Source organism: Haliotis rubra, unplaced genomic scaffold, assembly GCF_003918875.1.
Source record: "Haliotis rubra isolate DU_JTF1 unplaced genomic scaffold, ASM391887v1 Scf992, whole genome shotgun sequence".
Lineage (NCBI taxonomy): Eukaryota > Metazoa > Mollusca > Gastropoda > Lepetellida > Haliotidae > Haliotis > Haliotis rubra.
In genome coordinates, this window is record NW_025767737.1 from 99,808 (window position 1) to 171,896 (window position 72,089).

General features: G+C 42.5%; 1 protein-coding gene, 1 long non-coding RNA gene and 1 pseudogene across 2 annotated transcripts; 2 read left to right on the plus strand and 1 right to left on the minus strand.

Annotated features, from left to right (window-relative positions):
• Positions 1-11,264: 11,264 nt before the first annotated feature.
• Positions 11,265-12,483, plus strand: LOC124265757. The gene is made up of 2 exons (XM_046700576.1): positions 11,265-11,681; positions 12,254-12,483. Exons 1-2 carry the CDS (start codon positions 11,558-11,560, stop codon positions 12,481-12,483), a joined length of 354 nt encoding a protein of 117 aa, XP_046556532.1. The 5' UTR covers positions 11,265-11,557.
• A 182-nt stretch (positions 12,484-12,665) lies between these two features.
• LOC124265758 lies at positions 12,666-42,543 on the minus strand (annotated as a pseudogene).
• A 26,788-nt stretch (positions 42,544-69,331) lies between these two features.
• On the plus strand, positions 69,332-70,714 carry LOC124265760. The gene is made up of 3 exons (XR_006895529.1): positions 69,332-69,477; positions 69,762-69,923; positions 70,450-70,714. It is a non-coding gene; the product is annotated as an uncharacterized LOC124265760 (long non-coding RNA).
• The last annotated feature ends 1,375 nt before the right edge of the window (positions 70,715-72,089 follow it).

Genomic DNA, 72,089 nt, shown 5'->3' on the forward strand with positions numbered 1-72,089 from the left:
TGTGGTGTCATCAGCAAATTGGGCAAGTAAACTTTGAATATTTCCTATTTTCATTCCCTTAATTTTTCTATTTTTCCTAATTAGTAAAGCTAGTACTAATGGATGTTATTAATGCTCCAGTTGATCTACAGAGTGCAATCAATTGCTACCAGAACGTGTTGGAATACACCCGGTCGAAAGTCGACTACATGTTCAACGCGGGATTCTATATGGCTCCGAGCGACAAGCAACTGAGGATCCATGTTGAAGTCGTGGGCTACAACAACGAAATCATCATCACCACCGCCAATTAAAAGTTGGGTATCAACCCAGATATCAACGTCTTAACCATCACGCCTACGATGAGCGGTGAAACTGGCATAGTGGCATCATCCCCGAAACCTAGGGGTGTTTGACCACAACCACAACCACCACAGCCCCTTTCACCGGTGGTTGAAAATAAAGAACACTTCGATAGTAAAACAGTGCTGGTGATCGAGGGGATCGCGGTTGGATTGTGCGTCATTTGTTTAAAAATTCCTTAGCCGCGACGTACACAAGACCCGCCATGGTGACGATGGCTGCCCACAGGTTTTGGCCGAGCCACGTGACAGTTTTGGACAGCGTACTAAGTAGCAACGAGAAGATGCTACCCGGGATTCAGGGAAGCGCTTCAGGGGCTTTACCCGCAAGTTTAGCCAGGGCTTCGCCGAGCGATTTGAGATGGTTTTTTATCCAGTCTCTGACGTCGCCACCTTGCGTTGGTGGTGGTGTTGGTATGCCACTGCCACCCGTCAGCGATACGACCAGGGGCGATATGATGAAGCCCAATGCCGTCAGAATGCTGCACGCGGTTGATCTGCGAAGTTGTTTTGGAAGTTGTTTTGGTCATGCGCCAGCATAATCTCGCATGTTTACTTAATTGTGAACGAATTGGGCACCGTGTTTTCCGACCAGCGTTGACAGAGGGAGCGGTTTTCTTATGCGCATGTTCGTTAGATCGATCTTTGGATCGGCTATCAATCGCAGCATGCACTTGTTATCGATAACAAACTTGGAATAGTTTGGGTACAGTGGCTCGACGTAAGTTTTATCGCGTTTTTTAAATCGCCGTAATAATCGTTGATGGTTGAGGAGTTCATTGTAGCTTGCAAACGAGGTAAACGAGGTGTCTTCAACGTAATCCCCATCATCGAGCGCATTACCTCCCAAATCATCCATCGGAATATCATCCATTATATTAATTATATTAAACTTTTATATTTTACGTATATAACAATGTCACAATATGGAAGAAAGTTAGATCCTTTCCGAAGATTAAGAGAGCCTCTGGGCGCCAAAGCCGTGCATCAGTTGGTGACTATCACCAATAGTCCGAGCAAGATAGATCAAAACCAAACACTGTTGGTTCGATTTCCCAACCTGGGTGGGAATGACCTTATCATTCCCGGCATGGTTCGACTGGAGTTTAACATCACATTGACTTCTGACAACGACAAATGTGAACTCGTGCGGAATATCGTCCGTGCCATCGTCAAGAAAAACCACCATCAAAATGACCGGCAACGAGGTATTGAGTATAGACGGCAGCGATGTGTTTTACTGTTATATAGATCTACGGAAAAGCCAGGGTGAACGTAATAATGATGTGTATAAAGGGATCAGTAAATTGGCTCGGATGTGCATCGGGTACGCTTTCATGCAAGATCAGCTCAGCAAAATCTTGGCGGACGAAAAAGCCATCGTCGAAGCGTATGGGAACCGGTTTTGCGTGCTGCTCGACTGCCGTTTTACCAGGCCGCGTTAGGCGATCGGTTTGAATACCAACTTACGTTTATTCGTTTGGAATACAAACTCACGTTACGCCATCTCGCTGGAGTCGACATGGTAACAAGCCTGGAGCTGACAGGTTCGAAACCAGTACTCGGGAAAGCTGTCCATCCTGTACGACAGAATCCTGCGGTACCGGATGATTGTATGGGACAAGAGCGACAAGCTGTGGAACATCAACTTGAACGTGCCGGCGCGATCGATGAAAGGCATCTTGATCATTCCTGTGGAGGGTTACGAACCATTTCAAACAAACAGCAAAATGTATTTCAACCCCGAAATCATGAAAGTGGAAGTAACCATCGAGGACGTGCCCAACCAACTGTTCAGCTAAGGTATGAGGGCACACCAGCAGTGGGATTAGATGAAAAAGCTATCCAACGTGAAAGAACGCGTGCAGATTGGGGATTACCTGACCACCAAGTACGCGCTGTGGTTCGACATGCCATTCACGGACGACGACACGGACGACGATTGGTTGCACGGCAGCGGACACTGTGTCGACAACAGCAGAGAGGGGATAACCATCCAAATCACCAAAACGTCTCAATGAAGGATGAAGGATCTCTTGAAAGCTTATCACAACAATTTTAAAGGGGAGTCGACGCTGTTCATCCTGGACTACTGCAGCGCTAATAAAGAGATAACAAAACAGGGAAACATGCTGTCGTATTTAGCGTTTTCTGGTGGGCACGCAAAACACAGAAATTCAACTCAGTGGAACAGACGCGATGGGTGGCCTTATTTCACCAAGGGCAGGGAATCGTTCGAGGAATGATTGAGAGAAAACGACGTGATTCCTAGCAAACTAGAACGGGAACGAGTGAAAAAAACAGCTTGCCGAAAGGAAACACGTCAAACTCGTGTTGAAAGCCGACCAACCCGTGGCTTATCGAGTGTTTTAGCTTAGCAAATTCTAGGAAATGCTTAGTAAATTCTTGCAAATTCTAGCAAATGCTTACCAATTTCAAGCAAATTCTAGGAAATGCTTAGCAAATGAAAGTTTGTAGTTTTATATTAAATGTCGACTTGGAAATTCTCATCTTGTGTAACTTAACTTTCATCTCGCTATGTTTCACGTGCATTGGATATTATTTTATTAGAATTAAAAATCGTTTGTTACATTATAAAATGGATAGCAACGAACTGCTTGAACAAATGTTGGTGGCGGATGATAAAAGTGACGACAAGCGAGATAGACTGGTGGCGCTGGCAGTCGGCGGCAAAGCCAAACAATATTTTCGTGGGGACCACACTCCAAAAAGTAATAATAGTATACAAGATGGATGCTGCCCAGCAGGAAATGACCTCGACTCCAACACAGGAAGCAGATCTGTTCATCGGAGGAAATACCTACACAAGTCAACAAGAAGCAAAAATCCTAAAAGATGGTCCTGCCAGCAGGTAGACTCAAACACAAAGGTGGTTACATTAAGCAAGAAGAAAAAATCCTAAAAGAAGCAGGTGGTTTAGCTAAGCACCACGAAAAGAATGATACTCTGTGGATAGCTGCAGCAGCTGTTGCTGTGGTAACATTATTTATGTTATATAATAAACGAAAACCAACACGAAAACCCACACTGCAACCACAATTAGAGGTAAACCCGCATACTATGTTATAAAATAAATATATTTTTTATCAGACCTCTGTTACCAATTCCTACAGCAAATCAGCCATTTCGGACCACATCAAAGCAAGCCCCAATAATCAAATAGAGTGGTCTGACATCACCATTCTCTCTAACAAACAAGCAGACTTCACTAAACGCAAGCTCACCGAAGCCATCTACATCAAACGTCAAAAGCTCACCATCAACCGAGACCAAGGATACTTCATTCCATCCGCTTATGATGCACTCATCCACCAAGCCCAATCTACTGTATTAACTCTGCTGTATAAACATCTCATTATTATTTGTACATCACTGGCTTCCACGCCTGTCCTTTGTCTACTCACTGGTTTCATCAGCTTTCGGCTTAGCCAATTATGTTAATTATGTTGTTTTCTTTGTTACATTGTTACATCCAGTATATATACACTTTCCCCCTTCTGCATGCTCCATTATGCTTGACAACGGCTTTTTGGCTTGGTCGTCGTCGAGTGAGGACGTGTTTTTTAGAGCTCTGCTAATTGAATCCAAGCTGGGTATGTTATGACACAGAAAGGGCAAAAGAAACCTGTGAGGCAGAAGCGCAAGAAAAGCGATGGGAGCCCCAATAATTCTGTGAAGGTCCCCAAACAAGCAGACAGTAATTTTTCGATAGTCCCTATCGAGAAAATTCAAGAAATGGCGGTAAATCAAGGGTATGGAAATTCAAATCATGTACTTAATGCTTATAGTCATGTACCTGTGCTGTGCCGGTGATCTCCCCTGACTCAATGAGACCACAGTGGGCCACAGAGCTGTTCCACCGTATCGGTATGATGGACAATAAACTCCTCAAACTGGACTCCAAACAACGATATACCAGGACAAGAGGCTTGACGACATTGAGGTGAGACTCGAGAATCAGAGTAAGAAGTTCGAAGCTCTTGACAGAAAACTAGAAGCGTTTCAAAATGAGTCCGTATCTGTTGAGGTCAAGGAATTACATGAAAAGATCTTGGATATACAAGCAAGGTCTATGAGAGACAATCTAGTCTTCATAGGTATATCTGAATCCAAGAACGAGAACTGTGAGACAGAGCTAACGAAGTTCATCACTGAAAGCCTACATATAGAGAAACCCATTGAATTCGACTGAGTTCATGGACTCGGGGCACCGCGGAATGAGCAAGCGATGAAGGAGCGACCTCGACCAATTGTAGCAAAATTTCAACTGCTACAAGGACAGAGAGCTGACCAGACAAGCCGCCTTCGACAACTTGAAAGGTACAAAGTTCTATGTGAATGAACAATTTCCCAAAGAAATCGAAAACCGTAGGAAATCGTTGTACCCGGTGAGACGTGCTGCAAATGCTGCCGGAGATCGGGCAGTATTAATGGCGGACCGGCTCTTCATCAACGAAGAGTGCTACAGGCCAGGGAGAGCCATGAGGAGCTCCAGACATGAACTTATTAGAAGGAACCAGACACTGGAGGAACTATCCCACAGTGGCCGGCAACACCGTGGGAATACGACAACGCCATCGACAACATCACAGAAACGAGCTATGGATACCCATACGACAGCGGAGAGCATACTTCGAATCCTGGTAAGCTCCGGATCCTGTCTCTTAATGTATGTGGTTTACGCACTAGACTCTGAAACCCTGATTTCGTTCACCACATAAACCAATATGATGTCCTGTGCCTCACTGGAACAAAGCTCTGTGACTTTGATGATGTTGAAATCGAGAATTTTAATATATTCTCTAACAACATAGGAAATGCCGGAGTTAAACGTGCGTCTGGAGGAATTCTCATTGCCGTGAAAGACAGTATGCAACAACATGTGTCGTTTGAACAGGCGACAAATGAATATGTATCATGGTGCACAATTGAAAGCAAATTTCTCAAACTTGAGGAAGATTTCATTCTAGGCTGTGTGTATATACCACCAGAAGGAAGCAAGTTCTATAACAACGACGTGTTTACTGCATTGGAGTCTGATATCATTGACAGGTGTAGAAAAAGTAAACTTGTATGTGTTTCTGGTGACTTTAACTCGCGTACTAAAACACTAAATGACCATATAGAAATTGATGACTTCATTGCCGAGCACACGATGGATGTTGATTTAAGAATAGACACTTCCCGAGCCAGGGATATTCCTATGCAGCGAGTTTCATTGGACGGTACAGTAAACGCGCACGGGTACAAACTGTTAGAAGTTTGTAAGAACACGGGCGTCTGTATAGTTAAGGGTTGAGTTGGTTCAGACCGGGAGACAGGTAGCCTCACCTGTAAGAACGCTAGTGTTGTCGACTACTGTCTGTCGACAGCTGAATTATTTCCCATTATAGGCAACTTTGTAGTATCAAAGTATGATAAAACATTCTCTGACATTCACTGTGCCCTAAATCTAACGCTTAATGTGACCCCTACTACGACCAATCCAACCACAAGGCGGTCTACTGAACACCCGCACAGTGAAGGTTAACAAATGGGACAATGAAAAAAGTTCTCAATATATACATTGTATAGACTCTATATATGTTGAAAACCTGTGTGATGAAATCAACAATTTGACGAAGGATGATTTCCAAGAATCTATTGATAAATTTACCAACTCTATTTGCGACAAATTAACATCTGCTGCTAAATCCACTTTTGGTTGTAAACGCACGTTTTATAAAACAAAACCAAGGTTCAATTATAAATGTAAATCGGCCAAAAAACAATACTACAAAAGTATAAGGGCATTTGGGAAACAGCCTTCCAAAGCAAACCACGACCTTTTTATATCGGCTTGTAAAAAATACAACAAAACCCTCAAAATCTCTAGCGCGGCTTACAAAAAGCAGTGTGCCGACAAACTTCGATTGGCTAAAAAACAGACCCCAAGTCGTTCTGGGGTATCCTAAAATCTTTCTCAAAAAAACGTAAAAATAACAATATTGAGTTGGATAAACTTTTCAATCATTTTAAGTGCATGAATGAAGTGGATGTAGTTGATGATGTAACTCTTGACACGAGCGAGCTTGGTGATTGTGAAATGTTAGATAAACCTATTACTGAGAATGAAATTGCGTGTGCTGTGAAAGCCCTTAAACGACAAGGCTTGTGGGCTTGATTGTGTTTACAACGAATACATAAAATCTTCGCTTGGTGTAATGATGCCTGCATACGTAAATATTTTTAATTGTGTTTTAAACAATGGTGTTGTACCTGAAGCTTGGGTAACAGGTTATATAAGACCAATTTTCAAAGGCAAGGGGGACCCATCAAAATCCTGATAACTACAGGGGTATTACCATTGTAAGCTGCTTGGGCAAATTATTCACCTCAATTATTTCGGACAGGCTTCAAAATTACTCAGAGTCCATTCAGTTGATAAATAAATCGCAGGCAGGCTTCCGTAAATCCTTTTCAACTATAGATCACGTTTATGTTCTTAAATCACTCATCGACATATACAAAAAATCTTAACAAGAAATTATACTGCACCTTCATTGATTTTAGCAAAGCTTTTGGCAGTGTTTGGAGAAATTGGTTATGGATGAAATTGATCAAATCTGATGTAAGTAATAAATGTTTTATAGTTATTCATAATATGTATCAGCAAATCAAATCATGTGTTAAACTCAACAATGTCATGTCACCCCTATTCTCATGTAACACTGGTGTTAGACAGGGGGAGAATTTATCACCGTTTTCATTTGCGTTGTACATAAATGATTTTGAATCCTTCCTGTGTGAAAACAATGTACAAGGCCTTACTATTGTAAATAGCTTAATTAATGAACAACTTGGTATGTATATTAAGCTACTGGTTTTATTATTTTCGGATGATACTGTTCTACTAGCAGCAAACGCAGAAGATTTGCAGTTAACTTTGGATAGATTCTCAGAATACTGTGTTTTATGGAAACTTAAAGTTAACATTAACAAAACTTAAGATTATGATATTTTCAAAAGGATATGTTAGGAATAAGCATAAGTTTCTAATTTGTAATGATGAAATTGAGGTTGTTCGAGAATATCTATATTTGGGAATATTGTTTAATGCTAATGGTAAATTCACAAAGGCAATTAAGAGACTTTCGGAACAAACATCAAGAGCCCTGTTTTCCATCTTTAAATTATCCGAAAACTACAAATACCAATTGATTGTCAACTAAAACTTTTGGATCAATGCATCTTGCCAATCCTACTTTACAGTTCGGAAGTGTGGGGCTATGAAAATTCAATCATCTTGGAAAGAACGCACTTAAAGTTTTGTAAATTTATTCTTAAAGTAAAACAATCATCCCCAAATTTTATGGTATATGGTGAATTAGGCAGATATCCTATTGATGTTCTTATAAAAGTAAAAATCATCAGCTTCTGGTGTAAAGTTACAACTGAAACTAGTAAATTTCCCCACATTCTTCATAACATTATGAAATTGAGATCATCTCTCCAGAATGCTGATTTCGACCAACTAAAGCAGTCCAAAATATTCTTCAAAACGTCGGGCTCTCCTATATTTGGCAATCTCAAAAGTTCCCTAGCATCGACTGGTTGAAACATGATGTCAAAAATTCATTAATTGACCAGTTCAAACAATCATGGTATGCTGATGCCCAAAATTCATCTAAAGGAAAATATTATCATCTATATAAAACCTCACTTACTTTAGAACCTTATCGTCTAGATCTACCATCAAAATTTCGTATCTGGTTAACAAAATTAAGAACTTCTAATCATAGATTACCCATTGAAACGGGACGATGGTTTAATATTAATCTAGGAAACAGAACATGTACAATTTGTAAAAATAATATTATTTGTGACGAGTATCATGCTATTTTATCCTGTACACAGCTTAATGTTGAACGTAAGAAGATACTTCCCTCTTATTTCTGTAATAATCCACATATGGACAAATTTATCTTACTTATGAAATCAAACTATACCCCACTCCTATTGAAACTTTCACTTTTTGCTAAAACTGTGCTTAGACGCTTCTAAATCAAAATACCTACCCATATGATATTGTATTTAAACGACTGTATGTTCTCTATATCATTCTGTATGATTTTCGAGAATAAACAATTCTGTACAACGGTACAAGAATCTGTATCGAAACGTCGCACTCACTAACAAAAAGAAGTTGGTATCCATAAAGTTTGTTCTATAAAATATATTTTTGTTGTATATATAATGTCTAAAGGAAAAACATTCGTTAACGACGCATACCACGCCACCGTGGTCACCGGTCTAGCCGTAGGTCACGCTCGTTTAACAAAAATGGTTCTCAAGCAACCTACGATCAAGCTCGATTTCGATCTGCAGGGTATGGTCATGCTCATCATGAATTTGGGTATGGCGATGGCCACAAGGACGTTCTATATTTTAAAGTAATACAAACATATATAGAATGGCTGCGATCGCCATGATGGTCGGCGGGGCTTTAGTCAAAGCCATGGCATGTTCCGGGAGCAATTACCTTTTCTCGAATTTACGAGAGTCATTAACGATCAACTTGAGCGTGAAAACCGTGCCGTTCGAACGTTCAAGAACGTCGATGACGCCGCCAAAGAATACTACCTGCAGTTGATAACCGGTAAACAGCTAGAACCTCTCAATGATGAACCCACACTCTCTCAGTATTACGCGCCTTCCCCGGAACAAAACAATCGAGAACTGATCTTCGTCGCACTGGGTCTAGCAGCGACCGTGTTAATTGTGAAACAATTAGATTAAATATTCATATAAATATAACAAAGATGAGACCCACTCCGTATCGTTGTCAATATGTACTTATGGGGAAAACTGACTGGGGAATTGCAGGACTGAGGAGTACTGCTGTATACACATGAAGACTATCAGAAATGGTTTCCTGAACTACATGTGCTCTGTGTGTGGTATTGGAGTGAAATGTTATTACCGTTTCTGTAGAGCCCACGGGTCGAACGTGGTCCGAAACCAACTTATTTACCAGAAGACGAAAAGATTATTTGAACGAACGTAAGCGCCTCCTCAGAATGAAACGTTAGAAAGGCTTTATTTTTTTAACCTGGCAGATAAGGCTGACGGAGTTACCTCCCCTCCATAACCGGGGAGTCAATTAGAGATTGGGTTTGCAAGTAAGTATAACAATGACCGATCTACAGTTCGTGCGATCTACTAGAACCTCGAAAGATTATCTGAGCAGCCGGCGGATGAAAGTAGCCCAAATTACACCCGTCACCTATAATCACAAACCTATAATCACCAGCAAACTAGAAGAGGAACTGAACGACTTGGGACACTTCAAATTTCGATTCGTATTGAAAATAACGCGGACTGATTGGGCCTTGGGGGTTGTTTTCCCCACCACAGGTTGACGAAAAATCACCACTCAACCGGAGATAGATATGTATTTCAACACCTCATTACTAAACATACAAAAACACCAGGAACGTGTTGAGTACAGAAAGCATATCTAAGCATAGCTGACTACAACGCTGAAGTGGACCTATTATTGCCACCCCTCCACATGGTGAAAGTGAAAAAAAAACAAAAAACATTTTATGCGCGCTTCAATTGTTTTTACTCAGTAAATAAGGCTGGTAGAGTAACCTCCCTTCATAACCGGTGACCCAATCAGAGATTGGGTTTGCAACTTAGTATAACAATGTCTACTGTTCGAGAGCTTAAACTAATTGCACGAGAACCAGGTGTAGTTGGTTACTCCCGATTGAAGAAATCTCAGCTGTTGAAACTGTGAAACAACTCAAACTCCAAGCGAAAGAGCTGGGGCTGAAGGGTTATTCCCGCCTGAGGAAAGACGTGCTAGTCGAATGGCTGCATGAACCCGTACAACCTCTTCCCACTGTGAACAACTCAAACTAAAAGCGAAAGACCTGGCCCCGGGATCATGAAAGTCTGAACATTGCTTAGCACGAAATTTGTCTTAAGTTCGGTTGTTTTTGCTTAGCTAAGACTCGTGCTAAGACTGGATCATGAAACGGTCTTAGCAAAATCTTATGTGAGACTAAGCTTAAGTCTGTCACCATGGCAATGCTGGCAATTCTCAGAATGCTATCAGCATGTGAGGGGATTCTTTAGTGAAAGAAGACCACAAGGCACCTGCACGCACCTGTCCATCCACGTTAAATAACTAGATATCAACAAAAAGAACGTGTGTAATATTTTCGCGTATGTACGGTAACAGCGCAACCCTTTAGCAAACGGAGACGCGAAGATTCCGTTGTTTGTAAACACACAGCTCGTCTGCTTTAGCAAATATGGACGCAACAAGTAAAAGAAAAGTCAACTGGACAAAGGCAGAGGAGGTTATCCTAGTCGAGGAAGTGACTAAGAGGGAGGATCTTCTCTTCGATCGTTTGGACGGAAGCCAAAGGAGCACACTGAAAAAAAACCAAAGCCTAGGAAGAAATCGCCGCCCCATTAACTCGTAAGTAGCTGGACTAATATAGTTTCTAAAATACTCCCCAACCTCAATGTGATTTCGACACACGTGCACACAAAAACCTTCTAGTGTTTATTTGTCAAAGGATTATTGAAATATCAGTTTATTTTGAATTATCATTTAGGATAGAATTTGACCCAAGACGTACTATGTAAACAGTGACCATGCAGACAGTGACTGTTAATAATCCAACATGGCTTATCAAACATATCTACGTATCTCGTATACATATTGTCATATAACCTGCACATCCCAGAAATAACAGGCTAAGAGACCTTTGTTTGTTGCAGAAGGGGTCGATCTGGACTCAGAACTCTGAGTGAAATAAGGAAAAAGTATCAAAATATCCAACAGAAAGGTAAAATTTATATTCTGATACTTGAAATCAATTCCTTTACAGCATACATTTTTATTTAATTTCCATCTGACCAAAATCATTATGTAATATGAAACAGTAATATAATATATTACAAATAACTGATATGGAACTGTCTATATTAATATTGCAAGCTTCACATGACACAACTTCATATCAGAATATATAGTTTATTGTTCCAAAATGCAATTAATTTTACTGTTATTGATGACATCATGTTGAACATTCTCAGTTATGTACAATACGTGTGTATCATTCCAACATGTTATGATTTCATAATGTATTTACAAGAATGTATATTTTTTAGCCAAGGCAAAGAGAAGCTTGTATATGACACCCCCAACAGGTGGTGGACCAAGAGCCAATTCCCCATCTGTACCCGAGCAACTAGTGCTGTATAATTTGGAGGGGAGACCAAGTTTGTGTGGGGTGGATGGCGGGATTGACACAGAAGGTAAATTGATTTATACAAGTTGTTAAAAACATACAGATAAATATGTGAAAGGTTTGAAATGTAACATCATGAAAAGTAAATACCAATTGTTGCAGTTATTGAAAAACAGAAAAAATACCTTTTCACATAAAGTTTACTTTGGTTTGCATTTAGTGATTATGCAATTCCAATATAACACAACATCATGATGCTTGATCTGGACAATACCGGTTGCATTTGTTAATTTCTTTCCAGATGAAGATGGCAACGTGATCAGTAGAGATCATGCATACAAGCATAATATATTCTATTATATTAGCTTTAGGAAACAGTTTATATTGTAACTGACTGTGCAATTGTTGTCCACTGTGAAGAATTGAAACATTTGCATAAAATGTGCTAATGAATTTCAATTTCACATATACATATGTTCATTTTACATTTCTAATTATGATACACTTGGTGCTTGGAACATCTTTTACTCAATAACATGTAATGCTTACGTTCTATTTCTGTTCAATAGATTTGACATAATGATAGAGAAGTTCATGTTTGAAAGAATAAATAATGACTTTAGTAATTATTGTTTTCAGACTTCATGAATATCTCAGAAACTGCTGAAGCCCCACATGATGGAGCAACAACCATTGAAGTTGATCTGAACTCGGCTGATGATATGGCCTTCAGCATCACTGACATCCCTGATCTGGACCCAACTATGATTTCAAGTTCTTTTCTGGGGGGTGAACCAGCTGGACATGTGAAAGTGTCAACTGAAGAAGAAATACTAAAAGAGGAACTAGAGAAAATTAAGGACAACTGATAAGAGAACAAATTCGAGTATTTAGGCTGCAGCAAAAATTGACAATATTGCAGATACGAAATATTGACCCAACTTTCAGCTTAACAGAGTAATATTGCAACTTCAACTCTGAGTAATTAAATGTTCTATCTAATGTTTTATATAAATTAACAACTTTCTTCTGATTTTTTTTGACAGAATGATTAATTGAAATAGCTATGGGCAATATGGTCTCTGATACTGAAGCCATCATTTCCCTGAAGCTGCAGCTGTTGGTGATCTGTCAATTCATCTACATCATTGATTATAATATCTTGTTTCAAAATTCCTATATTATGTAATATTACAAATGAGATAACATATTTACAGGCTCTGGTTTGATTGATTCTCAATCCAGTAGACAGACAAGGGAAGCGTCTTTTTAAAATGCCAAAGGTCTGTTCAATGAGTACACGTGTCCTGCAGAGAGAATAATTATATCTCTCTTTATGCCTCAGATCGCCATTATTGTGGTAGGGAGTTATCAGGTAGCATCTACAGGGGTATCTAGAGTCCCCAAGCAGGAATCCACCATGAAGACCTGAAATACATATTCATATTCATTTATCTTTAACACTTTGCATAGTTATGACCTGATTAAACACTAAATACAGAAGCTAAGACTTATAACACAAAATTAGTATTTCAGCTGTGACAAGGAAATCTTTGCCAATGCTGATATTGTAAAGTTCTTGATAACAAATTCAACTTGGGTCACACAACATATTGTAATATTTGCTATAGCCTTCATTTTATACTAGTTCACGATACGGGATATGTGACACAAATGATAGAGTGAAAGACGCTCTGTATGCAGTTAAATACATCAGGGGGTTGCACTTATGAATTAAATACAAGTCTGTATCATCGATGTGTATATGTAAATCAAAATAGTTTTCTACAATGTTCAGGAACTTTATCACTCTACATTGACCTACATGTGACATTTAAGTTTTGTCACTATGTATTATCACCATATTTTCTGATATAAACAATAAATATATTTACTGACATGTTGCATTTTGGACCATCAGTTTAGCTGAAGTGAAATCAGTATATTTTAAATGTTATCGTCTGTATTGTTATAATCTGAGGACAGTACACTTGTTCTATAGGCATCTGGAATGACAGAAGAAATCTTGAAAACTTGAATACTTACCTTTTTCAAAATTATGACAGAGCTTACACTTCCTGAATATCCGTGCATCATGGCATGATCCGGGCCAGTTGGCCACACAGTTGGTGATTAGAAACTTGGGGTCACAAACCATCTGAAGAAAATGCATTCTGTATTTAGAATCCTATAAGGAGATTTGTTTTAGACAAATTTGATATATTTGAGGGGGAAAGGAACTGGAGTCTTGGAATTTGTTGAAATATTAGACAGGAATTTAATCTATTAACCAGAATATTTTTGATTAAAAAGCACCCATAACCATGTGGCACAACATCTTTTAACAATCTGGATTGCATAATTTTGTTTTTTTAAATATAATCAGGGACAATGTTCTTTATTCAGCTACACCCAAGCTCCTCCCCCTTTGGAATATGAAATGGTTGATCCTTGCTCCATATCACAATTTATTTACATAAAATTGATAAGGACATGCACATCACATGCATTCAATATCCCATATTTTATATGTATGTTAATAAACATAATTATCTTTCTTTGTCAACATCTGTTTTTTTATGTAATATTGGAGTTGGTGTAATTATTCTGAAACTGGATATGTAGTAGTATTCTTATATATATTTACAGGTGTATGAATTCAGTGTTTCTGGAAATTAATACATTTATTGAAAATCCAAATGGAACACAGTCATCAAATTATTATTTCAGTTACCTGAACATTAAGAGAGTGAAATCCCTTCAGCTTCGTTTACCTATGGATTCGCAATCCTTATATGTGTGCAATCGACACAGCCGAGCACTTTTGGAAATCCTGAATAAAGTAAAACAAACTTATACAGGCGATCCCAGACTACTGCTTGAATCTATGAAGCAGAGAAACGTATCGTAATGATTTTAGCACGAATACGGTATGTTCATTTATAGGTGGCATCAGTGTCGTGTGCTAATTTTAGATCAAAATGGCTGGCTCCGTTGACTCTGGAAAGCACTGTATGTATCCTTATCATGAATATGTTTATTCAGATTATCATGTTAATGCTCAAATGTGATTATTGGACGTATTACTTACCGGCAATAGCATGGAAAGCGCGTTTCACGTCAAGTGATCTTTGGCCTGTCGGAAAAGCGATGAATCGGGTTGAGAGTCTGCAGAGTGAATCTGTCACTCTTCGGACACACCTGCCGGCTGTGGCCTTGTTGACAGAGAACGACTGGGCCACTAATAGGTGAAAAGCACCACTTGCAACGAACTGAAGGAATATCAGTACTTGAATGATGGTTGGGAGACTGTGAGAACGCTGGTTGGGATGTGCAAGTTCATGGCTGATTACATCAACAATGAAAAAAATGGTAGAACGAAGAAATCTGTATCTTTCAAAGAGTGATCGTCGCTATACATGTCTATAGGGTTGAAACGATCCCGAAAAGTCCTCTGAATATGTAGTCTATTTCTCGAATCCTACGAACGGGGCGAATCACTTCAGCCATCTTTACTGCTACAAACATTGTCTTAAGTCTACTCAGGGGCAGTCTTAGGACTTAAGATCAAATTTGGTCTTAGACTTAGATTTTCTCAAAGATCGAGCTTCGTGATCCCCGATTTAAGACTAAATTTAGTCTTAAGTCCAAATTTTAAGACTTAAGACAAAATATGGACTTAAGACACTTTCATGATCCCTGGGCCTGGGCCTGGTGTGTTATTCCCGTATGAGGAAACCCGAGCTCGTTGAACTGTTGCATCAACACAGAGTCGTCGATCTACAGTTCGTGCGCACTGAACACGCTATAGGTAATTATCTGAGAGGCTGGCGGATGAATGTAGACAAACCTATATATATCGACGACGTCAAACCTCTGATCGCTGACAAAGTCAATGAGGAACTGAACGACCCGGGAAGCCGCAAATTTCAAATTACGGTGAAAATGTCGCTTGATAAACAGCAGACGGACGGTGCCGTTGAGTACGTTCAGCCTTACTTCAGAGGTAAACAAGAAATTGCGACTCAACCCGAGATGATAGACGCGTCCATCGACACCTCGTTGCAAAAAATACGAGAATACCTGGAAGGCTACACGCACAGGGGTTCCGGGTGGGTCGTGGACAGAATCGATAAGGTCTATCTAGACGTAGCTAACTACATACCGTTCAAAGGCGGATCGTACCTGGGCTTGCCCCTTACTACAAGAAAAAACAAGCCACGGTCAACATCAAAAGCAGAGGTAATATTTGTTTGAGGTTAGCGATCAGATCCGCATTGTTTCCGGCTAGCGTTAATTCGAATAGACATTCGAGCTATCCCAAAGACGACGGAAGCAACTGGGACGGTATAGGCGAACCCACCCCCATATTTCAGATCACCAAAATCGAAAAACAGAACTATACTATTTCTATGAAAATATATTAGACCCACGACTGTTGTAAATCTATTTTAAAATTTAGAAGTTACGAACGTCACTACTTATACGAAAATATATTAGACCCACGACTGTAGTAGTTATACAGGGGCGCGTACGGCCTCGATTCCACTCTGAGGATTATTTATGGTTAAATAAGCTCCCTCGATGTTTAAAAAATGTTGTCTTTGGTTAGCGATCTTGTTGTGGATGTGGTTTACCATCAATTAAAGAAATGACATATAATGACAGATTACACTCCGTAGTGACAATGCCGCTGGAAGGAAGACCATCCCCGATGTTTTAAACGGTGTGGCAGGGAAGATCTGACTTCATAAATATCTCGTGCAATCTTTCGGATCAGTGGTGGTAAGTTGTCCTGTGCATGGAGCCCGGGCCACAAATCACAGGGCGCGGAGAGTTCGCACATGGGTAACGGTGTTCGGCAGCTTGTCTCCTGACAGTTTCGAGGAGAAATGGGTACCCGGTGGGATAACTGATGTAATCATTAACCTCTAGCGCTTCACAGGCAACTTGGGTTATCGGGGGGAATAATAATCACATTGTTTGGGCGCGTCTTGCATGCATTGAGCATGGAGAACTGAGCATGATGAATGATGAAAAATGGACTATTAAAGACTATCGAGAAAAAAATTCAAGTGAACTATTAAGACTCTGTCGCCGCAAATAGCTTTACTCCCTCACTCATTCACTCACTCACTCACTCACTCACTCATGGGATCACTCACTCATGGGATAACTCACTCACTCACTTCATGGGATCACTCACTCACTCATGGGATCACTCACTCACTAAGACTTTATCTCAATTACGAAGTCATGTTCAGACATACCAGAAAACATGACGACAGGTTGATGCATGTATCTAACAATATGCTAATATTTAATCTTTAATCGCCTTCTTGCACAAATGTAGTGGCTGTGGGCTACTTTGTTCATCCTGCACAACAGGGATTTCACGTCTATATGTCAGCAACGAACACTAAAGTAAGGGCTGACGAGCACGTAGAAAACGCCAACCGTCTTGTGCACTTTGTCTGTAGCGCTCATTTACCTCAAGATATCCGATATTCAAACAATATGTAGTTATCACAATATGTGTTGATGAACAAGGCAAACTATCATTGATTTCTTTATTACTAATTACTCACTCCTGACGCATGCCTGCTCCGCCTTGTGGTATCTGAGACCAGGGGTGCACATGCACTTTCCGTTGAAGCATACAGAACCATTGATGCAGCACTGGTTTTTATCACCACATGGCTGATACATCCCAACAGGTTCTGTAACATATAATGAATACATGGAAATTGTGCACCTTCGGTCACGGAGGAACAATTCATACGTGTCTTCTCAATAATCCCTGTTTAACAATCAGTCAATCTGTACAATAATTGGGCTAATTAATCAGGCAATGTACACCATGACTGAGTGAACCAGGCAATGTACACAACGACTGAGTGAACCAGGCAATGTACATATTGACTGAGTGAACCAGGCAATGTACACAATGGCTGAGTGAACCAGGCAATGTACACCATGACTGAGTGAACCACGCAATGTACATATTGACAGAGTGAACCAGGCAATGTACACATTGACTGAGTGAACCAGGCAATGTACACATTGACTAAGTGAACCAGGCAATGTACACATTGACTGAGTGAACCAGGCAATGTACACATTGACTGAGTGAACCAGGCAATGTACACAATGGCTGAGTGAACCAGGCAATGTACATATTGACTGAGTGAACCAGGCAATGTACTCCATCACTGAGTGAACCAGGCAATGTACACAACGACTGAGTGAACCAGGCAATGTACACCATGACTGAGTGAACCAGGCAATGTACACCATGACTGAGTGAACCAGGCAATGTACACCATGACTGAGTGAACCAGGCAATGCACACATTGACTGAGTGAACCAGGGAATAACATAATGACTGAGTGAACGAGGCAATGTACACCATGACTGAGTGAACCAGGCAATGTATATATTGACTGAGTGAACCAGGCAATGTATATATTGACTGAGTGAACCAGGCAATGTACACAATGGCTGAGTGAACCAGGCAATCTAGAGAATGGCTGAGTGAACCAGGCAATCTACACATTGACTGAGCGAACCAGGCAATGCACACATTGACTGAGTGAACCAGGGAATAACATAATGACTGAGTGAACGAGGCAATGTACACATTGACTGAGTGAACCAGGCAATGTACACATTGACTGAGTGAACCAGGCAATGTACACAATGGCTGAGTGAACCAGGCAATCTACACATTGACTGAGTGAACCAGGCAATGTACACCATGACTGAGTGAACCAGGCAATGTACACAATGACTGAGTGAACCAGGCAATGCACACATTGACTGAGTGAACCAGGGAATAACATAATGACTGAGTGAACGAGGCAATGTACACCATGACTGAGTGAACCAGGCAATGTACACCATGACTGAGTGAACCAGGCAATGTATATATTGACTGAGTGAACCAGGCAATGTACACAATGGCTGAGTGAACCAGGCAATCTAGACAATGGCTGAGTGAACCAGGCAATCTACACATTGACTGAGCGAACCAGGCAATGCACACATTGACTGAGTGAACCAGGCAATGTACACAATAACTGAGTGAACCAGACAATGTACACATTGACTGAATGAACCAGGCAATGTACACAATGGCTGAGTGAACCAGGCAATGTACACATTGACTGAGTGAACCAGGCAATGTACACATTGACTGGTTATTTCAGTCATTGTACACACTGCCTGATTGTAGACATTGACTGTAACGGTTCTTTATTCGGGTGATGCGACGGTTCAACACAAATATTTGTATCGCTTGACTTGCTTGACAACGATACAAGAATCTGTATCGAAACGTCGCATCATCCGAAAAAGAAGTTGTTTATCCATAAAGTTTTGTCCTTATCTGATTCTCCAACTTAAACATGCCACTCAAAGAAATTGACTGTAACATACACTGGATTGCTAATTAGTGATTTGAGCAGAGTAGGTTGATGTACAGAGTGATAGTGGGCAGTTTTGACCCCACTTAATCTGTGACAAAAATACAATCATAGACAAACGTCCCTTGAGTGAGGATTATTCAACCCGAATGCTAGCACTCATGACGCACTTCTCACGCAAGCTTGTTTCGATGAGTTGTAGGTGAATTCTGGATCACAAATGCACATTCCCCTGAAACACAGGAACCCTTGACGTAGCAGTCCATGGCATTTCCACAATGCCGATGCATGCTAGCAGATCCTGGACCAGAAAACCCCCAGAATAATTCAATTCAACCTGAACTCAGAAACTTTGACAATGACATCTTAGCTGATACAACTGAATGTTTAAACGTGATTCACGAGGAACACATACTAGTGGAACAAAGTAACTTGCATTATTTGGTGTATCCACTTTATTGCAAAAGAGAACAACATGATTTATGGTGTTTTCCTTCATCACGGTGTAACTGTTGGCATGATACTGTCATAATCTGTATGCTTTCACATTTGGCGTCGTGACACTCCATTTAAGAGATGTCTTGAAAAGTCAGTTCACAAATTCAGTATTGTGTTTCTCAACTGTTGATGCAGCCTTGACAACGATGACGCACAGACAACACTAAGCGATTGAACAAAACTTGGGGAATGTTGTTCCATGTCTGAACGGACGCTTGTCCAAATTCAGCTAACGTGAGTAGGTGATTCTGTGCTTGACGTAAACGTCTCCTCCCATTTCATCCCAAGTCGGAGAAAGCTGCTGGCCAGGGGAGTATCAGAATGTTCTGCTGTCTCAGGAAATCCGTCACAACACGGGCGACATGTGGACGGGCATTATCTTGCTGAAATGTGACGTTATGTTGAATCAACAGCTGCACATGAGGCACAATGATCTCATTCCTGTATCGCTGACAGGTCAGATTGCTATTAACAATCACAAGTTGTATCCGACCATGAGATGTGATGCGACCCCATACCATAACGCTTTCACCACCAAACTATCGACGTTGAACAACGCACGCGTCAGAATAAGCTAGGATAAGATTATTATCGACGGGGGAAATTTTGTTTACATTCATAAGAGCTCTGAAAAATTCAACAATCATAAAACATTTAATGGACAATATTAAAATTAACTGGTAACGCTAAGATTGACAACAACATAACATTATTAACATAAATATCAAACATAAAACAAAGTTAGCCCCATGCACCTAAAAGCAGTGTACGAAGTTTAAAAAGAAAACACGTGAGGAGTAAAATGTTAGGGCTTATTAAGAATTCGGATGCTGCATGGAACAAAAGATTTTGTGCTCCTTCGGTCAGTTCCGTGCACTCCAGGAACTAAACTGACGTAAGTCAGGAATGGTTCGAGCAGTCTAACTGGCAGTATGGAATCTATTCCTTAGATTGTTAAGCCGAATTTAGTTGTCTTGCTGGCATGACGTGGCCGGGCCGAAGAATATCTCTCTCGTGTTCACATCAGTTTTCAAACGTCTCCTAAGAGATGAGATCGTGTTTTCACAGACACAAAACCAGTTCATTTTCGACCATTCCAATCTCCAACACACACACACGCGTAGACACTGATATTCTGTACGCCTCCGAATGATGTACGCGCAGTTTATGTTGGAATTTGCGCGATACTTGACATCAAATGTCTTGCAAAGTGCTTTGCTACATGTTTACTTGGGGTCATTTGATATACCTTTTCAAATAACTAGTATTTTATGCCATGTTATGGTTTGCACAGTTATTTTTCCGTTAGTATAGATCATATTTGGCCTCACTATATCTGCAAAACTGACTTAAGTCTTACACAGCTTTTTGTGGGGGGCAGGGTTGAAGCTGTTTCCTGGTGCACACTTGCAAGTAAGTTCGAAGCATACAAACGTTCTGTTTGCTGGGCAGTCAGAGGTGGTTAAGGCTGCTGCTGACCAATGGACCTGTGCATGTTCACACTTATGTCAGACTGCATTTTATGATTACATACATGGCATTGTAATTTCACGAAACAGATTAAATTGTAAAGTGTATCATTTTGTAAGTCCAAACTTCCTAATCCCAAATGTGAGTGATTGAGTTTGGTTTTAAGCCGCTTTTTGCAATATATCAGCAATATCACGGCAGGGAAGACCTAACCAGAAATGGGCTTCACTCATTGTACCCATGTGTGGAATACAACCCGGGTCTTCGTCGTGACCCACATGTGAAGAGGTTACGTGTATAGTTAATTCTATCAATCTGAAAAAGATGACAGAATGTTCAAATAGTGGACATACATGCTCTCATTATGTTGAACATACGTGTCATCGTCATGGTTTTAGTGTACTAAAGATATTCGAAATTTAAAACCAACGTGTCCCCCTGTTGAAACCAATCATTCCATGAACTTAAACACCAGTGTCTATAAAAAACAACAAAAAACAAACAAAATAAAACAAAAAACAAACAAATACAAAAACAAATAATAATTATAGAAAAACAACAACAAAAAAACAACCCACACAAACAAACCCAACGTTTTCTGCATGACAACATAATATTGTGTGAATACTGACATCAAGATCCTGTCTGCACTTTCGTGTTAGGTGAACATAAATTTCACTCTGGTTAAACATAGTTCTGTGAGTTAATCACCATTATGATGTCCATATTTTTGCCCGGTTAGCTTGTCTGGTTAAACCAAACTATTGGTCATATCGATGTTTTTATTAATGACTTTCGCAATCGAACTATTAATATGTATCACCAGGAATGGCAATCACCTTTTAATAGTAGCACACGCTATGATTGTTATAGGACATTTATAACTTTACTACAACCATAAAATATTTATCTGTACTTAGATGCAACGATTTAAGGTATACGATTATAAAATTCAGACTAGGTTTGCTAAATTTAATGGTAAATGAAGGAAGAAAAATGTCCATCGAGAGGAATCAAAGAATCTGTCCATTATGCAAAGAAGCAGTAGAAAACGAAATTCACTTCACCTTTGTCTGTAAATCTTATGCTGACATTAGAAAGAAATATATACCGGAGTATTACCTGTCAAAGCCCCCCGATGTAGCTTTTAAATCGCTATTATGTTCTTGCAATGAACACAATATTAGAATTCTGTCATTGTTTATAAAACACTCCAGTAAGTTAAGATATGAATTGTTGAAACATTAGTTACAACTTACTTGTCAAAAATACTTATGTACAACTCTGTAAACTTTATATGGGCCCGAGGCCTTGAATACAATAAAATTCTTGTCTTCTTCGTCTTCTTGATAGGTAATTTAGGTCACCCACGCCTTCGCATTTCTGTTTGCTTTCTGCCTAGATTAATTCATTGACATCTTACAAAAGAAATGCAGTTCGCTCTACCCCCATGTAATAAAGGACATTTTTGTCCTGACCTATAATAGTTAAAGTACAAGGACGCAAGCCCTAGTTCAGGGCAATAGTGTACTTTATTACACTTCACATGGGGGTACAGCAAACTGTATTTTTTAATTACACATAAACACATTCTCTGTATATGGGATAGCGGTCTTCATACGAATAAATGATATGTCATTCGTCAAGTCACGTCTTTTTTGTGACTGTAACAATAGTACTCACTAAGAATACATAAATCAGAGGGTTACATTAAAAGGCAGCATAAGATAATGTAGCAATGTGATAGCAACCAAGTCAGTGATAACAATCTTGAAGAAGTAGCACCAGCTGTCAAACTTTCGAAAGTAGGCCAAGGCTGGATAATGAGGATGAACGTAATGATATTCAAACAACCGCTGTTCGTGAGATGAGTTAGTGAGTTTAGTTCAACGACGCTTTTAGCAATATTACGGATGTGACGGATGACACAGGACATGGGCTTCACACATTGTAATCATGTTGGGAATCAAACCCGCAGCTTCGTTACAAACGAACCATTCAACCACTAGGCTAATGTGAGATGACCGAAGCTCACGCCTGCCCATTTATGAATGTTTCAAAATACGTTTTGGATTGTCCTACACAATCTAAGATGAATCACTATAATAAAATTACAACATATATTTTGCAATGAATGTTACTGTCATACCAGATATACTCATAATACCTGTTTAAAGGTGAGGATCCTCCATTTTGTATCCCTTGTGATGAAAGAATCACGGTCAAGCATGTCCTGCTTGACTGTGTTGAATATTCCATCACAAGGGATATCTATTTCAAATCTTTTTAGTAATATAAGTTCTCATTTAATTATAGCATTTTTTAAAGAATTAGATTTGTTAACTGATTTGTAAATATATAAATATTTTATTATTGGTAATTTAAATTAGTTACTGAGATTGTTAGTGGCTGTACCCTCAAAAGGGGTTAAAGTATTGTAAAGTTATTGTCCCCCTGAGAGGGTACGTAAGTCCCAAAACATTGAGTCAATTTAAGTGTACCATGTTTTGAATCGTAATGTTTTTGTGTTTTTAATGTATGGCTAAAACAATGAAGGATCTTTTACAAATGTTAATTATCAATTAATTATTGTTTTTGAAAAAGGAATTGATTTGTTTTATGAATTCTGATTAACGTATTTTGTAAATAGACATAGTTTAAAGATTGGTAATTTAGATTAGTAACTTAAATTGTTAGTGGCTGTACCCTCAAATGGGGTTAATGTACTGTAAAAAAATATTGTCCTCCTGAGAGGATACGTAAGTCCTAACACTTTCAAAGCAAACTGTAAATTTGCCATATATTAAACGTAGTATCTTCGTTCTTTTAACTGCCGGCTACATTTTCCTACAATCGCCAATGGCTGAAGGGATGGTGTAAATCAAGCTAGGGTCCGTGCAGGTAGCAAAGGCACTGTAAGTCCCCATGGTCCCTAGTATGGTGATCTACCTTTAGCAGTTGTTGGCGATTACTGGCCCATTTTTACATTGTTTTGTCCAAAAATAGTTTTCTACTTTTAAATTTATATGCTAGTAAGTTTTAACTCATCTTGTGATAATCTAGTGATCTTACTGTCTTTCGTTGTCAGGGTGTTATATATTATCTGTATATATTATTGATTTAGAACTAGTTTTAGTCACGATGTGGCTGAAATATTGCCAATTGACATTAAATTTTAACTCACTCACTCAAGATCTGGGTTAGATTTGGTCTTCAGTAACCCATGTTTGTCATAAGAGGCAACTAACGAGATCGGGTGGTCAGGCTCGCTGTCTTGGTTGACACATGTCATCGTATCCCAGTTGCGTTGATCGATGCTCTTGCTGTTGATCACCGACTTGTTTGGTCCAGACTTGATTACCTACAGCCATATAGCTGAAATATTGCTGAGTGCGACGTCAAACTAACCAGCCGACCCTCTCTTACATCATCACCCTTACAGACACCTGTTGTAAGGGGGTGGGGGGTGGTGGTGTCTGGACAGACTATCCTCCATTTTCTTTTTATGACGTAACATAGGTGTGACCTTTGTGTGACCTAATCGATTGTTGAACCCCACCCTCCACTTTCCGGCCTAGGTGTGTGTGTCACCTTCAGGTTCAAGTGGTCTGTGATTATTATTCAATTATCTTATGAGTGGTATGAGTTTGCCGACTCGAGTGTTCACACGACAAACTAATGTTGTCTCTGAATATATATAATTTTGATAGTAACAAACAAGCCTGTTTAAATTGAAAAGGAGCCCTAATGACCCCAGAGATTCAGAACCTGAGGACATCTAGACTTGTTTTATTTAGGGTTTTAGCACTGCAGAGAGGGCATGTGGCAGTAGGGAAAATAATGTGGTTCAGGGACTATGAGACAGACTAAGCATACGCATTCAAGGTAGAATTAATTTCACACAATGAGGGGGAATTTAGCTGCTATTTATAAGGTCAAAATATCACAGGGCCATGAGCCGCCATGAAAGGAACGAGTTCAGGGGTGAGAACCTGGTCGCGGCAAGCAGCAGCTGTGAGGTTTCCACAGATGACCAGAAGTCGGGAACGGTTGTTCCCACAGAAAGCACCCCACACCATGCAACTTCCGCCCCCGAATCTGTCGACTTCCTGTGCACAACATTGGGCATACCGTTCATGACATCGTCTCCAGACTCTATGCCTGCCGTCCGCGAATCTGAGGGTTAACCTGGATTCATCGTTAAAGACGACTCGATTCCAGTCTCTCTGGGTCCATCGGAGGTGACGTTGGGCCTACGGCAGACGTTGACGTTGATGAAACAGCGTCAATATTGGCTCACGATATGGACGTCGAGAATGGAGATTGGCAGCCCGCAACCGATTTCGAATGGTCGACGAGGACAGTCGACCTCTAAACATCCCAGCCCTGGGTCGTGTAGCCGGCAGAAATCTGTCACGTAGGTGACGTAGGACGATCTTCTGCTCGTGACGTCACACCTGGACGACACGACCTTGGGGGATGAGAAGTGGTGCCAGTTTGTTGTAGACGACCTCGCAAGTCATACACAGTACGACGGCTGCATCCCATTGCTCTTGCGACGTCAATAACTGATCTTCCAGCTTGCAACATGCCAACGGCACGTTCACGTTGCACAATTGACAATCGTGGCATTTCAAGTACCATTAGAACTGTGGTTTAAAAAGGTGTTTTTTTTTCACTTCTTGAGGCCAATGCAAACACGTGCAAGAAGAAATATTCGATGCGAAGATCACGTGATCGACTGCACGTGCAAAACCTGATTTGGCACTAACGTCATTTGCACGACGAATGGATGGGTTTGAGTGGGTTTTGCTAACGTTTTTCTAGAGTCGAAAGATAGGGATCCCATTTCGGATACATAGATGTATCATCAGAGAAAAAAAAATCATTATTTTTAAAAATTACATTTTGTGAAGTTTCTTTTTTGACTCAGTATATATTAATACATGTTTCCGTCCTTGAAGTCATTAACAAGAATTATGCATTTTCTGCAGTTACTTGTGAATTGAACTTAATGAAGGGTCATCTTATTAATGAGTATCGGGGAAATTATATTCATCTATAAATTAGACGCAGCTTCATGTTTTTCAAGACATCTTTCCGGAAAATGCGTCTGTGAAAGCGTTCAGATAATGACGATGTTGGACATTATTATTCATGAGATTCTTGTCAAAAGTAAGGTCGAATAATATATCGTTTTTATACAGCAGTGTTGGCCCTTGGGCCTATAGTACGAATACAGTTTGATTACTTGCACGTGGTGCTAGTAACATATTAAGTTTCTATTGGTATTGAACGCATATTTTAGATAAAAGCTATGGTATTAATTACACAACATCTATATTGTTTGATGTTAAACGATTTGGCAATGTGTGTTCATACATTACTATGTTTGACAGACTTGGAAATAATTAATAAATGATATTGATAGCATCTTCACGACTTGGCCATACAGTCATGACAATTTAAGGAGTGAATAGTGAGCGATAGGTCTTGTGTGATTTCAAAGATTCATTAAGACTGTAGCCGTCTAAGCGTAACTCTTTGTGTAATATTTATACATTTTCTATCCACGGACAACATGCTTCTAATATTAATATTATTTTCATGGATTCATCATATTTTATCTATAGCTGTGCTATAGTTTTTAACTGAAATGTCTTTTCTGTTGCTGGCATTGAAGTAATTCCCACACAGAGCAGGGATCATATGTCTTTGAAATATAAATTATGCAAACGGCTGGAACCTTGTTTTCCAATACAAAATGTTCGTAACGCTACAACATTCGCGTGCCTATGAAGAACTATAGAGTTGGCCTCAACCATTGGCTGGATTACATTCTCTTCGTCAGCAGAGAAATTTCGACTGTTTCCTTGGGGTGCAGGCGACATTTTGCGTTTCCATTTTTGGTAAACCGGAAGTAAACGGAACTATGGGATATATAGAAGCTAAACAGTGACGTTAACCACACTGTTAAACTTTGACGGCGACGTTAGCTAACGGCATGACTAACCATGTTTTGAACACGCATATTTAACGTTCGGTTACCTAACCGCCGGTTAAGGATTTATCCGGCCGTTAGGAGTTAACCGGCGGTTAAGATAACCGAGTATTGAACAACCGGGCCCAGATAGATAGTTAGTTAACCAACTAACTACGTTTCCACGAACGCCATCGTTTTCTAATTTGTGCAATAAACCTTTATGCCATGCCCTGTAAAAAGCTTTTGAAATATCACAAAACAGCATACAGTAAAGGTGGTGATTATCTAGGACTGAGCATATATTATTATAAATCTCTATGTTGAGATGTAGTAGAATGACTAGCAGTAAAACCTGAATGGAATTTACTTAAAATCTTATGTTCATGAAAATGGTCGTGCACATGTTTTACCATTATTCTTTCAAGGATTTTCCGAAGGAAAGGTATTAAACTAATAGTTCTGTAATTAACATGTTATATTTGGGAATACACTTTCTTAGTAAAGTACCAATTCTAGTACTTTTTGAGTTGATTCCCATCCGGGATTCGAACCCACACCCTCAGAGTCAGGCACCTAATCGCCAGCACACAAAGTCTGACGCCTAGACCGCTCAGACACCGCGGCGTCCACAAAAATGGAAGTCGGACAACTGGTAGTCCAGACTGAGGCCTTTGTGTACCCCTCTGATAAGTGTTAATTGGCACGGCTCCTTTGCTTTTTGTTTTTAAATAGCTCAGAATTATTCAGAGATCGAAATGCTTTTTCCTTAGACGTTTTCATTTCTTTTAAGCATGTTATGAGGGGCGTTGAAAAACTAGTCAAACTAACTATATTCTCGATTTCCAATGATTGAAAAAAGCTTCCATTTTATTTTGAAGGAATCACTAGCAAAGTCATATCCAAAATTCCATGTGGGTAATGTGGATAACGAGATATTAGTCATCACAACATTGGGTATCATGTTTCTTGCAAATTTGCAGAAAATGGAAAACAATCTCCCATTTGGTATCTAGTAATAGTAATATTCCACTTATATGGCGCTCACATCCAGGCACATTGCCTGCTCATGGCGCTACGTACATTACTATCCCCGATCATAGGACGCTATCGTAGTTTCCGATACGTTTTCAACTCCCTGGGGACTGTACAGCCATGCTGCCATGAACTAAACACTCACATTGCCAGCACATACTCACGGGTACCCATTTTACAGCCGGGTGAACTGAGACAGTGTAGATCTAAGTATCTTGTCCAAGGATACTACGCAAATGTGCCCATCTCGGGAACCGGGCCTCGGTGCCTCCTCGAAACAGGGCCTTCAGCGTGATAGGCAGCACTGATAATGGTATACGCTCAGATAGTATCATATAAAATATGTTCAGCATGGTATTGGATGACACCCCGCCATCACCAGCATTCAAAGATTTGGATTGCTTGATTTACATTTAGACGGGGACTGTTTTTTTTCAGGACACCCTAATTTTAAATTTTCAAAAACATTGTGTCGAGATATACAACATATTGAGAGCTGCCACTTGAATATCTAAGTTTAACTTTTACCAACATACAACATGTTTTTTGAACATGTTTCAATTGGTGTTGGGGGATTCCCGCCAATACACCTTGATATAAAATTGAATCAAAATCTATTAATTCTTTCCTAAGTTCGCGGCTACCAAGCTTGGCATGTGCAAAACTGTTACACCGTCGCTGTGACCTTTAAAATGACCTCAAAATCCATCATTTCTTTCTCGAGTTCTTTCAGTAAACCGAAGGGGGAGTCATTTGAACAAGCGATGGTAGTTTCAAATTGCCTTTTTGTGCAGTTTAATCTCTAAGTTTGATTCTAGCCGACCTCTACCAATTTCAAACATACAAAAAGGTGTCTTGCATATTTTGTTTCCTGAAGTTTAATTTGTGATGCATTTCATTGCTAGTCAGCTAGGCTATTCCATTTGTCCGAACCAGAACATACGGAGATAGATCATTTAGCAGACCGGGTGCTGTACTCTGGAATTGATTACCTGAAAATGTCAGAAAATCGGAAAATATCAACAGTTTCCGATCTTGTCGCAAAACCATCCTCTTCAAACGAGCATTCGACAAAGCGCACATGAGCAGGATATGTAGCGCTATATAAATGTCTAATTTGATTTGATTTGATACCGTTAGAAACCCACCCCCAACCCCAACGAGTTTGGTGAAAGTTCGGGTTATACGGGAAAGGATTTACAGTGGTTTATGAAAGAACAGATTGACATACAGCTAGATGAAGATATTGACATCTCAGCCATATCGTGACGAAAAGAATTTATACAATATAAAGAGAAAACGTTTTGAAGATTAAAACCTGTCGACGATGGATAGTCAAAATACTAGAGAATCACAGATATGAATAAAACTAGCGAGCAAAGCTAAAACATTTCAATTAAAGATGACAATACAGTATAAAACACGGGCTATAGATCGCCAACAATTGAAGGTAGATCACCATACTAGGAACCATGGGGACTTACATTACTTTTGCTATCTGCATGGACCCTAGCTGGATTTACACCATCCCTTCAGCCATTGGCGATTGTAGGAAAATGTAGCTTTGTTAAAAGAACAAGACAAGTAAATTTACATTTTACTTTGAAAGTGTTAGGACTTACGTACCCTCTCAGGAGGACAATAATTTTACAATACTTTAACCCCCTTCGAGCGTACAGCCACTAACAATCTAAGTTACTAACCTAGATTACCAATCTTTAAAATATGTCTATTTACAAAATACATTTATCGGAATTTATCAAACAAATCAATTTCTTTTAAAAAACACAATAATTAAATGATAATTAACATTTGTAAAAAGATCCTGCATTTTTTTTACATTGAAATATTTATCCCTTATGATGGAGAATTCAACACAGCCAAGCAGGACATACTTGACCGGGGTTCTCTCATCACAAAGGATACAAAACGGAGGATCTTCACCTTTTAATAAGTATTTGTGAGTATAGGGCGTATGGCCAATGCGACATCGTCGCATGATGACCTCCTCAAATCTCGACTGACAACCGGAGTAGGTGTAACCAATATAAGGTTTACATGGGTGTCCCATTTCTTCTGCATCAGATCACGGATGTAAGTTCTATTGCTAGCTTTGTAATCAGAGTATGGAATAAGACGTGTTGTCACAGATTTACTGAGTGTGCCTTAGCAGCAAGATCAGCCATTGTATTCCCAGAAATGCCAACGTGGCTGGGTAACCAACAAAGACGACGTCGATTGGCCAGTAGCAAGCTCATTATACAATTCAATAATTTCTATTAAAAGTGGATGTTTACAAGAAAGATTTTTAATAGCCTAAAAATCGGAAAAGATGATGTATTGTTTATATTTAGGTGTTAATTTATAAATGTAAGAGCTGTTAATATGGCGTTAGCTTCTGCTGTGAAAATAGAGCTGTTATTTGGTAGTGGGGAACATATTGTTCGGGGATCCAATGACACCGGCACAAGCAACTGCTCCACCATCCTTGGATCCATCTGTTAATAAGGATTTGTATGTATTATATTTATTTTTTAATTGATTTTTGTTTATATTGTAATTCGTTACCATTATTGGCATGAGTATCTATTGTAAAGATAAGTTAATACGGCTTTGGGAAAGAGACGGCTCATCTGCCTCGACGTAGCGACTATCAACTGGGGAAATTCTAAATGATCCAAGACAAAGTCTAAAACCTTGGTGGTGAACAGAATAAAGTAGTTTAAGGTTGCTTTTGCAGGCTCCGACATACACGATCGAGCCATAATCAAGTTTAGATCGCACCGATGATCTGTATAAGTGAAGGAGGGTAGTTTGATCCCCTCCCCACTTTGAATTGGAGACAACCTTTAACAAATCGAGTGCCTCCTGGCATTTAGCTTTAAGGGATTTAATATGAGGTAGGAATGTTAAATGGGAATCGAAAATTAGGACCAAGAATTTGGCTTCCTTTACAACTTTGATGGGAGTACCATTTAAAGATAGTCCTGGGTCCTTATCAGGCTTATATGTTCTACAAAAAAGTAGACAATTAGTTTGTTTTATTTAGAAAATTTAAAGCCGTTTTCAAGACACCATTTACTTATTTTGTTTAAACTGCAGTTGCCGTTCAATAGTATGCATATTTCTACCACGACAAGAAATATTGAAATCATCCACAAATAATGATCCATCAACTGAATCATTTAAAACCGTTGATAAACTATTGATCTTGATGCTAAACAGTGTTACAGACAAAATACTTCCTTGGGAGACCCCCTGATCCTGATTCTAATGATCAGACTGGGTTGAACCCACTCGGATTTGAAATTGCCTGTCTTTTAAAAACTGTGATATAAAAAGAGGCAAACGGCTTCTCAAACCAAAATCATGTAAATCCTTGAAAATGCCATGATTCCAGGTCGTATCATAAGCTTTCTCAAGATCAAAGAAAATTGATACAGCATATTGTTTATTTACTATAGTATTTTTAACAAAGGATACTAAACGTACCAAATGATCAATGATACTTCGATTTTTCCTGAAACCACATGGAATATTTGTTATAAGGTTATTGGTTTTAAGATAACAAGTTAAGCTATTATTCACCATACGTTCCATGGTTTTACAGACACAGCTAGTTAGAGATATCGGTCTGTAATTAGACGGATCTGTATGATACCTGCCAGGTTTTGGTATTGGGACTACAACGGCATTACGCCACGAAGGAGGAAATTCTCCAGACGTCCATATTTGGTCAAATATATCTAAAAGTGGCATTAGACATGGTTCAGGTAAGTGTTTCAGTAGCTGGTAATGTATATAACCATCAACCGCTGCAGTGTAAGAGCTTGCTCAAGAGCAGTGTGTGGCTCATGTAATGAAAACACTTAGTTATAATCTACACCGTTAGTTGATTCGAGATTAAGTTTTTTCTTTTCCTTTTGTTTCTGATATATCTGAAACTCAGGGACATAATTTGTCGATGATGAATTTTTGGCAAGAGTTTCACCAATTATACTTGAGTAGTGTACAACGTCTCCCTGGCCCCTTTTTCAAGATGGCGGCACATCCGGTCCCCATGGGCGCCGCCATCTTGGATCAGTCACTTCCGGTCAGGGGAGATCACTCGGGTTCCGGTTCCGGTGCTTCCGGTTCCGGTGTGTGCGCACGCATCGCCATGACGTCACGTCCGGTTCCGGTGGTTGCGTGCGCATGACGATGACGTCATCTCCGGGCCAAGATGGCGGACGCGTTTCAAGATGGCGTCCCATCCGGTGGGATCGCTTGAGATCTCGCGGGATCTCGTGGATTCTCGCGGGATCTCGCGAGCGTAAACGCCTTTCAAGATGGCGGAACGGACGAGCGGCGGACGGGACGGGACGGAGAGGGAAGGGAAGGAGAGGAGAGGAAAGGAGAGGGAAGGAGGGAGGGAGGGAGAGGGGGTGAGGCGGACGATGGCGTGGCTAGACAAGTGTGTGTGTGTGTGTGGTTAAAAAACATTGGATGTAGCCTTCTTTCGAGCGAGGTGGGTGGCCCTGAAAATGGCCGTTGGTATGTGAACCAGGCAGGTTAGCATCACAGAGGAGATGGAGACCCTGAAAATACCTTCCGGCTGGCACACATCATCATGCTGCTGTTGCCTCTCTTGATGATGCCTTCCCCACAGTAGAGGCATATGTAGAAGTCAGCTCCTGGAACGACATCAAAGCGATTCGAGGATAATGCTTTAAAACAGGTAGGACAGATAATCAGTCGCCATTTGGATGACCATTTTGGTAATGTTTCTCTTCGCTGCCATTGTTGGTGGTGGTGTGGCGCCACCGTGTCTCCTCATCGTAGGTGGTGGTGGGGCTGCCGCTGCTTCTGTTGCCGTTGTGGGTACCGGTTCTGTAGGTGTTGTTGCTGCCTCTTCCATTTTGATGCCAGCATTCCCTTGTAAGGTAGGGCTGCACCGCAAGTACATTGCTACCCGCAATTTTTCCGGTAAGGCGCCGGTCGCATGACTTCCACTTTTCTTGCATCCATGTTGCATCAAGATAGTCCTCACTGATCCATGCTGGAGTTTATATATGGGCGACGAGACAGCGATGACGTGTCGTCGATGACGTGGTATCCATGACGTCATGGTCGCGCGTGAGGGTAATGAAGTAGAACCGATGGCGTCACCGTGAGGTGGTGGCGCCCCCATGGCCTTGGATTGGCTGAGCTCTCACTATATATGATGAGAGGGATGACCGAAGCAGTGTTACAACCATCAATCATGTCTGGAGAAAACTGGGATCTGGAACTCATGTCCTTGGAGACAGCATCACCACCCTTACCGGCATGGCAGTGCCACCATTGTCATGGCTGCCTGCCCGTCTACGCCAATGGCACCATTGTGTACAATGGTACCTTTCAATGTGTCTACTGCAAGACAGTGTTAAAGGACACTTATATCAGGCGTTTAACTCATGGGAGCAAGTGCCCCGTAAAAACAAAGATGGCCATTCATCCCTGCCAATGTAGGTGCCAACTCTGGTCCCTTGAGTGAGGTACACTCTAAAAAAACGGCCCTTTTCAGGGCCATCCATCTCTCTCAAAAGAAGCGTTCATTTCAATGCCAACAACAACAACAACAACACTAGGTTGACATTTTTCAAACGTTTTATTTTCCCCGCTAACAAGAACACTTTGACAAAGAGACGGGATTAGGGGCGTCCCTGATCTTTTTGTTTACAAAACGGTATGAACTGTAACATCAGAACTGTAACATCATAACATCAGAACGATAAGGTTGTGTCCTTTGGCAGGGGGTGTGGATCATGGCCAGCGTTGTTGTCTGTCAGGCGTGTGGGTTGAAACCAACGTCTTACGTTCTTCTTTGGACGAGGGTATCGTAGGGATCAAACTGTTCCATCACGTCAAAAGACCATCCACGGGCACGATGAGCCAGTACATACAAACAGTACATCCCACAAGGGGCACTGAACCAGGGTTGAAGTGACTGACCATTCCACTGTTGTTGGAGCCATCCGGCGAAGGTCATGACATTCCGAAAGTCTGGATGCTGTTGGTAAGGATGGAGTCCATAACTGTCAAAGTAGTCCATGGCACCTGGTGCTGGGCGATACACGCACACCCAGTGTTGTCCTGGGAGATGGCTGGGGTCCGTGTGTTGACAATGTAGGCTTTAGGATAATGTCCATCCTGCTGTTCACACAGCACGGCGGTGGTGCAAAACGATCTTGGGCAAAGGTACCTTGGTAGAGGGTCGCAGCAGGGGATCCTGTTATGCGTGAAAGCGTTCAAGTGTTTGGTCGTCAAACCACTGTAGGTCGTCCATCCTTAGACCATCAGAGGATCAGCGGAACCGATCAATTTCCAAAACGCTTCGTATTCCTCGTAGCAGACGAGCGTGACGGGGCGTGGTAGGGTTCTGCAAACTGAAGTTCAAGTCCCAACTTGCCCGTCTGTCGTGGTGGTTATACCCTTCATCTGCGCCAGATCCACCGTCAGATCCACCACCCACACAGTGAATCCGTTCCTGAATTCGTCCAGGGTGAGGGTTGCAGGGGATGTTCTTGCCACAGGTGTCCCGTGTTGCCGGAACAGGTTCATGTACAACTGTTTGAGCGAGGCACTGTTGTTCTGAAAGTCGCTTTTGATTTCGGTGCCATGCACTTCTTGCCCATTGAGTTTCAGCTTGAGACTGGTCACGTTGTTGTGCTTGAAATGGTAGGGGTTCTTTTTCCTTGCTGCCGGCAAAGCATCATTGTCCACCAATCCCAACACCACTCGTTTGGGCAGTTGGCCTCAATCAGTTGATCTTTGTGGAAATCGCGTCCTCCTCCTGAAATGTCGTAGGTGGGCTGTGACTTGGACTCGGGTCAAAGGATATTTGGCCGTGACTCCTGGTGACATGTGTTTCACGTGTTGTTCCCGGTATGGCAGGATCAATGTTGACTTGGCACCACGTAAAACTTCGGCTTTGGTCAGTTCAAATCGGCACTCGACATCTCCAGCACTCATCAAGTAGAAATCACTCGGGCTGCGAATCAGTTCTAGTTTCATGGGGACTCCATCCACCAGGTATCGGTCTTGGAGAAACAGGTCACAGTGGAGCGCCCTGTCAGTTCCACGTCTCGGGTGGGTAGAATGGCCCTCGTCGTGCGACAAGTCCTGCGTTGGCATTCTGGGCGACAGCATTAAAGTGCTCCATTTTCCAGCTTCATCGGTGTACCATCCTGGACACTGGAGATGGGTCCCTTTGGCTGCCTTCCCATAACTCAGCAACGTTTCCAAATAGGCTCGGTAGGGATACGTACCCATGGAAGGAGTAATTTCCAGTTGGTTGTGTCCCCACTTGTACCTTACTTCACGAAGAGGGGAATGCATCATGTTGTTCACCGTGGACACGGCGAGTGCCCCATCGCCATCATGAACTGCATTCGTACCATCTGTATTCTTGATTTTGAGGCAGATGTGGAGGTAACACTGGCTCAAATCGTGTGTAGGCATTGACAGGGTTAGCAATGTTAAATTTGAGGGGGCCCGCGACCGAAGGGGTGCCAGAGGGCTGTATCGAATCCACTGACCTTCTTGGACGGAAGTCACCACAGGGCACAGCAAAAAAGAGATCCAGTTGGGCCTTGGGCATTCACAGGCATCTCGCGCATCATCTTGACAGCTGATCTGGACAACAGGTCTGCACAACAGGTCTTGACCGTGCGGTGTCTGGTGTTGAACTGAACTCCTTTCCCATCGGGGTGGGTATTTATCTCTTTCTCTCAAAACAAGGGTTTACGTTTCTTGGTGAATCACGGGCTGTTTCCGTTTTCGTTTGCGCGGCAGGTGATCCTGGTGGTGGTGGTGGGTGCTGCAATCGCAAGGTGGCAAGTAAGGCTTGTTTCCCATGATGTTTCAAACTGTCCCCCCCGCCTTCGGTGTCCTGAACTGATATCTTGCACCAATCCCGGCAACATCTTGACGCCTGATTTGAGAGCTGATTTTCCCACCGTCTTGAGGATGGAGAGAGCTGAAGCGTCCCAAGTTTCCCAAGATGTTGCCGAAACCTCTCCCTCGTTGATGAATGCGTCCTCGGTACGGTTAAGCTACCTCCTGCCTGCTGTCCGCAACGCTGCGCTGCGCTGGAGTCTGATACACTGATGTCCTACCATGCTGATTCTCGCATGCGGTACTTAGGCGGCGAGGGGCGGTAATGAAGTGTCACGATGGTCTTCCCACTCTGGAATGGCACAAGACGTCCTAAGTCATCCGTTTAATAGATTCCGAATGGCATCCGTGGTTCCCTGACGCAATCCCCATGGTAGCGTAGGTGCTGAGGGGTTTTGATCACGACAGCTCTCTTCCATCATCTGGCGACGACGACGGGGACATACATGAGTAAAGGGAGCCATGGTATCCCCACGATTTGATCTTCCACTGCATCCCGAAGACAAGTACTTGCGGTATCAAAACCAGCCAGATGGTGTGCTTCCTGTTCACCCCGACGAGAGGACGGTCAAACACACCCACCTGGACAGGCTGAGCAGAGACTTGGCTTATTTCTTCTGCTTCATCCACCATGGGGAGCTGTATGAATCCCAGCATACGTACTAAAGGAGCAGGCAACACCAATCGGGTGGTGTAGAGTGAGAACCTGATGGAATCATGGTCAGGTTGACTTACTTGGTTCTGCAGGAGGAACCCGTGAGGGCTCTGCACATGTCTTCGGGTGGGAGCATAAAGTTGACATGCGTTTTGCCACGCATTTCAAATCGGAGTTCTTCTTTGGGGTAGTTCGGTGACGGTGAAACGACCTCGAGCATCAGCGGTAAACATCTTGGCGTATGCTTTTCCAACAGCCGTGCACAGGTGTGTTGAAGCAGGATGTTCAGTCTCTGGACCAGTTGGCGACTGGAATACACTCCTTCTGGAATAATGACCTTTTCGCTGACAGCTCTGATGATGCCTGGGTTCTCCTCTGTCATGGGCGCATGGCGTTCTGCTGAACTGTAAGTCCGGGTCATGCGTTCAAAGTTCACATGAAGGACAAACCAGTTGAAGGGTATGACACATTGTACCATGTCATGGGGAAATGAAGTTAACTGACTAATGCGACTTCCCACTCTTGGCGATTCGCACTTGAATGGGAAAGGGCAGTTTGACCGTAATGATTCACTCTGTTGTCGGGATGAACATCCATGGACGCATCGCTGGGTAAGGTCCGCGTAAAGTCCCGCTTGGAAAACACAGACACCGACATCTTTCTCTCTCTCTCTTAGGGAACCAGGCTGGATACAGAGGGGGTTGGAGATGCAGTCGAGGAAGGTGGCAACGTGGATGATGACGACGACACCAACGTGGGTTGTGGGAGCAAGTACCCCAAGCAACTGGCCAACAAAGCTGTCCACAACTGTTTCTCACCGTTGTCCAACTGGACCATGCTCATGATGACCACGCCATATATCAGAAACACTTGGGAGAAAAACACCACTTCACTTCGTGGCAAGTCCATGCCAAAGCAACACCAGCGTGGGGATGGCTTGCCGCCCTCCTTGCACCTTGAGATCGGTTCACTCTGCATGATGGTGGAGGCTCCACTGACGGTGGGAGACTGGAGGCCTCGCTATTTAAAGACCAGATGAGCCGCAGGGATCCATGAATCAAAGCTGGCAGGGTATCCTGACCAACTCACCAACACTTCATCCTTTTTTTGATGACGTCGTCGTTTCAGGACCTGATCCACTTTGTACACGTCATCCGTTTTCTGAATGGGTTGCAGTTATTGCGGTAAAAGGTGCCTTGCAGCACTTCTCCATGATCATCTTTCACTTTGTAGACAGGAGGAACACGCCCTTTCACCACCGATCCACGGTGAACAGTTCGGTGGTCCAGTTGGGAAGGTACCCTTTGTCAAACGTGCCCTTGGTCTTGTTCAAACGGACACAGGTCGGGCACAACAAGAGAGGGTGCTTCTTCTTCTTCTTCTTTGTCTTGAGTTGGTCGCTGCTTCAGCTTTTCTGCCGTTCCATGTGATCCAACACCCGAATTTCATCATAGGGGGCGTTAGGGCGATACATCCACGTGGGCGTTGTCCAATGTCGATGCGATGGGCTAGCGATGATTATAGGAATGCAACAGTTGGGGTAATGCCTTCAGGTAGTGGCGTGTTCCTTGTTGGGTGAAATAACGCCACATACGGTTTTTCAACGTCCTTTGAAAACGTTCCACCACAGAGGCTTTGGTTTCTGGGTTTTGACTGGTGTAGAAATGAATACCCCGTTTCTTGAGGAAGGCTTGAAAAGGTGCATTGACAAATTCAGTCCCTTTGTCTGTCTGTAACTGGGACGGGACACGTCCTTTGGCTTGTTTCAGGATCCGTTGAAAGGCCTCTATCAAAGTGGTACCGGTCTTGGCTTTCATGGGCTGCACCCAAGCCATTTTGGAGAAAACATCGATGACACACAGCAAATACCGGTAGCCTTGGTTCTCTTTCTGATACGCCAAGGAGATCGCTCAGATCGGCTTGCCACAATCATCATACGCCACCCACCGGTCATGATCCCTGGGAAAGCGTCGTCGGGCTGGTTTGTGCAAGGTGTACGTGTCCTGGGTTTTCAACCATTGCCGCACCTGACGTTGTGTGGGCCTTGGCCCCGTTTTGCTTTCCCCCTTCTTGGGTCCCCCCTTTCTGGGTCCTGCTTTGGCTTGATGTCCTGCTGCTTGCCACAAGGCAAGCCACCCTCCATAGCCTGCTGGGTGTTTGGGATCATAATAGGTGTGGTGGAGCCATCGTGTCCATGCAGGAGACAGAGACGATGATGCTTTGCTGATGTTGTTGTTTCTCTTTGGACGTCTCATGATGACACTGTCGTTGGCATCACCCTCTGCTCCCTTTTATTAAAAGTGAATCCAATGACGAACTCGGTTGAGAGGGGAGGAGGGGGTCTCTGCATCTTTCTTCTTCTTCTGGGGTTCCAGAGGAAGGTTGGAGGGGGGTGTCAAAAACAAGTCAGTGGGTGGAGGGTGTGGGCGGCTTCCGCGGGTGTCAGGAGGCTGGGTGGATGACCCTTTGGTTTCATCATCCAGGACCAACGTAGAGGGTTACCAATCAGTTCATGGTTTACGTTGCTGGAAGCGAGATACTGGCCCAGAATATTCCAACCCGTGGAGGGCCTAATTTGGTACGTTGTCGAACAAGATCATTGATGAGATCCACCATGTGCGTCCCAGGCATGGGTTCCCCTTCCACCACGAATTGACCTGTCTCATTCCAACCCAAGTCAGGATGAGCACGAATACGGGCCATCAACTGCCTGGCCTTGGCCTGTAGCGTTTTGGGAACCGTTTGCACGACTTCATTCAGAATGGCTTCGACATCATCGGGTTCTGAAACAAAAGAACAAACAAACCATGAGCCACTGCTCTACGACCGGCTTCGCGGACTCATTCTTAGGAAGGCGACCTCTACGCAGGCACATGCAGATACACGACTCAGTAAGTCAACCGTACTTACGGTGAGAACTTCCATCCCTGGGTGTTCCAACCCTGGGGGTGCCCGTCCTGGGGGTGCCCGCGTCCTCTAAAGGTCGTGGTTTGACCGCGACGTGACTTGATCTTGAAACGCGCAAGGTGTGTTGCAACAAGGTGTTATACTGCTGCTCGGTCCCTAAAGGGGAACCGTGTCATCACGGACGAGGGTATCCATATGGAAGAAAAGCGTGTGCACGCGTTTCTGTTCCAACAGGTTGTACTTGAGCAAATGCCGTTGACGTTTTTTCTTCTTGCAGACTTTGCCATACCTCTTCTGGGACCATCACCATCTTCCGTGCATGCTTCATCTTGGTGGTAGGACGGTGCAGATGCAACTAACCCCAATCTAGGATGTGTCCTCTATTTATGATCTTCCTTGAGGATCTTCCTTGAGGATCATCTACCCAACAGGCCAGACACCAAGGGACCCACCACCGATGCCAAGGCAGACAAGAGACCCAATCCCTTCCTTTCTGCTGTAAAAGTTGACGCTTCTTGGACACAGACACCTTCTTTTTTCATCAAGCGTATGCATCAGTGACCCATGCTTTTGTAAACGTTGGCGTTGCTGTGCTGTCATAGGAATGTTGCCTCCATACAAATTCTGCGCATTCACAGATGGCTTGAATCAGTTCCGATGGGGCCTGTTTCAAAATAGCCTGTCGCATGGCTGGTGTCGCCAGAAGGACTACACACATGACAGAAGCTTCTTTGTGGCGTTTTAAGCGTGATGCCGACATGATGGTGTCGTCCCTGCAGCTGCCACCGTTGAACTGACCAGGATGGGGGTGGGAGGCCTCTATTTATGGTAATGTCGGCTGGAGGGAGTGGGGGTAATGCCGTTGTGGTCTTCTTCTTCTTTGACTTAAATTAACACCATCCGGGTCAAGGCTGCACCTGGGGCTGAGGGTGAAGTGACCCTTTTCTTCTTCTTCTTCTTCTTGTTCTCTTGTCGGTGGGTGACTTTGCGACACGGGGGTTTCTTAGGGAGACGCGGCGGCGATGAGGTGCTGAGGGCTTCTGCTGTTTTCCTGTAGGTAGGACTGCCAGTTCAGCAAAGATACGGGTCAAAACACCAGCCAACGTACCACTTCCACTGCGTTTCATCAGGTAATTCAGGCGTTCATCCATAGGTAGTCGTGGATTAGCAATCTTGGTCAGCACGTCTTGGTGTCTCAACAGCCAGGTCTTGTGCTAGCGTCTTCAAAGGAACGTCCTGCTGCCAGATTTCTCCACGGCAATGACAAACCATTGCAACAGTCGATGGCGATCCTTTGACAGCCACGCGCTCTCTGCAGAAGGGAGTCGTTTCTTCACGATGATGGGTTTGACTTTTCTGCGGGAGGGCATGCTTCTGTGGCTTCCTTTGCGTGGGGTGCCCGGGCTGGGGCGTTTAGCACTCGTGCGTTTGTTGCCGGTGCGTTTGGTGCTGGTGGTACGAGGTTGGGTCAAGGGTTGAAAGGGTTGGATCATGGTGGGAGAGAGGGGAGACGATGGAAATGAAGGGGGAGAGGACGGAAAAGAAGAAGGGGGAGAGAAGGCAGCAGGAGAGGCACGATACGTACTGACAGGGACAAACGTGTGTTCATGGTGGGTGCTGTGGGGGTACAACTGCTTTAAGGAACGTCTTTGTTTGGAGGAGGAAGCAGAGGGAGGAGGAGCACTTAGACTTTCGTACAGCCGTTGCACACCCGACCGATGTTGTTCGGTGGGATCCACGACCCAAGGTGGTCAGGAGTGTTTTATGGATCGGTTTAAAGCAACCCTGTATGGCAGCAGCACGTTTCGCGGGGCTGGGTCTGTTTCGTCTGTCTCCCATGGCAGCTCTGGGTCAACTGACCGTAGGGTAGACGATCATCTCTATTTATCCCTACTTGGGAATGTAAAGGGTGGTGGGGTTCACGAAAGAGATGGGACCGTACCACGGTGCTCTTTGGCGTGGTCGGTTTCAAGTCCAGAAACAAATAGGAATAAGGAGCCAATGTGGCATCCTCATAGGCTTCCGAAGGAAGGCCGTCTGTCCTGGAAAGATTTGTCTGGCCAAGTGATCCATTTGCAGAGGCGTCCCTCGGGTTTTAAACAACACCATGTAGTGGGCATTTAGACTAATGGATGCGATGATGAAGGCGATGAAGCAAAGAGGTCTTGTGTCAAGTACAACACGGACGTGTTACGATGATGACTTTTTCTTGGTAAACCATCGCGGGACCTCGGCTACTTCCTCTTTGGTATTGTCGCCCAGCAAATCATCAATGATCAACCAATGGGGCGTAGGCAAACCCTCCTCTGCCTTACCCCAGACCTGCAGGTAACTGCGTGTTGGCTTCCCCATGGTTTGCACAAACGTCAGGGTATCCCCTAACCTCGAGGTCAGAACTTCCAAGTCCTCATGCATGGGTTGCCATTCACTGTACACCCACACGATCCCCTGAGGTGGAAGATCAAGGATCCCCGGTTGAAACACATGTTCCATGAAGGCTTTGACAAACGATGTTTTACCCGACCCTGTAGGGCCTGCAATTAACATGGTAAAGGGATGACGTAACGTGAGTGGGGTGACCATGGCCTCCACCAGGTCTGAGTCTAACAGTGTCCCTGATAGTGTCCCTGACATACTGACACACGTCTTACCACCCTGCGGGTTGCACCGGAAATGACCTCCAAGAGCTACGATCCCTGAAGATATAGAAGACACAACCCTTTGAAATGGAATTCACATTTTATTGAGGAACAACATCAACATGGCGAACAGATCAACAATAATGATGCATCAACAGATCAACAACAGTACATCCACAGATCACCACCAGTTCAGGTGATCATCGGGATTGCAGGTAGAACACCGTAAAAAAGTCCATCTGACCGGGATGAAAATGATTTTCATCGTTAAACATGGGGATGTTGATGATGTCCTCTGGCTCCTCCTCTGGAGCCGTCACTGAAGCCATCACCAGATCCGTCTCTGGAGCCCTCACTGGAGTCGTCTCAGGAGCCCTAGCTGGAGTTGTCTGCTCTGCTTCCATGGTGACAGCCATCGGGAGTAGATCATACAAGTCTTGAAGATCTGGAGGTAACTCTGCCTGGGGGATCTCTTGGGGGATAGCAGGACTGATCCCTTGACCCTTACCTCTCTTCAACCCTAGCCTGGCTGGTTTGTGGATAGTTCTCCCACAAGTCAGTCATCTCCAACTGTTTCTTCGGAGTCTGGGGTGCTTTGAGACTCTTAGGCTTTGGGGGTGCCTTCTTGGTGAGTGTCTTGGGAGGTGGCGTCTTCTTGGTGGGTGTCTTGGTGGAGGCCTCCTTGTTTGACTTCTTCTTCTGTTTCTTTGGAGAAGCCGTGGCCAGGGTCACCTGGGGAGGTGACTCATCTTGGTGGGTGCCTTGGGAAGGGGTGGGGTGGAGACCTTCTTCTTCTTCTTTGGAGAAGTCTTGGCAGGAAGTGGTCTTGGGAGGTATTCTTTTAGAGGGGCCGGGCTTGGGCGTCATGTCGGTGACCTCTGGATGGATTGGAGAACAAAGGTAGAGTGCAGGTGGCATGCTCGAAGATCATAGCTGGGTGGGTGAGGCCAGAGTTTCACCTGGAGTTTGTCCAGCAGCTTGCTGTACAGCACACCATGGTCATAGCCCATGGGGCGTCCATTCCTCAGCTTGAACACGATGTGGAACAGCTTGCTGAGGAAGGTCTCCCCTGCATTTTCCTTGGCATGTGCATCGTTGATACCGATGAGGATCAAGCGAACAGAGTTGTTTGGCTGTCGGAGAGGATTTCTAAGTGGTCTTGGTGATACGCCATCCAGTAATAGTCTTCCTCAGTCAACTCACAGAAGCGACCCATCATTCCATACAGTGTTTCTCTTTTCGGATGAATACCTGCCAGCTTGAGGATGATCGGCTGACAACTTTTGTTCCATCACTGCGCGGCGGTCCTGGAGATCCATGTAGTTGGTCTTGTATAACTGGCTTTGAGTCATCATGGTGTTGTGGAGATGGGCCATGTCAGAAGCGAGGTCCTTTGCCTGCGAAGCAAGTTGACGAAAGAAGAAGGGAGGTTGCCTGGAGATGCCATCTTCAACGACTGAACTGATGCAACTGATGACCCGCTCAATCGATCCTGCGTTTTATAGGCAACACCAGCAGCGCGAGCTATGACGTCACTTCAAATGACGTCACGATCGTCATTGTTTCTGGATGGCCTCTTGCACGCTTCTCTGAACTGTTCTAAAAAGTGTCTCTCTTCTAGATACGTGGCGAGCACAAAGAACAGCGTGAACAGCATGATGGCGAATCGCGATGGGGCCAGAGTCTTTTTATATAGATACACAGGATGACGTCACGTGGCTCGTGCATGGATGACGTCATTGGAGTTTAATCCATGGGTGACGTCACTCACACCAACAACGTGTCACGAAAGATGCATGGCTTTTTCCCAACTTGTTTTCCCCGACCATGTCCAGGGTTTGTCAATATTCGGATGAGATACACTCATTCCTATTCCCCATCTTTGATCGTAGGGGCTAGCTTCAGCTAACGACTTAGGGTAGGATTGAATCAATCTCTGTTTCAAGTCCTTGTTCTGGGAAAATTTAGACGTGATCGCCTTGGTCATCACCTCAAGACTGACCGTGTCCCACACTGTTTGAGTGAAACCTTTCACACATCGCCCCAGACGTTTTTGCTTTGCTGGAACAGCCTCTTGCAGAATCTGGCGTCGCACTGTCGTAATCTCAAAAGTACATGGCTTTAGGAGTACATGTAACACTGTTCCAACACAATTAAATGTAACGCCATCCAAGGTAAACACAGCTGGATGAAAGTTGCTGAGCGGTGACTTGATTCCATAGAAGAATAGCCAGTGGACTGTCACTTGTGACTGTGCCTTGTCAGTTGGAGTCTTGAGACCCAGCAAGGGTCATGGCTTCTGTTTCTCCACATTCCTCCAAAGCTTTGCAGAAGAGGGAGTAAGCTTGGGGTCCACGTCGGGGAAGCATGTCTGACAATTCTCTGACACGGTCAAAGGAGGTCCGAGGTTTTTCGATAATCTCTGCCTTCATGAGGATGGTCAGGACTTTAAACGACATCAGTTTGTCGACCACAGCTTCCACCTGCTTGATAGCAACCACGAGACCACAACGATTCTCCCTAAGCCTATCGCGGTGAACAGGTTCCGTCCTTTTTCTTAGACACCAGAATCTGTAATGACTCTGACAGAAACGTCTCTTTATATATAGACACACGGTCGTGATGACGTCATAGGGTGTGTGACGACGTCAACCCCACTTCAAGGGTTGTATTCGCAACATAGAAAGAAAAAAGAAATACAGAGCAGAGCGTGGTTTCGATCCACGGGCCTCTGGGTTATGAGCCCAGCACGCTTCCACTGCGCCACTCTGCTCTCCCTTCTCCTTCCCTTTTGTGACAGTACCTATGACATGGTAAACATGACCATGGCATCCACCAGGGTCTGAGTCTAGAACAGGGTACAACAGGGTTGAGGGTGACCATGGACTCCTCCAGGTCTGGCCCTGAAGAGAGAGACGACATAACACAAGAGTGCAATACAATCACATTTTATTAAATGAGAGAGCAACAGATGAACAAGGCAATCACAGTTTATGAGTTAAACATCAATACATCAGAACATGTCTGCATCAAAAGTCCATGGGAGGGATGTGTTCACTCTTTATAGCCATAGGGGAGAGTTTCCCTGGGGACGCCTTGTGGGTCGTACTGCACTCGGCGTTTGGTGTAGAGCAAGCGATAGCTTTTGGTGGTGTCCTTGGACAGCAACCAGTTTGCCCTGGCGAAGTCCTCCGCGAATGATGCGGTGTGGAGTGCAAGGGACCGTGATGTTGGCTTGATCCCTCTGACAGACGAGGTTCTTCATGCTGTCCAAAGTGGACATGTTGGCTCGCCCTGTGATTTAAAGTAAATCCCGGACCTTGCTGATGCCCACACTACCGTCAGATTGAGGATGGCGTAGCTTGTATGCCATAATTCTTGGGTCCTGCGAGACAAAGGTTTGAATGCTGTTGCCCCTCCCAGTTCATCAGTCAGCTCCCCAAGGTATCTCCCAGTGGCGGGTTGTAACTTCGTGGGCGGTGAATGTAGATAATACTGTCCGTATCAAAATAGAGGATCTGACGATCCAACGGTTGCAAATAAGAATACAACTTGAGACGGGCTTGTGCTGTCACCCAGGCTGCAATAGCCACATTGTGGGCTGGATGAGGGTCATGAAAGTCTGCCTGAGGTTCGTGAGTGACACAGATGAGGTCTTCATTGATGATGTTAATGTCTTTCACCACACAGCTCATCCGGAGGAGGGCAAAGTACCTCTCAGGGGAACTGATATATTCGTCTTCTTGGCAAACCCAAGCGTTGACCAAACTTGCCCCAGTGGTTGTTCAGGCAGGCCTTGGCTAAGGCACGTAGTCCTGGGTTTTTGCGAATGTGAGCAGGATCAGGTGGCGCCCTCTTTTGCTGTATCTCGTTGATGTAAGCGTCTGGGTCTGGACAACCTTCGGGGGGGTATCCACTGGCCTCTTGCTTGATCTTGAAGAAATTGTTCACAAACTTGGCAAACAGCCCTCCCTCTTGAGTGTCAGGGTCGTAGGTGGCGAGCGTGTCAAAGTGCCAGACCTCAAAAGATGTGAAGCACCTGATAGCCACACTTTTCAACAGCAAACTGAAGCTCTTTGCTGACATAGGTACCGATCCATGCCCGGTCTTCATCCCGTGGGGGCAGGGAGCATCAACTGCTCTTCAGCACATGTGCGCACAGCAGAAAGAACAGTTTGCCTTGACACTTGTAAGGAAGAACAGGATGATGAGGTTAGGGGTGGCAAGGGCTTCGGCACTGAATCAGGCGTGGAGCTCAAACAAGTCCAGACACGGGAGGATGGTCTTTGATCTCGGGGATGTCCGCGGGGAAAATTGCCATACTTGCAGATGTAAAGGGTACAGCGAAATAGCGATCCACATATTTGATTTCTTCATCTTCTTTGGCTTCATAGTACAGTTTGGTGGCGTTGGTACGACCTCCAAAGAAAGCATCTCTAGGATCCAATGGGTCAGGCATGTAGGCATGGGGTCCTTGCAGTGGGGTCAGGAAGGCTCTCAGGTCACCATTGTCTTTCTGTTGTTTCAGAAAATCGCATTCCCAGAGGGTCACCACTCGGTTGATGTCGGGATGTTGACGTAACACACCCAGTCGGTACATGGTATGATGGTATCGTTCCCAAGGGGTTGTACCCAAGCTAGCATGGTGTTCACATCGGCCCGTCTTGTAACAGCGAGTACATCCATGCCAGAAACAGCCAAGTATTCGTACACGGTGCGTGTCTTGGCGTCGTAGCCATCCACCATGTAGCGACTTCCGTCAGCACAGTGATTCAAAATATACTTCTCCACCATTCCGAGGCATGTTGGATGTGGACCCCAGGGTGTTGATGTATGACCCAGTTGAGCCAGTGGAGACACTGAAGCGAGTAGCGACGCTGGGGTGATAACCTTGAGTAGGTAGGATATGGCAATGGTGCGGGGTTCCAAAAACTGTTTTGAGGAAGGTGAGCATGCAAGCCATGGGTAGAGTCACTGCTTCATAGAAAGGGTCCACGTTGTTCTGTTGGATGAATATGTTGCGAATGCAGCACAGCCTCGATGCAAAATGTCCACATCACTCTGACAGTAGGTCAACAATTCTTCATCCAGATCAAAGACAGTCCTTCAGCCACCGTGCATAGTACCAGGCCAAGAAGAAAGCTTACGTTCGGCAAAAACATGCTGTCAGGATGCATTAGGTAGACGCGGGAGGATAAGGACCCACATAGCCTTGGTGAGCCGGTGTTGAAGAAGTGAGGGAAGTAGCCTTTCTTGAGTTCCGTCAATGCAAACGTTTTTGGAAACTGCTTCAGAGCCATCGTGAGGAAGTTGAGTGAATCTGAGAAACAAAAGCGTCCCACGGTCATCTGCAAGATGTGATTCCCTCGAAGTGTGACCTGGGGTGCTTTCACGAGATGTTGATGGAAGTACTGTTGGAGCAGGAAGTGTCCATCATACCCACGGTAGTTGTGAGCAATGACCAAAACGTCGTCATCATCAATGGTAGGAGAAATGTTGTCTTCGTCATCTTGTTCTTTGTCGTCGTCTTGTTCTTCTACATCATCATCATCGGGTTCTGGTGATGACAGTATGGGTTGTTTCGAGGCACGGCCTGACGGCTGCTGCTGGGATGCCTTACGTTTCTTCTTCTGCTTCTCTTTCTTTTCCGCCAGATGCATCAGCCAGTCGCCCATGTCCTTCAAGGTCGTAGATCCCCGAAACACTTTGATGCGGCTAGGCCCTTCTCCTTCTTTACGCCAGGGACACTTTTCGCACAGTTGATCCGAGGCCTTGGAAATACATTTCCGCCATCCTAGATGCACCACACACAAGTTGGGAACATGAGGTCCCTTGATCTTGAGTACATTCAAAATCGTAGAAGATGAACTGGCGCTGTTGCCGTTCTTTGTCTTCATCCATTTTTCACCGTCTTCATTTTGTTTAGGTGGTTCGATGGCGGACATGTAGCACTGGTGGTTCGGGTTTCAAGGGTTCTTTGCAGATCTTGCAGTCACGATTCGTGCCACACTGGTGGTTGGCCATGCCCTGGATTTTTTCTCACGTTGACTTTGGCCAGACATCGATGACAGGTGTGGATGGTGGAACAGGTGCTGGGATGCTTGGCGGGAGGCGTCCGATGGCGTTGAAAGCGCGGTAGGGTTTGAACCACCATACACATTGGAGACAGGACAGTCCTTCATTGTCACGTCGCCACAGTATCCAAGACATTGGCACCAGTGGCATTGAAATTCTCGGGTGCAGCGATGATCTTCAGCGTGGGCGTATCCTTGGTCACAAGTTTCACAATAGTAACTATACCCTGTAAAAGCTGACATGGATGTAATGACATCGTAATGCTGATGGTGATGATACAAGTGAAGGATCTTGGTGGGTTGAGGCACGTCACTCTTGTACAGCAGTCGATTCATCACATCTTGGGAGTAGACTTTGAGCTGATAGTAAGGGGCCAAACGTTGAGCAAACAGTTCCCACATGGCATGCCCTGTACAAGGGCCTTCGGGGATCTTGAGCTGACGAAACAAACCCTTGGCGGCTTTCAACTGCGCTGGTCTTTCTTCCTTACGTATGTATTTCCATTCCTTCGTCCATTCCTTGGTCACAGGATCGGGTTTGTGTGCATGGTGACTGGCCACGACCAGGGCACGGGCAAAGCAGAGTTGATCCTCATTCTTGATTTGTACGATGCATTGTTTCTTTTCCAGGAAGGCGTTTAACCCAACAAGGTGTGTTGCCCGGCCGTGTCCCTGGCCTAGGAGAGCCGGATCCTCTACATGCAGTAAGAAAATATCCATGGTGTCATCGATATGTAAGTCGTGGTTGCTTTGTTGTACTTTTTCCACTTCGGCCATGATGTGTTCCCCCTGCAGGTCACCCATCCGCCGAAACGTGATTCGGATGGGTGTATCCAGGGCTGGGTGTTCCAGGGCCAATCCCACGCGATCACCATCCTGACCACCCACATCGTCCCTCAAATCTGCTAACACTGCATCAAACTGTTCTCTGAGCACGACGGGAAGGTCTTCAGGCTGTTGACGCTGCAGCCAAACTGGATTGAACGTCAGGTTGTAGCGCTGAGTATCAGTCCGGAATTTCTTGGTTGTTTTTTGGGTCGTCCGCTCCAACTGGTAAGGCACAGGCTCCTCTTCAAGTTCATCCTCGTTCATTCGTGGTGACGGCATGGTGAGAACTGGTAAGACCCACACTGAGTCTGGTTTATATAGGTCACGTCACCCTATGACGTCACAATAGGCCGTCCTAAACGTGGCAGTGCGCACCATGAGCTCATTTGTTATTTATAGGAATGATGACATACTCCATGACGTCACACTAGCCTATTGACCTGTTGAGTCAGGATGAGAGTAGTGCGAACCGGATGCAACCAGTGCGAACCAGATGCGTCAAAGTGACGTCATCAACCCCAGCTATATAAATTCGAGGTTTTCCAGCTCTCCCCATCAGTTGCTCACTGAAACTAGAAGCATGCAGACGTCTCCCGCCTCAGCCTCCTTCCGTTGCCGCCTGTGCGAAACAGATGACCACAGTTATCTACACTGCCCCAAGGTGGCCTGTACCGAGTGTGGTGCTCAAGGTCATCGCCATTACGTATGTCCCAAGAAGACCAAGGACAACAACAAGCACGATAACAACACCTGCTACAACTGTGGAAAAAACGAAGGTCATCTCAGTTACGCCTGTCCACATCCCTGCCGTCACTGTGGTAAAGAGGACCATAAGAGTATGAACTGCTCTAACAAGACCCAGAAACGCCCGGCATCCACCCACCAGTCAAGTGAACCGCCAAAGAAAGTGAGTAAACGTGAAAGCCAACATCTGCTGGCTCTACTCCATGACAAGGTACTCCTCGTTCAAGATCGCATAGACACCATGTACTCTCTACTTCAACCCATCTTGGTGTTTGTCGAACCCATGGACGATTCCAGCAGCACTGCCTCCAGTGCACCGCCATCACCACAATAGATACCTCGATGATCTCTCACCCACCCATACCAACGGCCCTTTTCAGGGCCACCCACCTCGCCGAAAGAAGGCTACATCCAATGTTTTTTAACCACACACACACACACACACTTGTCTAGCCACGCCATCATCCACCTCACCCCCTCTCCCTCCCTCCCTCCTTCCCTCTCCTTTCCTCTCCTCTCCTTCCCTTCCCTCTCCGTCCCGTCCCGTCCGCCGCTCGTCCGTTCCGCCATCTTGAAAGGCGTCTACGCTCGCGAGATCCCGCGAGAATCCACGAGATCCCGCGAGATCTCACGCGATCCCACCGGATGGGACGCCATCTTGAAACGCGTCCGCCTACTTGGCCCCCGGAGATGACGTCATCGTCATGCGCACGCAACCACCGGAACCGGACGTGACGTCATGGCGATGCGTGCGCACACACCGGAACCGGAAGCACCGGAACCGGAACCCGAGTGATCTCCCCTGACCGGAAGTGACTGATCCAAGATGGCGGCGCCCATGGGGACCGGATGTGCCGCCATCTTGAAAAAGGGGCCAGGGAGACGTTGTCCACTACTTACTTGCAATTTTAGACTTGTCAGTAATTAAATTATCACCATCTTTATGATGGTGAACAGCAGATTTTGAACCTTTGCCTTTAATTCGTTGAACCATGTTCCATACCTTAGACATTGGCGTGCGTGAATTAATTTTGGAGACATAATTTCTCCAAGATTGTCGTTTGTTTTATTTAAAGGTACGACGCGTTTTTGCATTGTGTATTTTCAATTTATTTAAGTTATGGACAGTTGGGTGATTGCGGAAATAACGCTCTGCCGTTTTTCTCGCTTTTCTGGCTTGTCTACAGTCTGTATTATACCATGGTTTTCGTACATGTGGAGTCGTAAAGGACTTTGGTATACACTCATCAGCGATTTGCTTTAAAACGTCAGCAAAAGTTTGAATGGGATCAGTTATATCAGTGAAACATTCAGGTCGCAGTTTCGATTTACATATAGTTTGATATAAAAATCAGTTAGCTTTCGAAAAGTTCTATCTTTTATACGATGGAGAATCAGATGGAGTTATTTCTGAAAGGATAGTTGGGAAGTGGTCACTTCCACAAAGGTCACTATGAACAGACCAAGCAACTTCATTCAGGAGGTTATAATCTGCAAGAGACAAATCCAGAGAAGAATACGTCCCAGTTGCAGGATGCAGATAGGTGCTTGAATCATCATTAAATATGCACATATTTTGCCTTTAGTATTAGTGTTAGTACTGCCCCAAAGTGGGTTGTGACCGTTGATGTCACCCATAATAACACATGACTGTGGGAGTTGCTCATAGAGTGATTGAAGATCAGTCAGCTTAAGGTTCGATGAAGGCGGAATATACAGAGAGCATAACGTAAATGCTACACCCAGAGTAAGTCGCACTGCAACAGCTTGGAAATTAGTGTTAAGTGTAACAGGGCTGCAAATCACATCTTGTCGTATAGGATACTAGAACGCCCAGTGGCTCTATCACCTGGAGGGTAAAAATAATTATACGTTTCAAACTGATGTAAGTTAAAATTATCTGTCTTTTTCAGATATGTCTCTTGCAGAAAGAACGCTGATGGTGTTAAATCCTGGAGTAATAGCTTTATTTCATTCCAATTTGTCCGGAGTCATCTACAGTTCCTCTGCGCGATATTGTTAGATAGACCTATCATTTAGGCGGATTAGTTGGGTATCTACCCCACACCGTTTTCGAGGGCGACAAGCTATGCACCCTAGAATGGACACGTCCATGTCCTCAAGTGATCCGTACTTGTTAAATAATTTGATTTTATCATCTGACCCCTTGGGGCTCTACCACTTTGTTTCTTCAAAAAATCTGGAATCGGTTTGCCTTTGATTTTAACTATTTGTTGAACGTTTGACGTCGATTGAGACCTTTGAGTTGACTGAGAAGATGTGTCACGGTCATAAGATGGTTCTGATTGGATTTGGGGCGTACCAGGAAGTGTTTCTGCAGTTTGCATAGATATTGCAGGTGACAAAATCTTAGGAGAATCTGCTTTGATCCAAGTCAAGTTCGTCTGACAGCTTACAGATGATTGAGTTATTGTTGGGGTTGTTTCTGAAGATGTTTTGGCTTTGGAAGCATAAGTTTCCTTAATTTCCGATCTCAAGACAAGCTTTTTGGCATCAGAAAAACTAATATTTTGAGTAAAATTGATCGTATTTATCTCCATCTGCTGTTTCCAAATGGGACAGTCTTTTGGGGATGATGAGTGATCACCTGCACAATTGGTACCTTTCTTAAAGTTACTGACACAATCTTCTGTTGTATGTGTCGTCTCACTTCTCACAACAGTGAGCACACACAACAGACAATGTGCAAGTACTAACACCATGACCAAACTTTTGGCATTTAAAACATCTCAGTGGGTTTGGTATGTAGGTGTCAACATTAATGTTACAGTACCCTGCCTTTAGTGATCTTGGAACAGTTGGGGAAGAAAATGAAAACAGATACGTGTTTGTTGAAATGGTTTCCTGGTTTTTACGTATTCTAAAACGCTTCACCTAAAAGATCCCTTGATCTTTCATTTCTGAAACAATATCAAGTTAACACATGTCGGTGAACAATCGATCTCGGTCACTTACTATTCCTTTGCTGGTATTAAGTGTTCTGTGGGGAGACATCGAAACCGGAATGCCGACGAACGTGTCAGTACTCATCAGGTTAGTTGCCTGTTGCCTTTTGCTGCTCTCAATAAGCAGTGCCCCTGAACGTAAACGTTTGATGTTTGCTGTGCCCTGTATGCCATTTGTTACAGCAAAAGGATTTAACTTCAATCTGGTGTTATCGTGTGTCTCCATCACTAAATAGCGTGGCCAGTAATCAATGGATGTGGACAGTCATTGGTCGTTACCATCTGGATCAGTGTCAAGCGGACGTTTTATTTTCTTTTAAGGGGGGGTTTCGTGTTAGTTTTTAATGGTTGATCATCCGAGCTCACCACCCTCCACGGAGTATCACAAGGTCAATGCTAAACACAAGCGGATCTCCGACTTGCAGCACCCATGATACCCGGATGATATACTCCAGCAGAAAGACTAAAAGATTAATTCTTCTACCAGATTGGCCCATGAACCACCGCCTTCTGGCATAAGTCCCTAGGCAAAGTTCGCGATAAACATTTTACAAAAATCAAATGATGTTACATGAACAAAGGGTGCCAAGACCAAAATTTAAACACTTTTAAATCAATGTTGTGCAATTACATAAAATCTATGCACAGGGCCTGGCATGACAAGCCGATTGGTTGAACCGGGCCCATTCAACCACCCGTCTAGGTGAAGTAAGGGGCGAAGTGTTGTGTTGGGCAAAGGAACACTGTTCTTGGAACCAGTGCCCTCAACCACCAGACTCCCGTCCACCACAGACACAGGGGCGCAACCCACGGCAAACGGGTTGGTAGACCAAATATGCCCCCGGGTCTACAACGGGGGGTTGAAGAGTGCTTAGCGTTACCCAGCACCCACCACGAGGAGGTGGCTCTTCACGGGTGCTAGAGCAGTCAGAACAAAAGGAGAGGAGAAAGCGAATGCAAGGGAAGCTAAAAGGTTTGAGCAAGAGTTGGAGAATGCTAAGCTTGAGAGAGAGAGAAAGAAAAGGAGAGAATGGAGGTAGAGAAGGCTAGGATAGAAGCAGAGAAAAAGAAGGTGAGGCTACACGTGGAGTTGGAGAAAGAAAAAAACCCAAGTTAGAAATGACTAACGAGTAGAATTGGAGAAACTAACGAGAGATAATAGTATGAGTGAGGCTCCAGAGAATGGTACCCCTTCTCTCCCAGGTAATCCTAATATGCCCAAAACGGTGTTTATTGCTATGTAATAATTAACATCATAATTTGTGTAACATTTAAAAAATGTCAGGTACGGTTGTCTGCTTGGATGGCCGAAACAGGGACGGCAATTGATCCATCAAGTCACTACGTGCATTTAGAAGTAAACGTACGCAGATGTTCTTTGTGTGTTGGGGTTAGTGTGAGAAAGAAATGCTGATCACACCAGCAATTGGGTGCTGTGGACCTCTTCTACCCCACACAGGAGAAGACCTATTCACGTTATTTAGCACTCACCGCGAGGAGGTTGCTCTCCACGAGTGCCTTGTATGTTGAGAAACTTGTATTGTTTTGAAGCAATGCTTCTTTGTATGTGTCCATGTGTGCTCTGAGGTTGCTTAAGACTCCCCACAGACTTCATTATCATCGGTTTCAGTCTTCAGCTCAACAGAATAGAAGCATAATACATAAATTTTACCAGGTCCCTGTCCCATTGGTAAATGACAGATCTTCCCATCGTCCAAGAACTCTTACGTTTGTGAGAAAGATGACAAGCTAGTTTTTTTCAATGTCGTATGCAAAACTCATGCATGATCCCCTTTTGGTGCATTTAAGGTTGCATAGCTTGATTTCGACACCATATGTTACTTCGTTTTCTGCCGATTGTCCGTTGGGGAGGTTCATGTAAACCAGAAGCAGAACAAAACGTACCATTTTACAACGTTTGTAAGTTAAAGTCTCAGAATGAATTAGAACATTTTTTACAAGTTAGATGCTACCGTCGGTTTCACTCAATACAGATGAACAACCTTCTCAGAATACACCCTGGCTCCCTGGATGGCTCGGAAGAAAGATAATGTGCCTCGTTTTCAAATATAATTATCCACGTGACATCTTTAGTTAGTATATAAATCATGGGGCAAAAAACAAAGCAAATGACAAGTTTTAATCGTTGTACTATATTATAGTATCTCTCATCAATAAGACCGTAATTCCCAAGGGACTGGAAAGCCGGAAATGGGTATGCAATCATTAAAAATATACCAATCTGTTACTCAATATGCTTGAGTGAGTGAGTGAGTGAGTGAGTTAAACTTTATAGTCACATCGGCATTATTTCAGCTTTATCGTGACTTTAAATAGTTATATGTTCATGATACATGCACAAATGTTAAAAACCAGTCAAAAAAGGACAGCAAAACCAACTAGTATATCACAGTAACAAGAAATAAAACTAGTATATATCTCTAAAATAGGATTTCAAATTAGGACAATACAACATAAAAAGGGCTGAGGATCACCAACAACTGAAGGTAGATCACCACTCTAGGAACCATTGGGACTTACAGTACTTTGGCTACCTCCATGGACCCCAGCTGGATTTATACCATCCCTTCAGCCATTGGCGATTTTACTGATAATTAGCTATAATAAAACCACAAATATTCTACGATAAAAAAATGTGTAGAACTAAACTAACTTGAAAGTTTTGGGACTTAATGACCCTCTCAGGAGGACAATCAATTTTCAATACTTCGAGGATACAGCCACTAACTATCTCAGTTGGTAATTTATTCTACCAATTACAAAATAACACTTATCTATTCACAAAACATATCAATAAAAATTTATCAATCAACTCTTTCTCTTTTAAAAACTCAATGTTTAAATAAAAATTAAATTTACTAGAAAGATCATTCACAGTTTTCACATTGAAATATTTAGCCCTTGTGATGGAAAAATCTATGCAGTCAAGCAGGCCATGCTTGACCGTAATTCTCTCATCACAAGTGATACAAAACGGAGGATCATCACCTTTTAACAGGTATTCATGAGTATATCCTGTATAGCCAAGGCGACATCGTCGCATAACGACCTCTTCAAATCTAGACTGACAACCTAAGTAGGTGTAACCAATGTAGGGTTTTATAGCATGTAAGTTAATAACACCTACTTGAGTGTCCCACTTCATCTGCATCAGATCACGGATGTAAGATCTGACGATAAGTCTATAAGCAGAGTATGGAATAAGAAGTGGTGTCACAGATTTGTTCTGTGTTGCACTGTCAGCAAGATCGGCCATTGTGTTCCCAGAAATGCCAACATGGCTGGGTAGCCAAAACAAACGATGTCGTATTGGCCAGTAGCAAGATCATTATATAATTCAACAACTTCAATTTAAAAGTGGATGTTTAACAGTCAGGTTTTTAATAGCCTGAATGCAAGAAATAGAATCAGAAAAGATTATGTGTAGGGTGTCTTTGAATACATTTAAGAGCCGTTAGTATGACGTTTGCCTCTACTGAAAAAATAGAGCTGTAATCGGGTGAAGAAAGACGACGGGAAGGTGATATATTTTCCAGTGCAATGCCGGCAGCAGATCTGAATGGTTAATTCTGATCCCAAGAGGCGGAACAAGAGAAGTTTTCTTGTTGTATACATCCTCATAGAGGGGGATTGAAGACACAGTTATAAGCAGGGTTAGATTCGTTAGAGTATAGTTTTGTAATGTATTGTAAATATATATTTATATGGCGTTGTGTAAGAGATGGCTCATTGGCCTCGACGTAGAGACTGTCAACAGGAGAAGAAACTCACTTTCTTGTTTACTGGTAATAATGACAGGGCTTTTTATTGTTTTACATTTATAAATTTAAGATAGTGTAAGGAATTTTAAAACATGTTAACGGTAATTTGACAAGTTTGACTGATATCCGTGTATAAGGCACCAATATTGTCAGTTCACCGGTGGAACGTTCAGGTTTTAGTCAATCTAAAATCACCACAACCAGCTCTGTAAGAATGAAAAGGAAGAAAACTGATCGATGTATTGGATTATACGATCTATATATATGGCCTATAACGATAGCCAGCCCTACTTCTCGCTCACTCACGTTTGTCTATGGTATTTAAGGGAAACTAACTCTTCCTCTCACATCAAATCACATGTGATGTTGCAGAAAGACTAACAAAGTGTATGAGCATCACTTTTGCCTTGAATACCCTGTTTCCGCCTAATTTGCAAAATGGATTAATGTTGCTGAGAAGTGAATATGATCATCACTTAAGCGTTAAAGCTGGTAATTAAGTAATATAATAACAACTGTTCATAACAATACAATATACAACTGGGTTGTAGATTACAAGCAGCTAAAGTGAGTGAGTGAATTACCATTTAAATTCACCTTAGACATATTTCAGCCATATCGTGAGTATGAAGGCTACAGATTACTATAAAACAATGTTTAACGATTAGAAATACATTCTGAGACCTTAAAACAATGGATAGTAAAGTAAATACAATATCACAGCTTTAGAATTAAAACTAGCAAGTAACTATAAAATGGTATTTTCTAAACGACATAATATACAAACACGGGCTATATATCTCCACCAACTGAAGGTAGATCACCATACTAGATACAACAGGGACGGTGCATTGCTCCACCAACTGAAGGTAGATTACCATACTAGATACCACAGGGACGGTGCATTGCTCCACCAACTGAAGGTAGATCACCATACTAGTTACCACAGGGACGGTGCATTGCTCCAGCCACTTAAGGTGGATCAAACTAATTATTAAACACACCATCCCTATAAATGATGGTGATTATGAGCACTTGAACATGGCAAGCAATATTCACAAACAATATGTTTTACCGAATACATACGTCAACAGTTAGACTGTTCTAATGTCAGATGCATTAACGCTGTAAGTATGAGATCCATTACAGCTGGGCATAAGGCATAGATTGCTTCTAATGGGCCATTCAGGAGCTGTGATACATTAATATTAGTTTGATCTAAGCGAAGTTTATGCGTAGTCGGTCTTTGAGGGCAGCATCGTGTTTCAACTGATCAGGGACGTCCAGAGAGAGAGTGAGTGAGTTTAGTTTTATGCCGCTTTTAGCAATATTCCAGCAATATCACGGTGGGGGGGCACCAGATAACGGGCTTCACGCAATGTGGGAGATCGAACACGGCGTGATGAGTGAACGCTTTAACTACCAGTCAACTCCACCGCCCCTTTCTGTAAGAACGCAAGGATATTTCCTAGGCAACTTCATCATCGGTTATGATCATGGTTTCTGAACATAGTTGAAAGAAAGGTTTTGGTATGTTGAAGTTCCCGTTTCTATATCGATAGACTTGTGTATATTGTTAATTTGGTGTCGTCGCTATATGGCTGCAATCATTCCGATGTGACGTAAAATCGTAACTCGCTCACTCACATCACCACCAGTGTGGAGGTGTACGTCCCCAATCCACTATGATGTAATAAATCAACATTTCGGTCATGTGTCTCATTCTCTGTTATGTGTCATCGCTGTGGAGACTACAGACTGTGGGAAATCCTTAAACTGTGAAGGCCCAAATCCCGCCCTGCCCTGCGTATCAAGGGGGAATGAAGATGTAATATGAAAAACCCCAACACATTTCAAACTCTTGACAAATCAGCAGTCCTCAACTTCTTTGAATATCACGTATTCTGCTGCAGACGCCCGGTCTGTATGTCACGTCAGGCAAACCTGTTACATCAACCACTCCACCTAATTCCACAGTCACTGAGTCTACATCTGGTTCTCAGACAGAAAGAATTCAGTGAGAGACACCATCAAAGACGTCTTCTGCACAACCAGTCGTCGATCAGAAGAAAAGGAAAAAAAAGCTAAAAAGAAACCTGTCCCGTCATTATTATAGGTCCCTTTACAAATCTCATTTAGACCTGAAGATATGGATTATGGTATCATAAGAAAAGAAAAGAAATTCTTCTGTTAATGAAGCAACTGTGGTTCTAAATGTAAAACTATATTCCTAAGACCATGCGCTACAAGAGACATTGCGCAAGAGTAAGTTTGTGAAAGTACAATTTCGTCAACCATTGAAGATCAGGGTTAGAATTGTCCTTCAGCACCCCATGCGTGTTGATCTGGTGGTCAGGTATCCCTACTGCGTAGATCGATGCTCACGATGCTGATCGCTAGATTGTCTGTTCCAGACTGGATTATTTACACACCGCCAACAGGTAGCATGAAATTGCTGAGGGCAGCGTTAAACATCCAACAAACCAACCAGCCAACCAACAGATTCGTCAATACCTAATCAACACTGTGTATTCATATTTCAACAAGCAAATAGACAACGTCTCAGACAGTAGTAACTGAATTATGAAGACAGACTTCTGTGATAGATTAATGAATATATATAATCAATTCCAGCTCCTGTTTGAAGGGGTAGTGGGATAGCCTAGTGCTTAAAGCGTTCGCTCGTCACACCGAATTTCCGGTTTCGACTCCTCACATGGCTACATTGTGTGAAGCCCATTTCTGGTGTCCCCTGTCATCCGTGTGCTAGAATATTGCCAAAGGGGGCGTAGAACCATATTCATTCACCCACTACTGTTGGAAATACTCCTTATCAAAATGAAGGCCAAGGCTACAGAATGACAAATTGAAATTGAAAATGGGCCACCTCTTTCTACACAGACAGTGGTGAGTGAATGATGGATACATACTTTAGTGATCGATTATGAATATATATAATCAATTATAATTCTGCTGCTTATCAAAATGTGAAGGCCAAAGCTTCAGAATGATATAAAGCGAACAAGATAAGCTCCACTGAACACATATGTCAACATTTAGAGTGGTGTCTTGTCAAGAACCCATTACAGCTGTACAAGTATACAAGGCATGAGGACCATAATGGTTGGCCAAGACGTCATCCACCCAGGGAGCTGTGAAATATTATGAGTTTGATCAGTGTTATGAGTCTGATCTTTTTGCAGTCAGCGGTGTCTGGCATTGAGAGCTGCATCTTGGTCCAACGTCCTCCAGAAAATCCTGCTACATTGTGACGCTATAATGCAGATAAACTTAGAGTCGTTGGGAGGACAGTTCCACTAGTTCTGTTACTCATTTGCATATACCTCCCAGATGGACAACCGGCAGAACAACAGAAAGCGGACATAGGAACCATGCAATGCAACGTTACCTGTACCAAAAGAAGCACAGGGTTTGCTTCCAGCATCGACACACTATCCTGCTATGTATCAAATAAGGATGCAAGACATCGGTCGATACGAGCATTTGTCATGAGTTTTGCTTCCGACATTGACACACTTGCCTGCTCTCTATCACACAACGATGGAAGGCATAAGGCGATGAGGGGATTTGTTAATTTCTCAAAGAATACCACCCAGGTAAGTTATTTTGGTTGTAGTGCATTGTCGCATGAATAATCATTTACTTTGTGTTATAAACATGACATTGTTTTAAAATTGCTTTGTGATTATGACTGTTTTATGAACATATTAGCATGCATATTTAGCCGGATAGGATCACCTCAGCTTTAGCATTTGTTATGAACAGTACACGAGACGCGCTCATAAAAAAATCGATTAACAAATCTTTCGTAGGAAACTTCGTCCAACATATTGTGTTCCTTCTTTTCCTCATATATTGGATATGGACGTTTACTCTTGGCCGCTGATAACGTTCACCAATCACTGGTTTGGGAAGGATAGGAGATAACTTTATCTACTTCTTTGTTTTTACATTCTTTTTTTGTGTTTGTTTTGTTTTTATTCTGTAAAGCAAAACTGTTCCCATTTGTTACGCTTGTAACACACCATATTTACCACACTGACTTCTCATGTTTTATATGCCCCACTCTCAAAACCTATTGCAGCCAATTTCAAACTACCATGCCATTGATCAGTATATATTTATATCTTGGAGCCTTATTGTTCCATAACAAAATCGCCATATGAAATGACCAAGACTACGAAAATCAAAATGATATCATCAAACTGCAGAGATTTAGCTGATAAAAACAAGAGACAAGAAGTTTTGAACATATCAAGAAAAAAATACTCAACTATTTGTCTACAAGACATTCATATTTCCCCTTAAAACGTTAATACTATGAAAAATGAGTGGTGTTTGCAATGTATAATTGCTCCCTATAAATCTAACGCAAGAGGCGTCGCCGTACTTTCTAATAATGATATTGACTACACCATCCATAGAACAATTATTGATGAAAGTGGAAATTATATCATTGCACACCTAACTGTAGAAGATAAAAGAATAACACTTACCAGTCTCTATGGACCAAATAACGATAACCCAAATTTCTATGAAAACATATTTGAAAAAAATCACGATTTTGGAAATGAATCAGTTGTCATTGTGGGCGATTAGAACTTAGTCCTAGACCCATCAATAGACTTAGAGAATTACAAACACGTAAATAACCCCAAATCCAGAGAAGAGGTAATTGAACTCTCTGGAATATTACAATCTTTTCGATATTTGGAGAGAGTTAAATAAAAGTGAAAAGATATATACGTGGTGGAAAAAAATTCCAAGGCAACAAGCAAGATTAGATTTTTTCATTATTTCACAAGACATTTATGACCTAACCCTGGATTCTAATATTGTACCAGGTTATAAATCTGATCATTCTACAATTTCCTATTTTTATCAAATTCTATCAATCAAGAAAGAGGGGGGGGTTATTGAAAGTTTAATAATTCCTTGCTTCTAAACCCTGATTATGGAAACTTAGTTAGAAATATAATTAAAGAAACCATTGATGAATATACAATATCAGAACCAGTCAATTATGATAATCCAAAGGCATTACAGCTTGAGATTGATGGTAGCTTATTTCTAGAAACCCTGCTAATGAAAATAAGAGGTAAGAGTATATCTTTTTCTACATATCTTAAGAAAGTCAAAAGAATAGAACTGATGAACTAGAATCTACCATAAATACTCTTGAACAAGATATAAGAAGAGATTTTCAAAACATCAGTGAAGATTTGCTAGGTGAACTTTCAAAGCACAAAAGTTAACTTGAAGAAATAAAAGAAGAATAAATGAGAGGAGTGAGTGAATTTAGTTTTACGCCGCACTCAGCAATATTACAGCTATATGGCGGCGGTCCGTAAATAATCGATTCTGGACCAGACAATCCAGTGATCAACAGCATGAGCATCCATCTGCGCAATTTAGAACGGATGACATGTGTCAACCAAGTCAGCAAGCCTGACTGACCGATCCCGTTAGTCGCCTCTTACGACAAGCAAAGTCGCCTTTTACGAGAAGCATGGGTTACTGAAACCAATTCTAACCCGGGACCTTCACGGGTCGAAATGAGAGGAATATCAATGAGAAATAGGCTGCGCTGGTATGAGGAAGGTGAAAAACCAACAAAATACTTTTGTCACTTGGGAAACAGAAACTATGTTAATAATTCTATTAATAAACTGCAGTCAAGCAGCAATGAGGAGTTAACAGATAACGATTCTATACTGAATGAAGTAAAATCCTTCTATAAAAAACTCTATTCTGCTTATAAACAAGATGAAAAATACTTTACCGCCCTAGATGATTGTAACCCCAACCCTCAATGATGAATTAAGAAACAATTTGGAAAAAGAGATCGATATGAATGAAATGTCCTATGCAGTTAAGAATATGAAAATAACAAAAGCCTAGGAATTATAGTATAGTCTTTATTGCTGTAAATATAGGCCATCGGCCCATGGTACAACGTTATAATTGATGGATTCCAAATTGATTTTTTAAAATTCTTTTGGAAGGAACTTAAAATTTGGATATTTAGATTTGTCAAAAATATTTCAGAAAAAAACCCAAATGTCTATAACTTTGAAAAGAGGGGTAATAACTTGCATACCTAAAGCGAACAGAGATAAAACTCTTTTCAAAAATTGGAGACCTATTACTTTCTTGAATGCACTCTAGAAAATTGTGAGCACTTGTATCACTTACGGTTTAAAGAAAACCTCAGATTCCCTAGTACATGCTAACCCGACAGGTAGAACTCTTAGTGAAAACACAAGATTCCCTAGGACATGCTAACCCGACAGGTAGAACTCTTAGTGAAAACACAAGATTACTATATGATATAATGTTTGAAACTATTAAAGAAATATGCCAGGACTAATCTCCTAAAGTACTGTCGGAAATGCTAGAAAAATGCTTTTAGCCTTAATGTCTTTATAAAGGTGATAAATGTACTATGTTGTCAATATATCAACTCGCCCATAGTGTACCTAATTTTTATTTCAATCGATTTAACATTCCCATGCATTAAAAGGGCAGTTTACAGGAGAGAATTTGGAACCAAAACAGCAACTTCAGATTTTGTCATAGATCAACAACAAAAATCTGAAATAGTCTTTACATTTATGCTAATAATACAGGTGGTGTAAAAATATGAATTAACGTATTTCCTGCCTTCAAGCACTTCTAAACGTGACTTAGTCACCCAATCATCCTGGACATATTAGAACTGTACAACGACCTCTCTACTTGCCAATATGACATCATCCTCTGCTGGTTGCCGGGTCCCGTCGGCATAGCAGGTAACACTAAGGCCGATGCTGCAGCAAAAGCAGCTCTCGAAAAGCCCCTATCTCCACTGCTAATCCCGTACAGTGACTTCAAACCCACTATCAAAAGCTATACTCGGGACCTGATGCAAAAAAGGTGGGACACTCAAGTAGGAAGAAACAAACTCCATGAATTGAAGCCAACAATCGGTTATACCTACTTGGGTTGTCAGTCAAGACGCGATGAGGTAATTTTACGACGATGTCGTATTGGCCACAGTCGATTTACACATGACTATCTGCTGAAAACGGATGGGATGGACCCCCCATGTGTGTCTCTTGCGATGAGGTGTTCACCGTCAAGCATATTCTGCTTGAATGCGTGGACTTATCGCCTGCAAGGGACTCACATTATGATGCAACAAACCTAAAAGATCTGTTCTCATCTGATACTGAACTACCTGGGGGAAGTTGATCTGTATCATAAATTGTAACTGTGAAATGTAACAACCATAAATTGTAACTATGAAATGTAACAAACCGCCTGCCTTTAAATTTGATGCTATGACTTTTTCTGCTTTTGAATGACAATGTAATCAATAAATGTCTTTGAAATAAAACTCATTCCGCGTATGTACTTACAATGTTTACTAATGCAAACTTGTTCTCGTCACTATATGGCTGGAATAATGCCGATGTGACGTAAAGCCCAACTCAACTCAACTCAGCTTAACAAAAAATTGTTCAATGTTTTTGACAAATTTGACAAGGGAGTGCTTAGACGGGCGGTCTACAAACTTTATGAGAAGAAGAATATATATACTTAGTCAAAAAAGAAACTTCACATTCTTTCTTCAGGGCACTATAAAAGAACAAGAGATGGTAAGATGGTTAAATTGTTATTATTTCATTGCTGAGATCTGTGTGATGTACTCGATACACTGACAGTGCCATTATCAGTTCCATTAGGCTACACCGCCGTTCCAAAACAGGGGTATACAGAGTGTCAAGTCACAAGAATAAAAATGCGAAATTTCTTAGTTCAGTATCATGTATGGCCGCCCCGCGCATTCACCACTGCCAAACACCGTCTCTTCGACTGCCTAATGCTTGTGAACACGTTGTTGGGGATTTTGCGCCATTGCTCTTGCAAGGCAGCGCCAAGTTCCTGCACATTCTGAGGTTGGTTCCTAAGACCACGAAGCCTTCTGCCAAGTGCATCTCAAACGTGCTCTATTGGATTAAGGTCAGGGGACCTCGATGGCCAGTCTATGACGTTGATTCCAGCGTTTTGAAGGAAATTTCGTGTCAACATCGCGGTATGCGGCCGAGCATGATCACGCTGGAACTGGAAACCTGCGCCATGAGCCGCCATGAAAGGAACGAGTTCAGGAGTGAGCACCTGGTCGGGGTAAGCAGCAGCTGTGAGGTCTCCACGGATGACCAGAAGTGGGGAACGGTTGTTCCCACAGAAAGCACCCCACACCATGCAACTCCCGCCCCCGAATCTGTCGACTTCCCGTACACAACATTGGGCATTCCGTTCACGACGTCGTCTCAAGACTCTATGCCTGCCGTCTGCGAATCTGAGGGTAAACCTGGATTCATCGCTAAAGACGACTCGATTCCAGTCTCTCTGGGTCCATCGGAGGTGACGTTGGGCCCACAGCAGACGTTGACGTTGATGAAACGGCGTCAATATTGGCTCACGATATGGACGTCGAGAATGGAGATTGGCAGACTGCAACCGATGTCGAATGGTCTTCAAAGACAGTCGACCTCTAAATCTCTCAGCCCTGGTTCGTGTAGCCGGCAGAAATCTGTCACGTAGATGACGTAGGACGATTTGACGGTCTTCTGCTCGTGACGTCACACTTGGACGACCCGACTTTGGGCGATCAGAAGTGGTGCCAGTTTGTTGTAGACGACCTCGCAAGTCATACACAGTACCACGGCTGCATCCCATTGCTCTTCCAACGTCAGTAACTTATCTTCCCGCTTGCAGCATGCCAACGGCACGTTCACGTTGCATGTTTTTACAATCGTGGCATTTCAAGTACCGTTAGAACTGTGGTTTAAAAGTGTTTTTTTCAATTCTTGAGGCCAATACAACTAGATGTCAATGTGGAAAAGTTCACTGCAATTAAAAATAATAGCCTCCAAAGTCATGACACAAAATGGATATCTATATTCCCAACCTGACAATGAAAATAATCTCAGTTCGCTATTTTAATGTAAAAATGTGCATTTTTGTGTAGTTTTGAACTCTATCTAACAAACTCAAGAATGTAAATTGGTGCTCTAATGATGTACCCTTGGGAACAATAAAAACATTCTAAAAACAAAACAAACTCATTTTGGTTGTTTTATATAATATGAAAATCAAACTGCATTTGAAACGGTAAATATTGAAAACTACGTACACCAAACATACATGGACCTATGTTAAAAGCCCTCAGGACAGTGTCACAATATAAAGGTGGCTTATTTTCAGTTGGAAAACTATTCTTTCTGAACATCACGACCTTGACAACGCCAAACATGGGAGTGGTGTTATTTTGGTTTTAGGTCCCCACAGTCACTAGTATCATTATCTACCTTCAGTTGTTGGCGATCTATAGCACCTTTTTATATTCGATTGATTCAATACTATTAGTTAAACGTCATATATTTACATACTACGTGTACACCAAAACTTGTGATCTTCTAGTATTTTTTACTGTCCTTCGTTGATAGGTATTCAAAATGTGATTTGATGATATTATTTTCTTGTTTTATTCATGATTTGTCTGAAATACTACCGATGTGACTTAAAATCGTAACTCACTCATTGTTTGTTTTAGATTTCCACAGGTGTGTGCCCTTACGTGAACTGTAAATCGAACACTCGGTGTGTGAAGAGACGACGTGGTGGCACAATCTGTGTTGAGAGTAAGACTAATTTTACGATTTGAGATTGAGATACACCTTTTTTACCAACGTCTTTCACGAGACTTTGTGTTTGCTATGTAAATATAAGTAACAAAGTCCTTTCCACATCCATAAAAAACCTTGTTACACAATTCCGACAATCCGACGAGCATGTGTTTATGAATCACTACTAAAGTGATGATACCAGGTATTCTAAAAAAGGTGAGTGTATCCTGCTCAACCTAACATAAGTATATGCAAAGCTAGTCAAATGTTCACTTGCAAAAAATTGGGAATGTCAAAATGGGGAATGGCATCAAAATGACCTGTTGAAGTTTTAAGTTACGATCTTGAAATTTCCAGGCAATAAGTTGATATTTCAGGAAGTAAATAGGGAAAATGTATGGCCCCAAAAGGCTTACCTGGCCCTGACCGCACACTTGTTGGCGCAGGAGTCGTTTGACGCTCTTTAAAATCTTGGTGACAAGAGTTTGCTGGACTGTGTCTCAAAAATTGTGAAATCTAAAAGCTAAAAATGTAAACACTAAAGGCTGCAGCGGTTGGAATATATATAGCTCGACAAGAAGCGAACGTTAATCACTGGAAGGTTGAGTCATCCCTTTTGTACGGAAGCCTTTTACTGCTATTTGTTTTTATTTTGGTGTTTTTGGTGTTTTTGTTTGTGTGTTTTTTATTTATTTATTTTTTCTTGAAATTTCAAGATGCTAAGTTGAAATTATCTAGAAATCATCTCGAAAATGCCTACGGAAGCCTTTTAGAAAGGACACCTAAGGAAGCCTTTTAGGGCCAACTTACCATCTTGAAATTTCAAGAATAAAGGGGAAGAAACGATAGGCCCTGAAAGGCTTCAGCATTGAAAGACGTCCGTACTAAATGGCTTCCGCACTTTTGCGATACAAGCTTGTGAAGAGGAGTGGTTATGAATCTTTAGGCAGCGATATAAATATGAAACGAAGGAGTCTGTCCATCACTTGTCTCATTTCTTTCAAATTGAGGATGGTAATTCAGCTGGGAATTGATGGTATTTGAACTATGTTATATTTACCTGTAGCTTAAGGTAAACATCTTGGCCAAATAACCTTGTTTTATTTCACTGTGCCATGTCTCCAAGTATATCAACGCACACACGTGTAAAACAAAATTCACCAAGTATTTCTATTCTGTTTTCAGATGACTAATATAAAATAACAACTGTCAATGTCAGAATAGGTCCTTGATATTTTTTTGCGCTGAAACATTTATCACTGGTCAGGGAAAATTCAATAAATGCTTGAGTGACTCATTTAAACCGAATAGGTGTAAATATGGACTGACAACCCAAGTAGGTATTACCAATAGTTGGTATAATTTCATGTTATATATTGATACCTACTTGGATGCATTAGATCCCAGGTATAACATCTAATGAAAGGTATATAATCACTGTAACGGATGAGAAATAGTGTCACTGATTTGTGAAGTGTATATTGGCTCTAGCGTCAGCCACTGTGTTACCAGTGATTCCAGTGTAGCTCGGTAACCAACAGAAGACAATTTCGTAAACGACATTAACAAGATAGTTCTACATTTCAATAATATCAGTTAAAAGTGGAGGTTATCATGACATGCTTCAATTGCCTGAAGACACACGAGAGTATCTCAACATATTGAAGTAGCTTGCTTGGTTTGATTCAGGAAGGGATAAACGCGTGTATTCAAGAGGACTCTCCCTTTCTTGAGTGTAAAACGTTTAGTAGCGGTTACCGCCTGTTCCTTTAACTCTGTAACAATTTCTTCTTAAGACATGTCGTACAGACTACAAGCCCAGTCACAAATAATGACAAGAGTTTAATGTCCTGTGCACGGACACAACAACTTCAGTATCGGAAAATGTTTTGATTGATAACAGATTGAGAGATTGCTGTATCCGTGCACTCTCCATACGAAGCAAACCACAACGGTAACGTTCTTGAAATTCGACACAAGTTCCAAATACAGCCTTGGAGATATTAAAAGGGTATATTTTCATGCGTAGAAAATCAGCAACCTGAATCACCAGATGTTATAACTAGGAATCACGGTTTGAAGAAATAATTCCAGAGAGAACTAGATGATGGATTCAATCCAGCATAGAGTCATAGCCCAGTTCAGAGCACATCAGTCATCTGTTTATATGTTGGGGCTTTGCTGCTTGATCCCCTAAGCCATGTTAATATTCTTGGCCATTCAAATATTTCTTCTTTGAAAATGTGAGATAGAAACGTAACATATTGCTGAAATATAACAAGAATTCGTCTCCTTTAACACCTTAAATAGGAGTACCATCGGAACCTAATTCCATGTTAACACTGGAACATCATTTTTGGATTATATTTGGACACAGCTGCATCTTTATGATATATGTATTATTTTTCAATTTCACATCGTATTTTTGTATGTATATATTTCAAAGTTAGCTTTTTGTTTCAGATTGGAAATCGACACTTAACAATGTCAATGACAATGACGGAGAAGATGAGGGTGATGGCGAAGATAAGAGTAAGATTATAAATGAAGGTGATTGTGTAGTGATGCTGTGATTAAGTGTAGATTTAGATGATGTTAAAGGTTGAGAGGAGGGTGTTTTTATACATGATACAACAGTAAATGAAGAGATTTCGGGTCAGTTCTCCCTATCAAGTTTGCAAGCGCCATACAAGCGCTCTTGGATATCACCATAATGGTTGGTTGTTTAACGCTGCACTGAGGAACCTTCTATCTAGTTTGCTGCGGTCTGTAAAAAGTCAAGTCTGGACCAAAGAATCAAGTGATCAAGAGCATGTGCATCGGTCTACACAACTGAGATAGAGTGATGTGTGTTAACCAAGTCAGCGAGCATGACCACCCGATCCCGTTAGTCGCCTCTTACGACCGGATCTTCACGCGTATCCAAAATGGTACGTGCCGTATACATCCAAGACTTCAAATAACTGGAATACTGCTTATAAGAGGCGCCGCACCTCTGCCACTATAACCTGCAACATTCCATTGTCACATCTATCATCTCAAATGCGTAGATTGATGCTCATGTATTTGATCACTGGATTGTCTGGTTCAGACACGATTATTTACAGACCGCTGCCATATAACAGGAATATTGCTGAGTGTGGCGTTAAACAGCAAACCAAACAACCATCGCCACATCTGTCACCAGTTGCTTCCACTCCATAACTTCCACCTCCTGAAGCTGTGGGCAAGGTAATGGTGAATCTTGGGGTGAGTATAAAGCTGCTGAAGGTGATGGTGAGACTCTGATGAGACTCAAGTCAATTGCGAGGCCAAAGGTGTAGATGAGAGTTTGGGTGAAGTGGAGGTATCACATGAAAGCCTGGATTTAATTAATGGGAAGATGTATAGACGTACGTGGTAGATGTTCAAAATTGTGTTTTTTTGCCGGAGCTATTAGCGACCAGTCCATTCCGTTCTAGTTAGCCTTAATACATGTGTATATTTTTCTGAGAAATATTTTTGGTGATAGATTCACATTTTATGTACAACAGGTGAGACAACCCGCACAAGTGACAAAGGCATTAACCCTCTTGAATCCAGATGCTCAACTAATACTGACTGTCCAGCAGACAGGAACTTTGTGTGCTTTAAACAGACCTGCAAGTGTGTACCAGGGTACAGTTTCAATCCCGCCAACAATAGCTGTGTGAGACGTAAGTCAGTCTTGTAGGGACATTCTTTATGTAGTAGCGGTCCAAACCGTATGCCAACTATGAAGGTTTGGGTTAGTCTTCAGCAACCCATGCTTGTCGTAAAGGCGACTAACGGGATCGGGTGGTCTGGCTTGCAGACTGTATATTTTGTATAGTAACTGCATGGATCGATACTCACAATGTTGGTCACTGGATTGTCTGGGCCAGGCATTAACCAGGGTGCGATCTTAACTTCACGGTTCAAACTCCCCTACTTGAAAGTTTTTAAGATCAGTAGTAAGATCTATTTGCACTAAATGGGCCTGAGTCTCTGTAGGAAAGTACTTGCGATCCCAGCGAAACGACAATTTGATCAAAAGTGCACAAGATAGATATAATGAGTGTGTAGTTTATAATAATAACCTGGTACACTATGACGTAACAATTAGATCCCCATGTTGAAAATTAATGAAAAAGAACGAGTTTGTTCTGTAGGAAAGTTCTATGGTCAATCCAATGCGTATTGATAATACAATCTATTTCCCAGGTTGCAAATCTTATGGTGACAGTTTCACAAGATACTACGGTCTGGGTATCCATGGCAACAACGACGGAATCAGTACAACAAGCGTAAAGGAATGTCATCAACAGTGCATTAGAGAGAAAGCGTTTACCTGTATTACCTGCGAGACCCACAGTGTGAACAGGCGTTGCTTCTTGTCGACATCTGGGTACCTTGATGTAGAACCGAGAGAACGAAAGAAGGGGTCATTGTTTTGGAGTATTTCCACGAGGAATTGTGCATAGCAGCATGGCCGATTTCTAGATATAACTGGAGTCTACCACTGAGTGTAAGAGATTTCTAGATATTATTGGCCCATGACAGCAGCTAACTGAAATGTGCTGTAGGGCTGGTGATACTGACTGGTAATCGGGAATAGGAAAAATTTATTGATAATCAAACGTGAAATTGTGTGTAGATAATATCGTACATTAACTTTTGTGATGGAAAGATGTTTTAATTTTCTCACACAATATATACAATCAGGACTTAATTATGGTCTGTTTCTGAATTATGTTAAGGACGCTGATTTGTAAATCCATGCAAAAATATGTCACCACACACTAGTGATGTGAGATATATTAATTTCTTTCCGATATCTTTTGCAATTTTTGCTCAAAGTATTTTTTGTCGATAATCGATCGATATTTTTCGATCTCTATGATCTATATGGATAGCCAGCCCTACATAACAGACTGAAGGTAACTGACATGTGCTGTTAGATGAACTTCCCTTTAGAACGTACGAATTCTCCGCGTCACTTATTGTCATGTTTTCTTAAACACATATCATTCTGTTTAAGCCAACAAAATACCACGAAGCTTAATTTGCATAAATAGAACTTTTCCCAGTACAAGTACTTAGTCTCCTTATATTTCTGAACCCTGAAGATCCGAGTTAGGTTTGGACTTCAGCAACCCATGCTTGTCGTAAGAAGTAACTAACAGGATCGGGTGGTAAGGTTCACTGACTTGGTTGACACATGTCATCGTATCCCAATAGCGTAGATCGATGCTCATGCTGGTGATCACTGGATTGCCTCGTTCAGACTCAATTATCTACAGCCCTGTTGTGTCCACCAGTATATACACTGGTGTTTATGTTCCCAGTCTTTCAAAATTCGAGAATAGCGTATGATGATGAATAAAGATTAGGCTTGGACGGGTACAAATTTTCTACCTGGGTAGCCGACCCTACCCTACCAGGATACCCGTTATGTTAATACCTCACATCAAACTCACAAAGGCAATATATTCTTCAACTCGGAGGCTAGAATTGCGAATTGTTCAATATCATCACCATGTTTTATGTACAAACGTGATTGTAATTATGTGTATATCTTCAAAGACAATACGTAACTCACTCACTCACTCAAAGACAATACAACATGTTAACCATGAAATAATAACATGTTACATTGTTTAATCCATTAGCCACATGCTCATAACGGGTCCAAATCATTACCCACCCGACCAGATATCCGGGTAACTCATCCCAGCGCTAATAAAGATGATATAAATTAACTAGAAAAGGGTAAGAGTTCATCTTTACGAAAGAGATCACATTCAGCCTTGAAATCCGAATACAGTTGTAACTGAGTGAGTGAGTGAGTTTAGTTTCAAGCC

What these genes read in the sequence shown, in the direction of transcription:
- LOC124265757 (XM_046700576.1), top strand. Translation starts at nt 11,558, where the DNA reads ATGACACCCCCAACAGGTGGTGGACCAAGAGCCAATTCCCCATCTGTA. An exon ending in TGGCGGGATTGACACAGAAG is followed by an intron (nt 11,682 to 12,253) that starts GTAAATTGATTT and finishes TATTGTTTTCAG; the next exon opens with ACTTCATGAATATCTCAGAA.